The sequence below is a fragment of the Schistocerca gregaria genome, chromosome 4 (genome assembly GCF_023897955.1).
Source record: "Schistocerca gregaria isolate iqSchGreg1 chromosome 4, iqSchGreg1.2, whole genome shotgun sequence".
Taxonomy (NCBI): Eukaryota; Metazoa; Arthropoda; class Insecta; order Orthoptera; family Acrididae; genus Schistocerca; species Schistocerca gregaria.
In genome coordinates this window covers 611,254,375-611,326,463 of record NC_064923.1, presented here as the reverse complement: position 1 = coordinate 611,326,463, position 72,089 = coordinate 611,254,375, and positions in this window count along the sequence as shown.

The window sequence follows — 72,089 nt, the reverse complement described above, 5'->3', positions numbered from 1 at the left end:
TTTACTCCACAAATAATACGTATTACACGCTTTTGGACTCTGAAAACCTATTTTTTTTACTTGAAGAGTTACCCCAAAATATTATACCATATGACATTACGGAATGCAAGTAGGCAAATTAAGCAAGCTTTTTCATTTTTATGTCTCCTATGTCTGCTAACACTCGAATTGCAAATACAGATTTGTTAAGGCATTTCTGCAGTTCTGTGGTATGCTCCCCCAACTGAATTTATTATCAAGTTGTAATCCCAGGAATTTAAGACTGTCAACCTCTTCTATCTGCTCTTCTTCATACTTTATGCATATGCTGGGTGGAAACCTCTTACAGTTTCTGAATTGCATATAGTGAGTCTTTTCGAAGTTTGATGTCAGTGAGTTGGCTTTAAACCATTTATTAATATCCATGAAAATATCATTAGTAGATCTTTCTAGAACTACACTCGACATACTATTTATTGCAATACTTGTTTCATCTGCAAATAAAACGAACTCTGCTTCTGGCAGTGTAACTGATGAGAGATCATTAATGTATACAAGAAAAAGCAATGGCCCTAAGATGGATCCATGTGAGACACCAAATGTAATTTCTTCTCATTCTGATGATGACTGATGACTTAATTCACTAGTCCCTTGGACTGACACCCTTTGTTTCCTGTTAGCGAGGTATGACTTGAACCATTTTGCAGCACTGCCCGTGACACCATAAAATTCTAATTTATTTAAAAGTATGTTGTGGTTCACACAATCGAATGCCTTTGACAAATCACAGAAAATACCTGCTGCTTGTAATTTGTTATTTAACGAATTAAGTACATTTTCACTGTAGGTGTACTTTTTTGTTGACATTACTTCTGCACATAATCTCTACCCTAACTCAAAGATACGTCATGCAGTGCTACCTGCTACTTCGGCCAGTTGTTGACAGAATCCTTCAGTTCATTGTCTGTCAATTGTAACATATTTTTCCTTTCAGGTAGATAAAAGTGAAAGAGATATTTAAACTTCGATAAAAATATGCAAGACATGAACAACTGTTTGCCTCGGGAAAGACACGCTACAAATGCGATGGCACGATGTGGTTAATAATATGACACACATCGACATAGAACCAACTTTCTACTGTACAAAATGACAGTCATTCATTTAATTATGCCATCCGCGTCGTGATCTTTCGATGTCATGCCCCGATGGTACTGAGAAGGGAAAATCCCTATCGCAGCCCCCTCATATTTAGTGGTTGTTAGGATGTGTCAGTGGATTGCCCGTCAAAAAGTGAACACACAACAAAAAAAGCGAGCGTTTGGCGTCATTGACCGGGAGGCTCCTTGTGGGGCAGGTCGGGCCGCCTTGGTGCAGGTCTTATTACAGTCGACGCCACATTAGGCGACCTGCGCGTCGGATGGGGATGAAATGATGATGGAGGCAAGACAACATAACACCCAGTCCCTGAGCGGAGAAAATCCCCAACCCAGCGGGGAATCGAACCCGGGCCTCTTAGGACGGCTGTCCACCACGCTGACCATTCAGCTATCGGGGCGGACAACCGAACACAGATCATGCGTGAAAACAGGAAGAGCGTGCACGGAACTGTGGAAAAGTAAGCAAAATACAAACAGTGAACGGTCCAAGCTCACGATGTGCAACCTCGAACGAGTTGGAGGAACCATGCGTCGTGGCTGTGTCGTCACGGTATTGGACTGCAAACCGAGAAATCCGTCATCAAATCTCCAACGTTCCTCACTTTTGTTTTATTTTTCACAGAATTATGAACTGCCCGTCCGATCACTGTCGTGTCTGTTCTCCTTCCGTAGTCTTGGCATTGTCGCTTTGTATAATGGCTATAGAACATGAGCCATGTGCTAAGAATATATTACTGTCGCAAGTAAATGTGATGATTAGTTAGAGCAGGCGAAATCCCACAAAAACCTCTCACAGAAATGAAAACAACAAATAGACGGCTGTGGAGTATGTTACAATAAAGGAATTCAAGGTCAAAATTTCCAAAAAGGGAACCCCAGATTCATAACATGTGGTACTTGAGAAGAACAAACACGAGATACATACAGACGTCCAAAGGTCCCTTCCTTACACCTCGCTGTTGTAAACGTACGTTACACCACGACACAGGTACAGCTTATAATTTTGGGAGGAAAAAAGAGTGCTTCATCATGGGTGCTTGTGCTGTTGTTGTTGTTGTTGTTGTGGTCTTCAGTCCAGAGACTGTTTGGATGCAGCTGTCCATGCTACTCTATCCTGTGCAAGCTTCTTCATCTCCCAGTACTTACTGTGAAACGTCCCCTTAGAAAAATTATCCAAGATTATGCTTAAACTGACACACAATATTTTTAGCGCAACGCAATCTGACTTTCAAAAATCACTACAAAAAAATGGCCCTGACTAACATTAACCTATACCTTTCACAAATCACTTACCTCACCAAAAATCTTCGTTACTCGAACTACTGCAATACAGCGAGCGCCACTACTGCCAACTAAATAAAAGATTCAAACTACGGAAGTCACTAACTACTGATAGGCACAGTTAGCAAATGAAAGATTTTAATAGAGAACAAACAATGTATTTACCTTTATAGTCACAATATATATATCAGTTCATGACACCTATTCTTACAAATTTCAAAACTCCGCCATCTCTCTCCCCACGTCCACCACTGCTGGCGGCTCACCTCCAACTGCGAAGCGCTACGCGCAGTTCAGATCCATCTGCCCAACGCTACAATGGCGAGTATTACAACAATGCCAACCAGCCACAGACTGCACACAGCACAGCCAGTGATCTTCATACAGAGCGCTACGTGGCGTTACCAATAAAAAAAAAAACATAAACAGCCTACTTACAACTGCAACCTACATCGTTCTGAATCTGTTTAGTGTACTCCTCTCTTAGTCTCCCTCTATGATTTTTACCCTCCACACTGCCCTCCAAAACTAAATTGGTGATCCCTTGATGCCTCAGAATACGCCCTACCAACCGATCCCTTCTTCTAGTCAAGATGCGCCACAAATTTCTCCTCTCTCCAATTCTATTCAGTAACTCCTCATTAGTAATGTGATCTTCTCATCTAATCTTCAGCTTTCTTCTGTAGCACCACATTTTAAAAGCTTCTATTCTCTTCTGGTCTAAACTATTTATCGTCCACATTTCGCTTCCTTATACGTCAATACACCAGTCAAATACCTTCAGAAACGACTTCCTGACACTTAAATCTATACTCGATGTTAACAAATTTCTCTTCTTCAGAAACGCTTTCCCTGCCATTGCCAGTCTACATTTTATATTCTCTCTAATTCGACCATCGTCATTTATTTTGCTCCCCAAATAGCAAAACTCCTTTACTAATTTAAGTGTCTCATTTCCCAATCTAATTCCCTCAGCATCACCCGATTTAATTCGACTACAGTCCATTATCCTCGTTTTGCTTTTGTTTATGTTCATCTTATATCCTCCTTTCAAGACATTGACCATTCCGTTCAGCTGCTGTTCCAGGTCCTTTGCTGTCTCTGGCAGAATTACAATGTCATCGGCGAATCTCAAAGTTTTTATTTCTTCTCCATGGATTTTAATCCCTACTCCGAACTTTTCTTTTGTTTCCTTTACTGCTTACTCAATACACAGATTGAATAACATCGGGGAGAGGCTACAGCCCTGTCTCACTCCCTTCCCAACTACAGCTTCCCTTTCATGTCCCTCGACTCTTATAAGAGCCATCTGGTTTCTGTACAAATTGTAAATAGCCTTTCGCTCCCTGTATTTTACCCCTGCCACCTTTAGAATTTGAAAGAGAGTATTCCAGTCAACATTGTCAAAAGCTTTCTCAAGTCTACAAATGCTAGAAACGTAGGTGCTTGTGCTATGGATCTCTAAATGTAATCATTTCATGTACCTCACATGCGCCATTGCTGCAATAAATGTTGAGTGATTTGCAGACCTCTAAAAGGGTGTATTAATTTTTTTTCGGTTGTGCGCGTAGACTTGCGGAATAAAGATGTAGAATGTTAATAATGTCTGTTTTACTTAAAAAGCTTTAAGATTTTTCACATATAGAATTTGGAGGCGTTACTGTTCAACACGCCCTCTCATTTCAAGGCGGTCTTGAATAATTTCTTTTGTGATAGAGGCACAGATTGTTACGTGCTAGCTATTGTTTCTTTACGTTTCGAGGAAGTTCAAATGGTTCAAATGGCTCTGAGCACTATGGGACTTAACAGCTGTGGTCATCAGTCCCCTAGAACTTAGAACTAATTAAACCTAACTAACCTAAGGTCATCACACACATCCATGCTCGAGGCAGGATTCGAACGTGCGACCGTAGCAGTCGCGCGGTTCCGGACTGCGCGCCTAGAACCGCGAGACCACCGCGGCCGGCCTTCGAGGAAGTAGAAGAAGAAGTAACCATTCTCCATCGCAATAATTTTCAAGTACGCAGCTTATATAGGGTGATGCAGTGGTCATGTTACAGACTTTTACGGATGGTGGAGAAGGCAAAGCTTAATTTGAGGTAAGGAACCCTGGTTCTGCTGTTGTTAATAGTGCATTGTAGCCAATCCCGAGGAGCACTTACTTGCAGGGGTTGCGGTAGTAACTAATCCAATGCATATGGGGTGCTCCATTAACATGAGCGATCCTGGAGCACTATGTCTGTACTTCAGAAGACTGCAGACTGTGTTTACAAGCTGATGTAAAATATTCGAAATTTGTGGTAAGGTCTTATGGGACCAAACTGCTGATGTCATCGGTCCCTATGCCTATACATTATTTAATCTAACTTTAACTTACGCTATGGACAACACACACACCCATGCCCGAGGGAGGACTCGAACCTCCGACGGGGGGAGCCGCACGTACCGTGACGAGTCGCCCAAGACCGCGCGTCTACCCCGCGCTGCCAAGGTGAAGTACTAACGTCGATTACTCCTAACAAAATGTAGTTGTATCCGGTGAAGCAAGCTACAAACATGATTTTTCGTGTATAGGCGAGCATATGAAAGCAGCAGAGAAGCGATAAGGTTTGTCCGTGTAGAAGACACCCAGCTCACACCATGTTTCCAAGACTGTTACAACGATTAAGCGAAACGGGACAGGTGGTACCACAGTACAACGGCAAAGGACGACGAAGTACACGAATTCCCAACTTGGAAGATGCAGTGCTTGCTCGATTGAATGAGGCGCCTGCAATTGGCACTCGATCAGCTGCACGTGAAATAAATGTTTCGCAGAGTACTGTGTGGCAGGAAATTCAGCTATAACCTCACCATCCACAGAAAGTGCATGCTTCCACTCCTGCTGACTTTACATCTCGTGTCGTGTTCAGTCGATAGATGTGGCAGTGCCTTACAATCGATCCTCCGTGTCCTGCGTACGTACTTTTCACGCATGAAGCATGTTTCACCTGAGACGGAATGTTAAATAGTCATGCTTGGGCCAATGAGAATTTCCATGCAACAGCCGTGAAGAACCATTAGCACAGATTATAAGTCAATGTAAGGGCAAGCACAGTCAATGGTTAGCCCGTATCGTCTTCCTCCCCGCTTAACGCACCAGTGCACAAAGTGTTTATGAGAGACATACTGCCCACGTTCCTAATCGTCAACGGTTATGGTTCCAATGTGGTGCACCTGAATCAGATACTGCCTAAGAAGTAGATATAAATAGGAAATCCTATTTTCGTGGCCAGCACGTTTACTTGATCTCATCCCAACTGATTTCTTCTTGTGGCTGCATGTGTAAAGTCTTGGGTAAGAAGCACCTGTCGAGACTGAAGAGGATCTCCTGGCAAGAATTTTCGCTGCTGTAACTCTGTTCCAACGACACCAAGGATATTAGAATGGTTACGAAAACCTTCGTCCTACGATTCCATGCCAGCATTGACTCTGGACGACGCCATTTTGAGTAAATGCAACAACTTGTGAAGCTTGTGCAGCTATACGGAATTCATTAGTATCAGGCATCAAGTTACGTGTGCTGTTACTAGACCATCAACAAGGGACGGTGTTGGGGAGTATTCAGTGGGGATTCTGTTCGTCATGATCAGGGTTCAGAAGATGGGGCACTTAGTTTGATCTCTGCGCAAAGCTGAGGCGTAATTTCAGTAGATTTTACCTTTATACTCGGACGTTTCAGTACCAGGGTTCATTACCTCAAATTGATTCATTTACCCTTCTCCATCATTCCTCACACTTTGTAACACCGTCACGGAATCGTCTTGTATGTATTATTCAGTACTGGAAAAGCACAATATCTGATGGAATCATTATCGATCGAGGTTTCCAGATTGTAGCACTGTGAGACAATGGTTTCACAAGTGAAGTACTCCCGTTTGGTACCTGGGGAAGTTGTCATCTTCCTACGAATCCTCTACCCAGCAGTCTGATTAAGCATACTAATAAACAGTAGGGAAGAGGAGCCGCGGTTCAAGTGTCTATTTATCCATATTGACTTTAGATTTCTCACAGTTGCACTAAACCACATTGGGTGCTGGTTGGGATGGTTCCTTCAGAAAGGGCGGCTTCGCTTGCTTTCTGTCTTGAATGACGCGGAAGTCAACAGAATGTTGAACTGTAGCACCTCTTGGTTTGGGAGTGCCAAATCCCATTTGCGAATGAACACAAACACACCCACTGGTCTCGTGGGTGGGTGTCTGTGTATGGGTTTTGATGATGTGGTTTGATGTTTGATTACGCTATGAGAAAAGACTTACAATAGCTCTGGATAGAAAAAGAAAATTCACATCCAAAAACGTAACAGTTTAATCCTTTGTAAGCCCAAAGATTACTTCATTAGTGTGTTCGTAATATACAGACACACTGAAAACGATAATTTTGTGACACTGTGCTGTGACACTTCGTTATAGATAGTCGCACTGCGGTCCCAAGTAATACTGTTGACAAAGTCATTCATGCATTATAAGAATAGCCTGGAAATAGATTCAAGTCGCAGCTTCCAATCTTGTGCCGATATCTGAAAAAAAAATGCCAGGCACTTATAGTGTGATTTGCAGAGTATCCACGTAGATGTAGACGTATAAGAAACAAATTCATCCTTCCCAATGATTTCGTGGGAAGAATAACACGTAATAACATTAAAAGCTGATTAAAATGTATTTCAACATTTAATACAGAAATAACTTCTCTTATTCATTTCTTTTCAAACCTTAAGTTTATTTAGCCAACACTTCGAGTCGAAAGTCATGTGAAAAAGGAGCTGCGGGTGTTTATTTTCATGTCAAGGGAGCAGTGAACCCAAAATACTTGAAGCCCCATTTCATTGTTTCTGTCGCTATTACTTATTCTACTTCATCCTGCGCTAACAGATGGGCTGAGCAGACAGTATTTTCAGGAGGTACACTCATAAACACCACGAACCCTGCCTTCGTTCGATACACACACCAGATGGTAGCACACACCGGCTGCCTAGCTCAGGCGAGGCGCGTATTTCATGTACCAGACGGCGGGATTTAGTCCGGACTACCTGTTGTACGCCGATAAGAAACGGGCTTCCATCCAGATTGCTCCCCCCAAACCGCGCTCCACATGATAAGGCTTAACTGCCGCGGACCCTGGTTGCTGAGGGCACACGCCGATAGATAAACACAGGAGTAATTATAAAAACGAATAACTGACACTCGCGTGCCATTTAAAGTGAGCGAAATTAAAATTTTAATTGGATCGCGACAGAAAACGATGCCAATAAACAACACGAATTATAAATCAGTATAATCAGTATTTCGAAATTATTTAATTCCAAAGAGTGCAGATAGCTTAGTGGGCGCATATGCACAAATTGGACAACGTTGGAGACTCGCACTGCTGGACGCGCCATTACATTACGGAAAAATGCCGGCTCTCATTTAAATGACGGATACTGTCGCCTAAAGCTGCCACTGAATTTATTCGCGGTTTTCTGGTTTTGCACGCGTCCGCATGAAGCGACGGTAATTCCAGAATGTAGCTCATACTTGTTCGTTTGTGTTTCGTGACATGTGTTTTATGCTGTATGCGGTTCTCGTTCTGGTATTGTGAGGTGTATGTTTTCTTTCAACATGGGATTGCAGAGAAAATTAACTCGCACATGTAATAACGCAATGCAACCAAGGTGAAATCGAGAAACACATTAAAGTCCTCATAGATTCTTGTAATTTGAGTGGGCATAGTTTCTTGACTTTCGAAATCGTGTCCAATTACTACAATACCGACACCTGCTAATCAAAATATGTTCACATGAGGCACGAAAGATGCTAACAACTGGACTGGTAAGGGAAACGCTAGTACTCATCATTACAGACTTCGTCAAAATTTGTACTATCTGCAGGTCTTGGGGGGAAGTGCGCAGAACGGTAATCCGAGGTTTGTGTGATCAAGTCCCTATGCGGAAACTTTTCAATTTTTACGTTACTCACACCAGAAATAATCAAACTAATGGTCAATATATTTTATCTATTAATACTTACATGTAAGGCATGAAAAGAACAGGCAGAAGAAAATCTGGGATTGCAAATATATTTTCGTATTCCTTTAGTTTAATCTTGAAATTCTGGTAGCCCTCAGTAGCTAATGCAATCCTGCAGTTTCTTTTTATCGTCAGGTACAGAATTTGAGCAAAAACCATCAAATCTGCTTTTATCTCATCGAGAGAGAAAAATAAATCACATCCCGAGCAGACTTCATCAAAATAAGTTAATTATATTGTCGACAATATTTGGAGAAATGATGCTTTAAGCGTGGTTTCCTGCAATGATGCGATGAGAGATAACCTTTTATGAATGTAAAGCAAGTCTGTTATTTTATAGAAAATCTAAAATAATCAAGCAATTATAAACAATGCGGCTTTCATAGCGTCTATGAATATCTACCCAGCATGGGTATATCATCAACTATAAAATAATAAAACTATCTAATTTTAAATACGAAGTTTTCGTGTATTCCTTACAATCCCTTCCTGGAAATTTATTTGAAATCTCAAAATGAGGACCGTGTTCATAAAACTCAACAGCTACAAAATTTACAAAAAAGTTATATACGTGTTCGTACAGTTCTAAATGAAAAGAATCTATGGCAGCACAAGGATATTATGAAGACTTACTGTCTGTCTGCTTATTCTTGCGCACAACGCTGTGAAATCTCTCTACACTCGATGTTGTTGTTGTTGTCCTCAGTCCTGAGACTGGTTTGATGCAGCTCTCCATGCTACTCTATCCTGTGCAAGCTGCTTCATCTCCCAGTACCTACTGCAACCTACATCCTTCTGAATCTGCTTAGTGTACTCATCTCTCGGTCTCCCTCTACGATTTTTACCCTCCACGCTGCCCTCCAATGCTAAATTTGTGATCCCTTGATGCCTCAAAACATGTCCTACCAACCGATCCCTTCTTCTAGTCAAGTTGTGCCACAAACTTCTCTTCTCCCCAATCCCATTCAACACCTCCTCATTAGTTACGTGATCTATCCACCTTATCTTCAGTATTCTTCTGTAGCACCACATTTCGAAAGCTTCTATTCTCTTCTTGTCCAAACTAGTTATCGTCCATGTTTCACTTCCATACATGGCTACACTCCAAACAAATACTTTCAGAAACGACTTCCTGATACATAAATCTATATTCGATGTTAACAAATTTCTCTTCTTCAGAAACGCTTTCCTTGCCATTGCCAGTCTACATTTTATATCCTCTCTACTTCGACCATCATAAGTTATTTTACTTCCTAAATAGCAAAACTCCTTTACTACTTTAAGTGTCTCATTTCCTAATCTAATTCCCTCAGCATCACACGATTTAATTTGACTACATTCCATTATCCTCGTTTTGCTTTTGTTAATGTTCATCTTATATCCTCCTTTCAAGACACTGTCCAGTCCGTTCAACTGCTCTTCCAAGTCCTTTGCCGTCTCTGACAGAATTACAATGTCATCGGCGAACCTCAAAGTTTTTACTTCGTCTCCATGAATTTTAAAACCTACTCCAAATTTTTCTTTTGTTTCCTTTACTGCTTGCTCAATATACAGATTGAATAACATCGGGGAGAGGCTACAACCCTGTCTCACTCCTTTCCCAACCACTGCTTCCCTTTCATGCCCCTCGACTCTTATTACTGCCACCTGGTTTCTGTACAAATTGTAAATAGCCTTTTGCTCCCTGTATTTTACCCCTGCCGCTTTCAGAATTTGAAAGAGAGTATTCCAGTCAACATTGTCAAAAGCTTTCTCTAAGTCTACAAATGCTAGAAACGTAGGTTTCCGTTTTCCTTAATCTTTCTTCTAAGATAAGTCGTAAGGTCAGTATTGCCTCACGTGTTCCAACATTTCGACGGAATCCAAACTGATCCTCCCCGAGGTCTGCATCTACCAGTTTTTCCATTCGTCTGTAAAGAATTCGCGTTAGTATTTTGCAGCCGTGGCTTATTAAACTGATAGTTCGGTAATTTTCACATCTGTCAGCACCTGCTTTCTTTGGGATTGGAATTATTATATTCTTCTTGAAGTCTGAGGGTATTTCGCCTGTCTCATACATCTTGCTCACCAGCTGGTAGAGTTTTGTCATGACTGGCTCTCCCAAGGCCATCAGTAGTTCTAATGGAATGTTGTCTACTCCGGGGGCCTTGTTTCGACTCAGGTCTTTCAGTGCTCTGTCAAACTCTTCACGCAGTATCGTATCTCCCATTTCGTCTTCATCTACATCCTCTTCTATTTCCATAATATTGTCCTCAAGTACATCGCCCTTGTATAAACCTTCTATATACTCCTTCCACCTTTCTGCCTTCCCTTCTTTGCTTAGAACTGGGCTGCCATCTGAGCTCTTGATATTCATACACGTGGTTCTCTTCTCTCCAAAGGTCTCTTTAATTTTCCTGTAGGCAGTATCTATCTTACCCCTAGTGAGATAAGCTTCTACATCCTTACATTTGTCCCCTAGCCATCCCTGTTTAGCCATTTTGCACTTCCTGTCGATCTCATTTTTGAGACGTTTGTATTCCTTTTTGCCTGCTTCATTTACTGCATTTTTATATTTTCTCCTTTCATCAATTAAATTCAATATTTCTTCTGTTACCCAAGGATTTCTAGCAGCCCTCGTCTTTGTACCTACTTTATCCTCTGCTGCCTTCACTACTACATCCCTCAGAGCTACCCATTCTTCTTCTACTGTATTTCTTTCCCCTATTCCTGTCAATTGTTCCCTTATGCTCTCTCTGAAACTCTATACAACCTCTGGTTCTTTCAGTTTATCCAGGTCCCATCTCCTTAATTTCCCACATTTTTGCAGTTTCTTCAGTTTTAATCTACAGGTCATAACCAATAGATTGTGGTCAGAGTCCACATCTGCCCCTGGAAATGTCTTACAACTTAAAACCTGGTTCCTAAATCTCTGTCTTACCATTATATAATCTATCTGATACCTTTTAGTATCTCCAGGGTTCTTCCACGTATACAACCTTCTTACATGATTCTTAAACCAAGTGTTAGCTATGATTAAGTTGTGCTCTGTGCAAAATTCTACTAGGCGGCTTCCTCTTTCATTTCTTAGCCCCAATCCATATTCACCTACTATGTTTCCTTCTCTCCCTTTTCCTACACTCGAATTCCAGTCACCCATTACTATTAAATTTTCGTCTGTCTTCACTATCTGAATAATTTCTTTTATTTCATCGTACATTTCTTCAATTTCTTCATCATCTGCAGAGCTAGTTGGCATATAAACTTGTACTACTGTAGTAGGTGTGGGCTTCGTATCTATCTTGGCCACAATAATGCGTTCACTATGCTGTTTGTAGTAGCTTACCCGCATTCCTATTTTCCTATTCATTATTAAACCTACTCCTGCATTACCCCTATTTGATTTTGTGTTTGTAACCCTGTAGTCACCTGACCAGAAGTCTTGTTCCTCCTGCCACCGAACTTCACTAATTCCCACTATATCTAACTTTAACCTATCCATTTCCCTTTTTAAATTTTCTAACCTACCTGCCCGATTAAGGGATCTGACATTCCACGCTCCGATCCGTAGAACGCCAGTTTTCTTTCTCCTGATAACGACATCCTCCTGAGTAGTCCCCGCCCGGAGATCCGAATGGGGGACTATTTTACCTCCGGAATATTTTACCCAAGAGGATGCCATCATCATTTAATCATACAGTAAAGCTGCATGTCCTCGGGAAAAATTACGGCTGTAGTTTCCCCTTGCTTTCAGCCGTTCGCAGTACCAGCACAGCAAGGCCGTTTTGGTTAATGTTGCAAGGCCAGATCAGTCAATCATCCAGACTGTTGCCCCTGCAACTACTGAAAAGGCTGCTGCCCCTCTTCAGGAACCACTCGTTTGTCTGGCCTCTCAACAGATACCCCTCCGTTGTGGTTGCACCTACGGTACGGCCATCTGTATCGCTGAGGCACGCAAGCCTCCCCACCAACGGCAAGGTCCATGGTTTATGGGGGGAGGCTACACTCGATATCTACAGAAAACGAGGTTTGCCAAATATGCACATCTACTGCTTGTGGTAGACATTTATAACTAGTTTTTGACAAAGTATCTCACTACTTTCCGGTTAGGGGACACAGTTACATGTTCCATGATAGGCCATTTGATACTATTAAAAAGTAATTGAGAGATTTTAAAACCATAACCTTACCACTACACTATCAGGAGGTCTCGAGCTACTATAGCACCTGTGTGGGTCTGGGCAACGACTCATATGTTTAGGGTTTCAAGACCACTGCTAATAGATTAATACAAAAGAAGCTACCATTCAAAATCTCCGAAACCGGAGATCTTATTCTGTAAAGTCGAAACAACATACGAGTACTTTCCCTCCGTTCATTGCTGAAGTGAAGAAAATTAATGAAGTTTCAAGGACATCGATCAGTCAGACGTAATAAAATCTAGAAACCTTGTGAGTTTAATAAAGCTGACGATGTAGAGAAACTAAAGGGAATTTTTATTACATCAGCACAAGAAGCCCGTAAGTTCCATGGGAAGGCTCCAGAGCGTTGCGATGAAAATGACAACGAAAAAGATGAAGTACAGTACCGTAAAGAATTTTATTAAATTGTTATATGTGTAAGAGATCAAAATAAATTAGAACATTACTGCTATAAAACAATTAATCTGTAGACGTTCAGTTTTGGAAAAAATCATGTTTTTACATATTTTTTATTTGCAAACGAAAGGTGATAGGAATGTTTTCCGCTGTTCTGACATGCATCTAAAGTTTACTTGTAAAATATAGACTGATTTTGTAAGACATCACCAACTTATACCGTTCAACTAATTCAATAAAGTGTGTTTCCTAGTTTTTTTTTCTTTGTAGATGTTGAGTTTTGTGGAAACGGTCGTCTGTTGTCTTTTGCCTTTCCTTTTCATGTCTGATACGAAAATATTAATAAATGCAATGCACTGAGTATTATTTAGGGTTATTTGCAGTTTTGTAATGTAAAAATTGAAAATAGAAAATTTTCCGCTTTGGAACTCGACCTCACGGCCCTTGAAGAAAATGCTATTTTTCTGAAGTCTTGGTTGGTTGGAGATCACACTTCTTTCATTTTTATTTCCGCCCAAGCTTTGCGTATTCTATAATGTTGGATGAAACTGGTGCTGGCGAATAGGCGTGATCCTCTAGTGAGTACTTCTTAACAGGTAGAACGCAATATTTTGAATGCCAGGTAGGGGGGAGGGGGGGGGGGGGGGCGGAGGGAGCAGGAAAGGGGCACCCTAAGACCAAAAGATAATCGCATGTGATTATGTATGTGTTACTCGACATTCATTCGCCATCTATATTCCGTGTTGACGACTGCCAATGCTGAAAAGCCTACCACACTTAAGCAGGATGTTACAAAAGGTATCAAAGTTCGTACGGCCCTGTTACCCGCTTGCGGATACTAAACAACCTTAAAACTGATTGTTACTAAATAAAAACGTTGGACAATTCGTCTACCATCTACCACACTGCCGTAGCAGCAACAAATGCTTGACAGTCCGCTAGGCGTCGCCACTAGAGCACACGTTGTTTCTTACTGAGGAGGCAAATAAACCAAATTATTATTTCTATGAAGACAAAGCGGCGCACCTACTGCAAAGCAGCGACGCTCCTGGGAGCCGCGACGCACAGTTTGAAAACCCATGGGTTAGGATATAATATTATGAAGTACCTCGGTTTTACTACAGAGCAACACTGCTCAATGTAGGAAGGCAGGAGAAGGTAGAAAAGAGTTAAGCCGAAAGTAGAGCCGTGAGGGCGTGTTGTTAGTCATGCTTGGGTACCTCAGTCGGTAGAAGTGTTGCCTAAGGTTTAAGGTTTGAGTTCAGATCTTGCCCAGATGTTAATCTTCGCTATTAATATACCGTGTGTAGGAAGCCTTTATAGTAGAGATGATTCTCTTACATTTTAGAGGTACTTTCTTCTTCCACATTAGGCCATCAGCTAGGCGATAGAACTTACTACCGGCTTCAGTTCTGTGAGTGATATCTTTGTCTGTAGAACGAGTATCCGAGACAACACTGCTGAGATATCTGAAATGACACGTCATCTGTAGCTGCTTATCCTCCCTTTCAACATATCTCATTGGTTGCCCATATCTTTTCATGAACAGAGCCTCGCTTTTTTCCTGCTCAAGATGAGACCGTATACTTAAGCAGCTTCTGCGCAGGTGTTTATTTTATCTTGAATGTCTTCTTTGTCACCCGACAGACATACATGATCGATAAACAACGTGTTTTTATTTTTTCACTTCCTATGGTTTGGTGTACTCTTTTTTCGATCTACTTCATTACAGTAACGAAAAAAGTAGTAGACAGAGATTCACCTTGCCTTAACCCAGATTTCACGTCAAAGGTATCAGTCATTCGTATGGGTGTTTTGACTTTACTGTGAGGTTCTTCATACAAATACTGTATGCGACATGTCATTCTCTACTGCGGTTTTCTTCACTATTTCCCACACATCTTCCCCTTTCATAGCATCAAATGCATTCTTTATATCCAAAAAAGCTAGCCGCAGCTCTCAGCTGTGTTCGTAGCATTTATCCGTTAAGTAGAGGAGAGCAAAAATTAAATAAGTTTTTCATCTTCCTTTCCTGAATCCATACTGTTCTTCCATGAGTCTTCTTCAACGAGGGATCTGGTCTCACGCTGTGCAATTATTTCAAAAAGTTTACCCTCTTGAGATTTTGAAGTGATTGAGATTATGATGACCATTTTCCAATCAGCAGCAACCTTCCTTTCTTTCTATATTTTACATGAGAGTCCATGGATCATTGCTCTCCAATATCTCCCGTGCCTTTGACCATTTCTCAAGTTACATCATTAACACGACAAATTTTCCAATTTCGGTGTATTTCCAGGCATATTCTGCGTATTATGTCTGTCACATTATCTGAGTCGAACGGATGTGATACAGCAACATCTTCTTTTGTATGCGGTATATAATTTACGTTTAATTACCCATCAAAATATACTTTCTAGTTTGTTTAGTATTATAGTGACCCTTCATAAGATTTCCACTATCGTCTGTTAGATATAAGGGGCTACCAAAAAGTATTCCGTTCGAAGTCCGTACAGTCCAGTATCGGTATGCTAATAACGCAAAATCGCCGTGAGCATTAAAGCAAACATCCGACCGACGCACCAGGTTTGATAAAAAAAAAACTATGTCCTGCTGCCTGAAGAGTTCCGTAACTGCCTGCTGCAAATCCTCCTCTGATAGAAGTCTTAGACAATTCAAAGCCTTTTAAAAGGAAACAGGCGTGGTAATCGCATGGGGAGACGTAAGGATTATAGGGCGCGTGCTCGAATGTCTCTCACTTGTGTTGGTATGACTTCTGATCTCTTCCAGTTCGAATGCATCCTCTGTCGAATCGCGACCAACATGGAACTTGGCGCACCATTCCACAAACGTGGTTTTCGACAGACTTGCTGTCCCATACACATTCTTCATTTCCCAATGGATGTGTACCGGTGTTTGTACTTCGACAGCTAAGAAAAGAATAACAGCTCGTTGTCCATATTTGCACGCATTTGGTGATAACGTCGCCACAGATCACGTTTTCGCATTTACCACATCCACGTTAGAAAGATGTTAATGCTACATTAATCCCTACCCTGAATGTCAGTGCTTTTATACCCGCATCGGAGTCGGACTACGTTGCACAAACGCAGCAGCAACAACGTCAAGAGAAAACTTTTTGATTGCCCATTATGCTTGGAATGTTTTCTTATCTCTTTTTATATTTCTCATCATCCCATGTTGTTGCTCCTTTGACGGCTAACATGAAAAATACTGGCAGGTGTCCAGTCGAAAACTTACGACGACCGGCTGCAACTCCGAAACATCTTAGAACATTTAATTCGACGGGTAATTTTAAATCTCACATTTCATGTTGTTATTCTTGTGGTCTTTATTCCACAGTCTGGCTTGATGCAGCTCTCCATGCTACTCTATCCTGTGCAAGCCTCTTTTTCTCACAGTAGCTACAACAACCTACATTCTTTTGAATCTGCTTACTACATTCATCTATTGTCCTCCCTCTACGATTTTACCACTCACATTTCCCTCCAGTACTAAGCTGGTAGTTCTTGACGTCTCAGAATGAATGCTACCAACCTATCCCTTCTTTTAGTCAAGTTCTGCTACAAAATTTCTTGTCTCTGCAATTCTATGCAGTCCTCCTCATTAGCTACGTGATCTAACCATCTAATTTTCAGCATTCTTCTGTAGCACCACATTTCAAAGGCTTCCAATCAATTCTTGTCTGAATTGTTTATGGTCCATGTTTCAGTTCTACACACGGCTAAACACCTTATAAATACCTTCAGAAAGTACTTCCTAACACTTAAGTCTATATTCGATGTCACCAAATTTCTCTTCTTCAGAAACGCTTTTCTTGCCATTTCTAGTCTACATTTTATATTCTCTCTACGTTGGTCGTCATCAGCTATTTTTCTGACTCAATAATAAAACTCATCTACTGCATTAAATGTCTCGTTTCCTAATACAATTCCCTCAACAGCACCTCATTTAATTCGACTACATTCCATTATCCTTTTCTTGCTTTTGTTCACGTTCATCTTATGTCCTCCTTTCAAGTCACTGTTCATTACATTGAACTGTTGATCACTTTAGCATCCAACAATATACTTTGCAGTTGTTCCTCAGTCAAACTATAGTTAATAAGAGATCCACTTTTTCCGTCCCATCCATGCCTTGAGATCTTAGTTTTTTATTTATTTATTTATTTATTTTTGTTTTTGATACCACGAGTTCACTACTACCGGGTTGTGCCTCATATAGAAGTAACGGTGTCTGTTACCTTCTGGGTTTCGTGGACCCCATTAATGTCACCTCATAACGACCTCATGCCCGACTCGTCTAATCCCCACTTGAACATTCTTAACACTTTGTGGCATTTAAGCCACATCGATGGCCATGATTTATTCTATCGTGGCTCTGTAAACTAGATTTATTATATTGTCTCTAACTGCTTACACTGCTGTGGTTGTGCGACCTGATGGTAATGTGAAGTTGTCCAATCCGCACATAACAGGTGGCCATGCCATATGGACAGGGAGTGTGGGGAAGCTACGAGAGTACAGAACGCCGACAGATAACAAGGAATCCCGTGTTAGATTTGGCGCTAAGCTGAATAACTTCTGGTGCGATAAAAATAGTTCTGTGCATTGAATTTCATGTGTGGCAAACCTTATGTTGAACAGTGAACTTCAGGGGAGAAATTTGATTTAGATCTGTGAATGATGTCAAGCACCATGGAGTACTTTCTTATGAACAATGACCATCAATATTCCTGTGAACACAAATAGAATTGCTATTTTGAAAAGTGGGGTAATGGTCAAATGTCGCATCTTTGATGGACTGAGGTACTGTGTTGCAGGAACATCATGTAAAATGACACATTAGTGCTATTGCCAGTGCTAGTATTTCTGGAACATTAATACTCATTGCAAAAGTGGATGACGACTTAGACATTATTGATGTGATGACATATAAAGGGCGTCTCAGGAAGAATGTCCATTATGCAGGGGGGTGAATGGGCGAGGGCAGATGGCCAACGTTCAGTGACCCTCTGCTTCGAACAATGTGAAATTGCTACCATCCACAACCCATCCTGCGGCGACGGCGGATTCACCGCGTCGGATACACTGCAAAGTGCCTTGGCAGCAAAGCCCATGGGCGAAAAAAGTGACACATGAGGTGTCCCATACGAAACGCTAGACTCTCCGCCACATCTATAACCCTAGGCAGCAGCCTGATGAACGCTGTCCATGGCCAAAAGCATCTTCAGCTGTTCCCGATCTGTGGTAAGCTTTTCCTGCGTCCGCACACAGCATGCATATATCCTATCCATCATCGTACGATTAAAATGAGAAGTAACTTATAAAAGGACACAGAGAATCTCAGATATGCAACTTGCTACCCTCCTGACGTGTCACCTTATGGAGGCTGTTGCCTTATTGAACAGTGTAGCTGTCCGTTCAAAACAAATGAGATCTGCACCACAGAATGCAAGTCTACACTTTATAGTTGTTAAAATCTCTTAAACACAAAAACATACACGGAGTTTAAGTACTAAACTATGGAAAAACAGAAAAGTTTAAGCATATTACTGGTAGACTAGAAGTCCGTACTCTTGATCATTCATTTAAACTACACACTGGAGCAATTTAATACTCCTTGAAATCGCATGCGTCAACTTATAGGGGTTGGGAGAACACCGAATTTAACAAAAGCGAACGTACTGCTGGCACGTGGTCTCATTCCAGCTGGAGACAAAGCACAATGACTGTTTCACGTATTACACGCGAATTTGATAGTAAATAAATCGCGATTCTCACCTAAATCTTTCATGATTACTAAACTGAATGTGTGAATGTGAACACATTGGTTCCTAAGTATCCATCTGTTATCTAGCCTTACACAGTCAATCTGAACTTACAAAAGATCATGTTCTGAAGAACAGACATACTCACAACTCGATGGCGCAGCAAAGATGACTTAAAAAGCAGCCCCCGGACGGCCATTAGAGACAGGTCCTCTTATTTTTCTTTTTTTAAGTGGAGGGAAATGATGTCGTTACACAGACCTTTCAAATAGAACGAACGAAAAAAGTGAGAAAACATTAGAGTTAGCAGCATGGATTGTAACTGGGCATGTTTGAAATGGATCCATGAAGGTTGGTATTACTATGCTCTAAGAAAAATAAACTTTTCTGGCCTTCGCTGGTACATCTGAAAACGCTCATCTACACATTTACGCCTTGCAGAAATTACTGTATTCAGCGTCCGCCCCCGGTAGTTGAGTGGTCAGCGAGACGGACTGTCAATCCTAAGGGCCCGGGTTCGATTCCCGGCTGGGTCGGAGATTTTCTCCGTTCATGGACTGGGTGTTGTGTTGTCCTGATCATCATCATTTCATCCCCATCGACGCGCAAGTCGCCGAAGTGGTGTCAACTCAAAAGACTTGCACCAGGCGAACGGTCTACCCGACGCGAGGCCCTGGTCACACGACATCATCATAATCACTGTATTCACGTTTTCCAAAAGATAATAAGAGGCAGCTAATCGAAAAAGAAATAAAACAAGCATTTCATAGTAATCCTTTCCCAAGTACCGACAAATTCTCGAAAAGAGAGCCAAAACAAAGATTCTTAAGACTTTAGTAAAACATGAAAAAGAAGAAATATAAATGGGAGCAAAAAGACGTACCCCTTACAAGTTAGAGTGTTGAGGCAATGACGGTCGGTTTACAGGGTGGGGCAGTGATGGTCAGTTTACAGGGTGAAGCAATAATTGCCAGCTTGTAGGGAAGAGCAATAACGGCCATCTTACAGGGTAACAGCCATTACCGCTGGGATATGATTGTTAAAGCTCAGGTTGTCTACCTTTATCCTGTATACTGTTGGATGAGGCAATGATGGTCAGTTTACAGGGTTTGGCAATGACTGTCAGTGTACAGGCTGTCTACCTTTACCTGTTTACTATTGGATGGGATAATGATGGTCAGTTTACAGGGTGAGGCAATAATCGCCAGTTTACTGGGTGTCTACTTTTGACCCAGATACTGTAGGGTGGGACAATGACAGCCAGTTTACAATGTGGGGCAATGGTGGTCAATTCACACTACCTAGAATGCTGCTGGGGGTCGTGGCAATGATGATGAATTTACAAAGGATCTTTACCCTGACTGGTATCGGGGCAATGATGCTCTTTTGACATATGGTGACTACTATTACCCTGAACATAATCGGGGTAATAATGGTGAACTGATATAGTGACTATAATTACCCCGAATACATGGTTTTATTCAACAATCAAGCAAAATAATCTGCTGAATGCCACTGGATCTCAACTGGTAATCTAACACCAGAAGCTCAAAGTGTGTTTGTGCTGTCGCCTGACAGTGGTTGTCGGCTACTGAGTCTTAAGAGTGTATTCTAACTCCAGAAGCAGACAGTGTTTGTGTCATAACCTGAAGTGGGTGTCAGCTATTGATTCTCAAATACTATCCCAAGCATGAATCAAATTTGCAAAAAATTTCCCCATACATCAGCATTGTTTTGCGAAATTGTAACAAGTATCCCCATACATCAGCAATGTTACATTAAATTATGACAATTCACCGTATAAACCACCATTGTTACATAAAATTGTAACAAATTGCTCCATTCATCACCGACTAAGCGAGATAAGATTTTTTCTGACATTTGCAGCTTGTTCCAACAAGAAAAAGTGATTAATCAGTCACTTGAAACTTATCGATTCCAGCAAGTCGAGATTTGTCCAACAAGCAAAACAGTTAGATTTGCGATGTCATGCGCATAGGTCAGTACCTCATCCAGGATGTCGCATGCCACACTCCTTTTACTAGGGCATCATCATGATGTCACATGAGGTTGATTGATCTTGACCACATGATGACACAAACCAAGATGGCAGAATCCATTATTTCATAGCGACATTCGTTTTAATGGCTGACAAATTACTGTGCTGGGATCAGCTGTTTCGTCATCATGACTGGTGTATTGCTGTTGTAAATTTTCTGTAAGTTACCTTACGCTTTTTTATGAATATTTCACGCTCTTTGGATACTTTTAAACATGGTGTAAAATTCAGAGCATTTAGATGCTTTTGAATATACCACTAATATGCACAACTTAGGTAAGGTTTACCTGTTATCATAAATAGTGTAAGTCTTTCAGATGCTTTTGAACATGGTCATCTAGTTTTTGCCTCTTCTTTAGGGCCAGCAGCGTAATATATGTCTGATAACGACATGATTATTAGAGTAGATACACCAAATAGATGCTTACAATAAGCAATTTTCATTTACTACAGTCTGTTTTGGCTTCGTCGCCATTTTCAAGTACCTGCAATTACAATTTTAGTGAGTACAGGTATGGATGCCAATGTCATTGATATTAAAGTAGCTGCCTTGTACTCACGTCTAGATTGATGTGACGCCCATACTGCATCGTTACTGGACTGTTTTGTAATTGTCACTGCTTTATTAAGATCGTCAATGGTGTCAAGATGTTGAAATAAAATGTTAGTTACGACATGACAGCAGTTTGACGGTTCCACTCTTACGACGCTATATGTTTACAAAGATTGTGCAGATGAACAGCGATATTATTTTATTAGCTAAAATTTGTTACGATTGTCTTTGGTTTTTGCATATGTTACTTCCGATTTATCCATTTTCGTGTTCTAAAAGTTCAATAAAGTTTTTAAGCTAGTACTTGTGTCTACATTCTGTATGTTCGTTTAAGATAGTTTGTGGGTATTTTCTCGTTTACGTGTAAATTTCTAATTCCTCAAGCATGTTCGTCGCAAAAATTTTTGGTATTGGGTGCAGAATCTGCAGAGCATTTTCAATCGTATCAGCAGTGTGTATTGATGTTTCAAATGTAGGAAGAAGCTCGACTGATTACATTCGCTCTCTCTAGTGTGCTCTTTATATCTTCACGTTAAAAGGAGAGCACAACACATAGCGAGATATGCCTAACTCGGGAAACATCACTAACACAGAAAAGAAGATACTTACCAGCAGTCTACCTCAGTAGAGTCTCCAACAGAATTAATGCACTTTTTAAAGCCACAAATATTCAACTAGCCTTTCGAACTAATAACAACATTTCAATAAAATTACGTTCCGCCAACACTAGAACATCGAAATATACAAAAATCACATGTGGAAGCTGTAATAGCTTTTACAATGGCCATACAGGAAGAAATTTTAACGTGAGCTATAAAGAGCACACTAGAGAGAGAGAGAGAATGTAATTAGTTGAGCTTCTTTCTACATTGGAAAAATCAAAATCACAGTGCTCATACGATCTAAAATGCACTACAGTTTCTGCAGAGAATACCAAAAGGTTATGCAATGGCAATCCTTGAGGAATTAGAAATTTACATGTACATAAGAAAATCCCCGCAAACAATATTAAACGAACATACAGATTGTAGTCACAAGTACTACCTTAAAAACTTTATTGAACTTTTAGAACACGAAAATGCATAAATCGGAAGTAACATGTGCAATAACCAAAGATAATCGTAAAACATTTTAGTTACTAAAATACTCGTAATATCGCTGTTCATTTGCACAATCTTTGTAAACATGTAGCGCCGTAAGGGTGGAACTGTCAAACTGCTGTCACGTCGTAACTAACATTTAATTTCAACATCTTGACACCATTTACGATCTTAATAAAGCTATGACAGTTACAAAACAGTCCACTATCGACGCAATATGGACGTCGTATCAATCTAGACGTGTGTACAGGACAGCTACTTTAATATGGATGACATTGGCGTCCATTGTTCTCACCAAAACTGTAATTGCAGGTACTGGAAAATGGCGATTAAACCGAAACAGACTGTCGTAAATAAAGATCACTTATTATAAGCAGCTATTTGGTGTATCTACTCTAACACTGAGCATCTAGGATTGTAACTTCAGTGGGATCTCAGAGCCTGAATGTTCTAGTGGTAGCTTCTTGGATTTTTAAAATCTTTATTTTTTTTCATTTTAATATTTTTATTTTTTCTTAATTTCCGCTGGTACAACGGGATTAAATGCATCACGTCGCATTTTTTAATTTCCCACCACAGGCTTCCAACATTTTTGAGTTTCCTGCCAGTACAGTTTTGGATTTTTGAATTTCCTGCCAATATCATCTGGGATTTTTTGACCATTGCAGTCCGATTAGTAGTGGGTGTTTGATCTGTGTGGCTGTGTGTTTGTATCCATGCTACTTTTATTTCTCACGATTTCCTGAGAGAAGACCATTGGACTGCTCTAGTCATCGATTATAAAAGATGAACACATAGCCGTTTAGAAATCAAATTACGAGCACTTAAGCCCCTCCATGTTTTCTGAAGCAGTCATTCAACAGAGCATCGAAATCGGCCCTAAAGGTGGGCTGAGCAACTTTAGTCTGGAGACACTGCTCTCTGCGACAGGTCCCGAGTTCGAGTCTCGGTCCGGCACACAGTTTTATTCTGCCAGGTAGTTTCATGCCGCGTGGGGTAGCCGCGTGGTCCAAGGCGCCTTGCCATGGTTCGTGCGACTCCCCCCATCGGAGGTTCGAGTCCTACCTCGGGCATGGGTGTGCAAGCGTAAGTTAGTTTAAGTTAGACTAAGTAGTGTGTAAGCCTAGGAACCGATGAACTCAGCGGTCCCATAGAAACTTACCACAAATTTCCAAATTTTCCTCTTTGCGGCAGCATCAAGTGGCACAGGATTGAAGATGAAATGAAGCGCTTGTCTTCATAAACATTAGGTGTTGTTGTTGTGGTTTTCAGTCCGTTGACTGGTTTGATGCAGCTCTGCGTGCTACTGTAACTTGTGCGAGCCTCTTCCTCTCCGAAGAATTACTTCAACCTACATCTCTCTGAATCTGCTTACTGTATTCGTCTCTTGGTCTCCCTCCATGATTCGCCCCCCCCCCCCCCCCCTCCTCACTCCAATATTAAATTGGCGACCCGTTGATGTCTCAGAATGTGTCCTATCAACCAAGTCCTTCTTGTGATCAAGCTGTGCTAGAAATTCCTTGTCTCCTCAGTTCAATTCAGTACTTCCTCATTAGCTACGTGGTCAACCTATCTCATCTTCAGAATTCTTCTGTAGCATCACATTTCGAAAACTTCTATTCTCTTTTCATCTAGACTAATAATCGTCCATGTTTCACTTCCATATGTAACTACACCAGACAGATACCTTCAGAAAAGGCTTTCTAGCACTTAAATCCTAATTCGATATTAACAGATTACTCTTCTTTAGAAATGCTTTTCTTGGGATTGTCAGTCTGCATTTTACATCCTCTCTACTTCGGCCATCTTTAGTTATTTTGCTGCCCAAATAGCAGACCTCATCCACTACTTTAAGTTTCCCGTTTCTTAATCTAGTTTCCTCAGCATCACCTGATATTATTTGACTACATTCCATTATCCTTGTTTTACTTTTATTAATGTTCATCTTATTTCCTCCTTTCAATACACTGTCCATTCCATTCAACTGCTGTTCCAAGTCCTTTGCTATCTCTGACAGAATTACAATGTGTTCGGCAAACCTCAAAGTTTTTATTTCTTCTCCCTGAACTTTAATTCCTACACCAATTTATTTTTGTTTCCTTTATTGATTTGTTCAATGTAAATATCGAATAGCTAGGCTAAAACCTGTCTCACTCAACCCTTTCATGCCCCTTGATTCTTATTACTGTCGTCTTTCAGTCAACAGTGTCGAAAGCTTTCTCTACGTCTACAAATCCTATAAATGTAGGTTTGCCTTTCTTTAACGTATCTTCTAAGGTAAGTCGTAGTGTCATATTGCCTTGCGTACTCCTACATTTCTCCGGAATCCAAACTGATCTCCCCCGAGGTCTGCTTCTATCAGTTATTCCATTCCTCATTCGTAGTGCAACTGAATAGCACATGTGTGGTATGAATCAAATGTTAATGCGTATGAAGCGTATTCCTGCTGTGGTGTATCGATTTTAATCACTCATTAAGAGGCAGTATTGATCACCTTTCGATACCTGGAGCGGAGGTACGTCTGGGGAGAGAGTGTGTCCTCAGACTATGAAGGTGCGATATGGAATGCCGCTGTGCAGTTGCGTACCGCATCACTAAACCATACATCCGCAAACAGCTGTGAAGTGCATTGTAGGGGGTTCTTTGCATGGCACCACATGTTACGTTTTCTTCCCGTTGAAATCGCCTATCAAGCACGGGAAAAATTAACTACTAAAATCGATTTACCAAACTCGTGGTTAATTTTTTCTCTTCCAGTACACCGAAATAACGGTTTCCAACATAGTTCAGAAGATCACAACATTACTGGTTGATAAGATACCTAAATGTAATTAATGCTCTGGATTTTCAGTCTCGTGCAAACAACAGCCCTCTGGTATACTGACATATATTTGGCATGACAGTGATGTAGCTAAACACATTGTGTCAAACAGTCATAAACCAGATGGAGCAACAAGAATTTACCTTATGCTATAAAAATATTTTGTGTCATTGTTTCTAGATTGAAGTTGTTTTTAGTTAATACAAAATTTTTATTATTCTGTCAGAAAGTGTGGTGCAATGCAGTAATTAAGTATGTACGAGCATGTTCACAACGCTGTGTAATCAGACAGTGGGTCATGTCACTGTATGAAAATTGTGTTGCAAAGCAGTCGGAAATAGCATGCAGAATGTCATACCACACTCTAACACCTACAGTGCGACACTACCACACACTTCTGTCATGCATTGCGACAGGAGCGCTTTAGGAAGCTACACTTTTGAATACGATTTCGGACAAGACGAATAGTATAATTTATATAGATTTGTAACATGTTTATTACGAAAGAAATCGAATACAGTGCTATAAATAGCAAGAAGAACACAATATCGTACAATATTTCTCTTATGTTTCCTGAGAAACCTGAGAGCGTTCGTCTTAACCGCTTGTGTGTAGTGGGAAATCCTTCGAGTCCCGATCCAGCATAAAACTTTCACTTGCCACCACTGGATTTATTTCAGTGCCCGATTACGGCTGAAGTCTAACTTTCCTTTACGTCATGTATATTCGTTAAAATTTGAACTGAAGACGTAGAAATACCTCGAATAATACACATCGAATCAATAAAGTTATAATTACAAATTGTTTAATTATGTGATTGAAAATCGATTTTACTATCGATAAACCATCAATATTACGGCCAACGCTGACCTTCCTTCTAATTTCATGTATATGGTCGCTGTGCACACGGCACTCCATGGAGTCGCCAATCAATACAAATTGTTTGTCTGGGGGCGGGGCATACAAATACACCACACTCGGCGCGCCACCCCACCCCAGGGTGACGGGAAGCAACTTTGAAGTCTTCAACGGGAACCACAGATTTTTATTATACATTACGATTCTAAGGCAAAATCTACATACGTTTCGTCTTAAACATTTTGTTCGTTTCACCACAGATGGTGCTGCAATCGGATAAATGGGTACACAGTTGCAATTCACGACATGCTACTCAATGGCCCTTGAATATCCAGTGGCACGTGGATCCCCCACCTCCATGCTGCGAGGGTAGGACAGGCCAGTATTTTATAACTTCTAATTGGAAACCCCATTCGCAACGTTGTATTCTCCGATATATCGACCAGGGGACTACCTGCCGTGCCACTGTGGCCGTGGCTCGAGGCGGATGCTACTCTACTTTTCCAATTACAGTAAGTGTTCAATTGTAGTGTCGCCAATTTCAATACAGTTAATGACCCGCTTTTCAAATGACCGTGCACAGGACAGAAGCATATCTTCGGGAATGTCAGCACAGGCGTTTCTGATTCCGTCGACAATGTCTTCATGGCCCATTGGCAGTTCCTGGTACACCTTATCTTTTAAATATCCCCACAGAAAGAAATTCGGGGCCAAATCTGGCGACCTACCGGGCCAATTAATAGCGCCACCTCTGCCGATCCACCAACCATGTAAACACGGTCTAATACCTCCCGTGCTTCGATTGCGTAAAGCGCTGGGCAACCGTCATTCTGAAACCACATACGTTGTCGAACGTCCAGGGTAACATTCTGCAGTTGTACCGCTGGTTCCTGTTCCAAAAACTTTCGATACTTGCGTCCATTTAACATGCCGTCGATAATATACGGATCACCATACGTTAACCGACCAAAGACGTTGATGGTCAACTTGTCGTTACCAATTGGAACAGGCTACACTCCGGTAAAGCATGTTATGCTTGTTAACGTTGCCATAGTTTGTGAATGTAAACCCATCAGAAAATGGTACCTCAAAAATGTGTGTGTAAATTCCTAAGTGACCAAACTGCTGAGGTCATCGGTCCCTAGACTTACACGCTGTTAAAACTAACTTAAACCAACTTATTCGAAGAACAACACACACACACCCATATCCGAGGGAAGACTAACCTCCCGCGGCAGGAGCCGCGCAATCCGTGACATGGCACCACGCGGCCACACCGCGCGGCAAAATCGTAACTCTGCAAAGAAAGTAGGGATCGTTTGCATTTATTGACTTGCCCATTGAGAAAACACTACTCTGTTATGGAAATCGGCGCCATGAAGTTCTTGATGCAGTGTTATGTGGTGTGGATGATACTTATGACGATGCAGTATTGTGACAATACTATCTACGGACACACCGGAATCGGGACCATCCGACCGCCGTGTCATCCTCAGTGGAGGATGCGGATAGGAGGGGCATGGGGTCAGCACACCGCTCTCCCGGTCGTTATGACGGTATTCTTGACCGAAACCGCTACTATTTGGTCGAGTAGCTCTTCAATTGGCATCACGAGGCTGAGTGCACCACGAAAAATGGTAACAGCTCATGGCGGCCTGGATGGCCACCCATCCAAGTGCCGACCACCCCCGACAGCGCTTAGCTTCGGTGATCTCACGGGAACCGGTGTATCCACTGCGGCAAGGCCGTTGCCTATACAAGACAAAAGCAGCCTCAATATTTCTCCTACATTCTCCGTAAATCAGGATCATTGCAATTTTTTCTTCTGTAGTTGCCACATTCTTTGTCCACTTTTAAGTCTGTTCTCCAGATGGTCGGTAGGTGTGCAGACAATAAACACTGCGCAAGTATTGTGATGTTTAGAGCCGTTGTGTGTTCTATGTCTGCAGGACACGCCAGCTCCGGTCGCAGTGTAATGCCTGTTATGATACGTTATAGTTCACTACACGACCACGGTGGCATGTTGAGTAGTGTCCTGTCCAATATATGAGAGTAATTCGACGTTGTCAGTGCGGTTTCCAATTAAAAGTTATGAAGTGCTGGCCTGTCATACCCTCGCAGCATGGAGGTGGGGGGTCTCATGTGCCATTGGATATGCAGGGGCTACTGAGTAGTTTAACTTATCTCCCCATGAAACTCAAGTTAAAATATTATGACTGCATAACATGTAGTTACTTGAATGGAAACTTTTAGACGGCACAAGTCGCTTCTCCAATATTTTTAAACAGTACCTCCCAGACTTCCATATAGAAATTTTGTTAGTAATTTGAAATCTGAAGTCTATAAAACAAAATGATTAGAAGTAACAGTTCGTAATCACACTCCGTCTGACACTCGTCGTCAAAGTTAGAACTTGGAATAAAATCTCTGTGGCTCTGCAGAATTCGGACAATCGTCGACTCTGAAAATTCATATAATCAGAGGCACAATAGTACGTCTTGGGGAAGCCGTCTTGGATGCTGTGATGTACTCACTCTGCAGCATGGGAATAAGTGTCCAAGCTGTGTATCAGTTTCTTTAAACGCGAGAATTTAGTCTCTTAAAATATAGCATAAACGACTGCAGTGCAGGCTCTAATGATTTCCCAGAACACAAAGTTCGCTACGAGCTACGACACACCAAATAATGTTCCGAGCCACAAACAAGGGCGAAGCTGAAATACCAAAGAATTGAACGTACGTTTTCCATTCATGACAGTATAATTTTCGATAAACGATATTCTTAGTTACATCCCAGTATACATCATCCTCTTGAATGTTATCACAATTAATCAAATTTCATTCTATATTCAAGATGCCAGCTTACAACAATGCCGATAACTAGAGTTCCATTGTGATGCTACTCTCTGAAATTCTCAATCTGAAGTAGTCAGTCCACTGCAGGCATAATATTCCACGTTTTATCCACAATGTCTTTATAACACGAGTCAGAGATAATCTGTCCCTCGCAATCATAATGAGTCTTTGAACCATATAGATCACTTGCTCGGTTATGCGTAAACATTTGTGCTACATAACAAGAAGTCCCCCCCCCCCCCCCCCGCCCATGAACCATGGACATTGCCGTTGGTGGGGAGGCTTGCGTGCCTCAGCGATACAGATGGCCGTACCGTAGGTGCAACCACAACGGAGGGGTATCTGTTGAGAGGCCAGACAAACGTGTGGTTCCTGAAGAGGGGCAGCAGCCTTTTCAGTAGTTGCAGGGGCAACAGTCTGGATGATTGACTGATCTGGCCTTGTAACAATAACCAAAACGGCCTTGCTGTGCTGGTACTGCGAACGGCTGAAAGCAAGGGTAAACTACAGCCGTAATTATTCCTGAGGGCATGCAGCTTTACTGTATGATTAAATGATGATGGCGTCCTCTTGGGTAAAATATTCCGGAGGTAAAATAGTCCCCCCTTCGGACCTCCGGGCGGGGACTACTCAAGAGGATGTCGTTATCAGCAGAAAGAAAACTGGCGTTCTACGGATCGGAGCGTGGAATGTCACATCCCTTAATCGGGCAGGTAGGTTAGAAAATTTAAAAAGGGAAATGGATAGGTTAAAGTTAGATATAGTGAGAATTAGTGAAGTTCGGTGGCAGGAGGAACAAGACTTCTAGTCAGGTGACTACAGGGTTATAAACACAAAATCAAATAGGGGTAATGAAGGAGTAGGTTTAATAATGAATAGGAAAATAGGAATGCGGGTAAGCTACTACAAACAGCATAGTGAACGCATTATTGTGGCCAAGATAGATACGAAGCCCACACCTACTACACTAGTACAAGTTTATATGCCAACTAGCTCTGCAAATAAAAGAAATTATTCAGATAGTGAAGGGAGACGAAAATTTAATAGTCACGGGTGACTGGAATTCGGTAGTAGGAAAAGGGAGAGAAGGAAATATAGTAGGTGAATATGGACTGGGGCAAAGAAATGAAAGAGGAAGCCGCCTGGTAGAATTTTGCACAGAGCACAACTTAATCATAGGTAACACTTAATTCAAGAATCATAAGAGAAGGGTGTATATATGGAAGAAGCCTGGAGATACTAAAAGGTATCAGATTGATTATATAATGGTAAGACAGAGATTTAGGAACCAGGTTTTAAATTGTAAGGCATTTCCAGGGCAGATGTGGACTCGGACCACAATCTATTGGTTATGACCTGAAGATTAAAACTAAAGAAACTGCAAAAAGGTGGGAATTTAAGGAGATGGGACCTGGATAAACTAAAAGAACCAGAGGTTGTACAGAGTTTGAGGGAGAGCATAAGGGAGCAATTGACAGGAATGGGGAAAAGAAATACAGTAGAAGAAGAATAGGTAGCTTTGAGGGATGAAGTAGTGAAGGCAGCAGAGGATCAAGTAGGTAAAAAGACGAGTGCTACTAGAAATCCTTGGGTAACGGAAGAAATATTGAATTTAACTGATGAAAGAAGAAAATATAAAAATGCATTAAATGAAGGAGGCAAAAAGGAATACAGACGTCTCAAAAATGAGATCGACAGGAAGTGCAAGATTGCTAAGCAGGGATGGCTAGAGGACAAATGTAAGGACGTAGAGGCTTATCTCACTAGGGATAAGATAGATACTGCCTACAGGAAAATTAAAGAGACCTTTGGAGAAAAGAGAACCACTTGTATGAACATCAAGGGCTCAGATGGAAACCCAGTTCTAAGCAAAGAAGGGAAAGCAGAAAGATGGAAGGAGTATATAGAGGGTCTATACAAGGGCGATGTACTTGAGGACAATATTATGGAAATGGAAGAGGACGTAGATGAAGACGAAATGGGAGATATGATACTATGTGAAGAGTTTGACAGAGCACTGAAAGACCTGAGACGAAACAAGGCACCCGGAGTAGACAACATTCCATTGGAACTACTAACGGCCTTGGGAGAGCCAATCCTCACAAAACTCTACCATCTGGTGAGCAAGATGTATGTGACAGGCGAAATACCCTCAGACTTCAAGACGAATATAATAATTCCAATCCCAAAGAAAGCAGGTGTTGACAGATGTGAAAATTACCGAACTATCAGTTTAATAAGACACAGCTGCAAAATACTAACGCGAATTCTTTACAGACGAATGGAAAAACTAGTAGAAGCCGACCTCGGGGAAGATCAGTTTGGATTTCGTAGAAATGTTGGAACACGTAAGGCAATACTGACCCTACGACTTATCTTAGAAGCTAGATTAAGGAAGGACAAACCTACGTTTCTAGCATTTGTAGACTTAGAGAAAGCTTTTGACAATGTTGACTGGAATACTCTCTTTCAAATTCTGAAGGAGGCAGGGGTAAAATATAGGGAGCGACAGGCTATTTGCAATTTGTACAGAAACCAGATGGCAGTTATAAGAGTCGAGGGACATGAAAGGGAAGCAGTGGTTGGGAAGGGAGTGAGACAGGGTTGTAGTCTCTCCCCGATATTATTCAATCTGTATATTGAGCAAGCAGTAAAGGAAACAAAAAAAAAGTTTGGAGTAGGTATTAAAATCCATGGAGAAGAAATAAAAACTTTGAGGTTCGCCGATGACATTGTAATTCTGTCAGAGACAGCAAAGGACTTGGAAGAGCAGTCGAACGGAATGGATAGTGTCTTGAAAGTAGGATATAGGATGAACATCAACAAGAGCAAAACGAGGATAATGGAATGTAGTCGAATGAAGTCGGGTGATGCTGAGGGAATTAGATTAGGAAATGAGACACTTAAAGTAGTAAAGGAGTTTTGCTATTTGGGGAGCTAAATAACTGATGATGGTCGAAGTAGAGAGGATATAAAATGTAGACTGGCAATGGCAAGCAAAGCGATTGTGAAGAAGAGAAATTTGTTAACATCGAGTATAGATTTAAGTGTCAGGAAGTCGTTTGTGAAAGTATTTGTAAGGAGTGTAGCCATGTATGGAAGTGAAACATGGACGATAAATGGTTTGGACAAGAAGAAAATAGAAGCTTTCGAAATGTGGTGCTATAGAAGAATGCTGAAGATTAGATGGGTAGATCACATAACTAATGAGGAGGTATTGAATAGGATTGGGGAGAAGAGAAGTTTGTGGCACAACTTGACCAGAAGAAGGCATCGGTTGGTAGGACATGTTCTAAGGCATCAAGGGATCACCAATTTAGTAATGGAGGGCAGCGTAGAGGGTAAAAATCGTAGAGGGAGACCAAGAGATGACTGCACTAAGCAGATTCAGAAGGATGTAGGTTGCAGTGGGTTCTTGGAGATGAAGAAGCTTGCACAGGATAGAGTAGCATGGAGAGCTGCATCAAACCAGTCTCAGGACTGGAGACCACAACAACAACAACAAAAAGTCAGAGAAAGCGTGATACTACAGTAGCATGTCGTAAATTACGACTGTGTACCCATTTCTATTTTTCCGATTACAGCGCCATCTGTGGCGAAACGAAGAAAATGCTTCTGATAATACACATATAGATTTGCTATAGAATTGTAATGTGCAATAAAAAACGGGGCTTTCTCTAGAAGATTTCAAAGTTCCCCTCCGTCACCAAAGCAGATGGTGGGGTGGTAGGTCGTGTGTGGTATTACTGGATGTCCCTCTTCGAGAAAAAAAGTTGGAATTATAACTTTTTTTGATCCAATGTGTAGTTTTCGAGATATTCCAATGTCTTCATTTTAACAGAAGACCCTGTCTGTGCGTCCGTGGAACTAAATACTATGTCTGTCTTCCGGACAGAGCGAAAAGAGCATAAGGAGATCAGTGAAAGAAGCGTTCAGTGACTTTGAATGTGAAATTTTGTCAGCCTATCTAACTAAAACCTCTGAGGTTTTGACCTTAGATATAAACAGTAAACGGTTCGACATGCCAGGAAGAACGGACACCATACATGTTGTTGTTGTTGTTGTTGTCTTCAGTCCTGAGACTGGTTTGATGCAGCTCTCCATGCTACTCTATCCTGTGCAAACTTCTTCATCTCCCAGTACCTACTGCAACCTACATCCTTCTGAATCTGCTTAGTGTAGTCATCTCTTGGTCTCCCTCTACGATTTTTACTCTCCATGCTGCCCTCCAATACTAAATTGATGATCCCTTGATGCCCCAGAACATGTCCTAACAACCGATCCCTTCTTCTGGTCAAGTTGTGCCACAAACTTCTCATCTCCCCAATCCTGTTCAATACTTCCTCATTAGTTATGTGATCTACCCATCTAATCTTCAGCATTCTTCTGTAGTACCACATTTCGAAAGCTTCTATTCTCTACTTGTCCAAACTATTTATCGTCCATGTTTCACTTCCATACATGGGTACACTCCTTACAAATACTTTCACAAATGACTTCCTGACACTTAAATCTATACTCGATGTTAACAAATTTTTCTTCTTCAGAAACGCTCTCCTTGCCTTTGCCAGTCAACATTTTATATCCTCTCTACTTCGACCATCATCAGTTATTTAGCTCCCCAAATAGCAAAACTCCTTTACTACTTTAAGTGTCTCATTTCCTAATCTAATTCCCTCAGCATCACCCGACTTCATTCGACTACATTCCATTATCCTCGTTTTGCTTTTGTTGATGTTCATCTTATATCCTCCTTTCAAGACACTGTCCATTCCGTTCAACTGCTCTTCCAAGTCCTTTGCTGTCTCTGACAGAATTACGATGTCATCGGCGAACCTCAACATTTTGATTTCTTCTCCATGTATTTTAATACCTACTCCGAATTTTTCTTTTGTTTCCTTCACTGCTTGCTCAATATACAGATTGAATAACATCGGGGAGAGACTACAACCCTGTCTCACTCCCTTCCCAACCACTGCTTCCTTTTCATGTCCCTCGACTCTTATAACTGCCATCTTGTTTCTGTACAAATTGTAAATAGCCTTTCGCTCCCTGTATTTTACCCCTGTTACCTTCAGAATTTGAAAGAGAGTATTCCAATCAACATTGTCAAAAGCTTTCTCTAAGTCTACAAATGCTAGAAACGTAGGTTTGCCCTTCCTTAATCTAGCTTCTAAGATAAGTCGTAGGGTCAGTATTGCCTCACGTCTTCCAACATTTCTACGAAATCCAAACTGATCTTCCCCGAGGTCGGCTTCTACTAGTTTTTCCATTCGTCTGTAAGGAATTCGCCTTAGTATGTTGCAGCTGTGACTTATTAAACTGATAGTTCGGTAATTTTCACATCTGTCAGCACCTGCTTTCTTTGGGATTGGAATTATTATATTCTTCTTGAAGTCTGAGGGTATTTCGCCTGTCTCATACATCTTGCTCACAAGATGGTAGAGTTTTGTCAGGACTGGCTCTCCCAAGGCCGTCAGTAGTTCCAGTGGAATGTTGTCTACTTCGGGGGCCTTGTTTCGACTCAGGCCTTTCAGTGCTCTGTTAAACTCTTCACGCAGTATCGTATTTCCCATTTCCTCTTCATCTACGTCCTCTTCCATTTCCATAATATTGTCCTCAAGTACATCGACCTTGTATAGGCCCTCTATATACTCCTTCCACCTTTCTGCTTTCCCTTCTTTGCTTAGAACTGGGTTTCCATCTGAGCCCTTGATGTTCATACAAGTGGTTCTCTTATCTTCAAAGGTCTCTTTAATTTTCCTGTAGGCAGTATCTTCCTTACCCCTAGTGAGACAAGCCTCTACATCCTTACATTTGTCCTCTAGCCATCCCTGCTTATCCATTTTGCACTTCCCGTCGATCTCATTTTTGAGACGTCTGTATTCCATTTTGCCTGCTTCATTTACTGCATTTTTATATTTTCTCCTTTCATAAATTAAATTCAATATTTCTTCTGTTACCCAAGGATTTCTACTAGCCCTCGTCTTTTTACCTACTTGATCCTCTGCTGCCTTCACTACTTCATCCCTCAAAGCTACCCATTCTTCTTCCACCGTATTTCTTTCCCCCATTCCTGTCAATTGCTCCCTCATGCTCTCCCTGAAACTCTCTACAACATCTGGTTCTTTTAGTTTATCCAGGTCCCATCTCCTTAAATTCCCACCTTTTTGCAGTTTCTTTAGTTTTAATCTTCAGGTCATAACCAATAGATTGTGGTCCGAGTCCACATCTGCCCTGGAAATGCCTTACAATTTAAAACCTGGTTCCTAAATCTCTGTCTTACCATTATATAATCTATCTGAAACCTGTCAGTATCTCCAGGCTTCTTTCATGTATACACTCTTCTTTTATGATTCTTGAACCAAGTGTTACCTATGATTAAGTTGTGCTCTGTGCAAAATTCTACCAGGCGGCTTCCTCTTTCATTTCTTTGCCCCAGTCCATATTCACCTACTATATTTCCTTCTCTCCCTTTTCCTACTACCGAATTCCAGTCACCCGTGACTATTAAATTTTCGTCTCCCTTCACTATCTGAATAATTTCTTTTATTTGATCATACATTTCTTCAATTTCTTCGTCATCTGCAGAGCTAGTTGGCATATAAACTTGTACTACTGTAGTAGGTGTGGGCTTCGTATCTATCTTGGCCACAATAATGCGTTCACTATGCTGTTTGTAGCAGCTTACCCGCATTCCTATTTTTCTATTCATTATTAAACCTACTCGTGCATTGATTTTGTGTTTATAACCCTGTAGTCACCTGACCAAAAGTCTTGTTCCTCCTGCCACCGAACTTCACTAATTCCCACTATATCTGACTTTAACCTATCCATTTCCCTTTTTAAATTTTCTAACCTACCTGCCCGATTAAGGGATCTGACATTCCACGCTCCGATTCGTAGAACGCCACTTTTCTTTCTCCTGATAACGACATCCTCTTGAGTATTCCCGCCCGGAGATCCGAATGGGGAACTATTTTACCTACGGAATATTTTACCCAAGAGGACGCCATCATCATTTAATCATACAGTAAAGCTGCATGCCCTCGGGAAAAATTACGGCCGTATTTTCCCCTTACTTTCAGCCGTTCGCAGTACCAGCACAGCAAGGCCGTTTTGGTTATTGTTACAAGGCCAGATCAGTCAATCATCCAGACTGTTGCCCCTGCAACTACTGAAAAGGCTGCTGCCCCTCTTCAGGAACCACACCATACATATTCGAGGGGATTTCAGTAAGTACCGTTTCACTTTTTTTCTGAAAGCAGGTTTGTTCTGTTCAGGTTTCCAATACACTACGTAATTCCCCACTCTTTTGGGTGCAACACCCTACTTTTCAACATAATCTCCATTCAATACGACGGCGTTACGCCACCTTGCTATGATGGCCTGTATACCCATATGTTAACACTCTACTGGTCAATCTCGGTGCCAACGTCTTGCTGCGTCAATAACCTCCCCATCATCCACGACTTGCTTCCCATGGAGTGAATCCTACATTGGGCCTAACGGATTGAGGTCGGAAGTTATGAGATCTTGGTTGTAGAGTGGAAGACGGAGAACAGTCCAACAAGCTCCTCTCGGATGTACAGACTTGTGCGAGGCCTCGCGTTGTCATAGAGAAGAACAAGTTCGTTTCTATTTTTGTGGCGATGAACGCGCTGAACCGGTTTCTTCAATTTCCTGAGAGTAGCACAGTACACCTCAGAGTTGATCATTGCACTCTGAGAGAGGACTTCATTTGGTACAACACCTTCAGTGTCCCAGAAGATCGTCACCATGTCTTTATCAGCTGAGGGTGCAGTTTGAACTTTTTCTTCGGGGAAGTTCAAATGGCTCAGAGCACTATGGGACTTAACTTCTGAGGTCATCAGTCCCATCGAAATTAGAACTACTTAAACCTAGCTAACCTAAGGACATCACACACATCCATGCCCGAGGCAGAATACGAATCTCCGACCGCGGTGGTGGCGCGGTTCCAGACTGTTGTGCCTAGAACCGCTCGGCCACTCCGGCCGGCTCTTCGGAGAAGTGGTTGCTGCCACTCCGTGCATTGTCATTTTGTTTCCAGCTCGAAGTGATTGACCAATGTTTCATCGCATGTGACGATGTTCGACAACAATTGTCACAAGCCTCGTAACGCGCAGGCAACTGCGCACAGATGGTCCTTCGTTGCCCTTTATGGTCTTCTGTTAGGCGGCGAGGAACCCGAAGGGGACATACCTTTGAGTACCCCAACTAGTCAACGAGTGTTTCAACACTACCTACAGACATGTCCAGTTTTGGAGCGAGGTGTTTGATGATGTTCCATGGATCACCTCGCGTGAGAGTGGCCACACGCTCCAACATTATTTGAGTCACAGCTGTGTGCGGCCGGCCGGCACGCGTAAGATCGCACAGGTTTGCCCGACCTTGTTTCGATGACGACAGCGCTTCGCCAAACGGCTCACCGTGCTTTTGTTCACTGACAGGTTTCCGTGGACATTATGCAAGCACCTAGGAATACTTGCACTGCTCTTGTGTCCTCCTCTCCCCCCCCCCCCCCCCCTGACGGCCGGGTGGCCGAGTGGTTATAGCCGCTACAGTCTGGAACCGAACGACCGCTACGGTCGTAGGTTTGAATCCTGCCTCGGGCATGGATATGTGTGATGTCCTTAGGTTAGATAGGTATAATTAGTTCTAAGTTCTAGGCGACTGATGACCTCAGCAGTTCAGTCGCATAGTGCTCAGAGACATCCCCACCCCCTCCCCCCTTCCCCAAAGAAAAACTCAATGACAGCTCTCTACCTGGAGCGATCCTCGATACTCTTTTCCATACTCCTTTTTGAAGGCTACGTATAGTGCCGCCACATATCAGAATTTCATGAAACTGTAGGGGCTGAAGCGATGTCTCACAACAAATGACGTGTTTTTTCTAGCGACACTGGCTGAAAAAACTGTTCTATTGCTTATTGAACGCCCCTTATAAAATTTTAGCGCCTGAAGGCGAGTAAAGATACCTTCAGTACGGATGCACACTTCGTCGGAACTCTTGCGAGAGTCAGGTGAAGCTGCGGGCGATAAGGGTAATGGAGAGTGGACGCTACAAGTGTAGTGTGCGGATAATTGAGAATCAGGGTTAGTCGGGAACTGAGGTCGGGTAGCCGAAGCGGGTAAAGCGACCGCTCGCATAAAGTGGGAAATCCGGGCTGAGCTTACGGTCCGGATCAAATTTCCACTTGTCGCCATTGAATTTATTTCAGTGCCCAATTGCGGCTAAGGTCTGAGTTTCCCTTATATATATATATATATATATATATATATATATATATATATATATATATATTCCTGGAAATTGAAATAAGAACACCGTGAATTCATTGTCCCAGGAAGGGGAAACTTTATTGACACATTCCTGGGGACAGATACATCACATGATCACACTGACAGAACCACAGGCACATAGACACAGGCAACACAGGCATGCACAATGTCGGCACTAGTACAGTGTATATCCACCTTTCGCAGCAATGCAGGCTGCTATTCTCCCATGAAGACGATCGTAGAGATGCTCGATGTAGTCCTGTGAAACGGTTTGCCATGCCATTTCCACCTGGCGCCTCACTTGGACCAGCGTTCGTGCTGGACGTGCAGACCACGTGAGACGACGCTTCATCCAGTCCCAAACATGCTCAATGGGGGACAGATCCGGAGATCTTGCTGGCCAGGGTAGTTGACTTACACCTTCTAGAGCACGTTGGGTGGCACGGGATACATGCGGACGTGCATTGTCCTGTTGGAACAGCAAGTTCCCTTGCCGGTCTAGGAATGGTAGAACGATGGGTTCGATGACGGTTTGGATGTACCGTGCAATATTCAGTGTCCCCTCGACGATCACCAGAGGTGTACGGCCAGTGTAGGAGATCGCTCCCCACACCATGATGCCGGGTGTTGGCTCTGTGTGCCTCGGTCGTATGCAGTCCTGATTGTGGCGCTCACCTGCACGGCGCCAAACACGCATACGACCATCATTGGCACCAAGGCAGAAGCGACTCTCATCGCTGAAGACGACACGTCTCCATTCGTCCCTCCATTCACGCTTGTCGCGACACCACTGGAGGCGGGCTGCACGATGTTGGGGCGTGAGCGGAAGACGGCCTAACGGTGTGCGGGACCGTAGCCCAGCTTCATGGAGACGGTTGCGAATGGTCCTCGCCGATACCCCAGGAGCAACAGTGTCCCTAATTTGCTGGGAAGTGGCGGTGCGGTCCCCTACGGCACTGCGTAGGATCCTACGGTCTTGGCGTGCATCCGTGCGTCGCTGCGGTCCGGTCCCAGGTCGACGGGCACGTGCACCTTCCGCCGACCACTGGCGACAACATCGATGTACTGTGGAGACCTCACGCCCCACGTGTTGAGCAATTCGGCGGTACGTCCACCCGGCCTCCCGCATGCCCACTATACGCCCTCGCTCAAAGTCCGTCAGCTGCACATACGGTTCACGTCCACGCTGTCGCGGCATGCTACCAGTGTTAAAGACTGCGATGGAGCTCCGTATGCCACGGCAAACTGGCTGACACTGACGGCGGCGGTGCACAAATGCTGCCCAGCTAGCGCCATTCGACGGCCAACACCGCGGTTCCTGGTGTGTCCGCTGTGCCGTGCGTGTGATCATTGCTTGTACAGCCCTCTCGCAGTGTCCGGAGCAAGTATGGTGGGTCTGACAAACCGGTGTCAATGTGTTCTTTTTTCCATTTCCAGGAGTGTATATATAGGACCACTGAATAAAAAATGGTGCCTTTTCTTTCACACTGCCCGATATGACAGATACCACACATTTCATAATAGTGTCAGAAATTTCTTTCAAGTAGATAGTTAGAGAACCAAGTAGTAAAGTTAACGTGTTAAACCTCCTAGCAACAGACACACCTGAACTTTTCGAAGCAGTTTTCGCAGAGGCGGGTATCAATGATCACAAGGCCTGTGATAGCATCAATGACTACGGATGTTTTAAGGACTGTTACGAAAGGTAGAAAAATATTTTTGCTTAGGAAGAGTGACAAGATACAAATTACTGAGGATCTCAGTAGTCGATATCAAATATTCAGTGCTGAGAACGAATATATGAAAAACAAATACATAAATTTCAGGAGCATCGTTCAGTATGCCTTAGACAAGTATGTTCAAAGTAAGGTCTTAAGAGATGGGAAAGACCACCGTGGTTTAATAGCTGTGGTAGAAAACTGCTACCTAAACAAGGAGAACTTCGTCAGAGATTTATGAAAGCCAAAATTAGCTGACAACCAAAAGCTGGAAGAAGCGAAAAGGAGGATAAGGTGGTGAACGAGAGAAGTATTCAATGACTTTGAATGTGAAATTGTGTAAATCGAGCTGACTAAAGTCTCTAAGAGATTTTGCCCTTAAGTAAAACAAGGAAGCGGTTCAACATCATCTATTCAGTCATTCAGTGACCATAGGTCTACTGGCATTGAAACAGAAGATGACTTAGAGAAGACCGAAATACTGAATTGGGTATTCCGAAATTGTTACACGGAGGATCGCAGCACGGTCCCTCCTTTCAGTCATCGTACGGACGACGAAGTGGCATAATTAAGATAAGTGATCGCGTAATAGAAAAGCAGCTACAATCATTTAGTAATGGAAAGGCATCTGGACGGGGTTGTAAGTTTATACAAACATTATAGACATTATGCAAAAAAGCTTTCTACACTTCTAGCCGCAGTTTATCGCAGGTCTCAGCAGCAACGAAAGGTACCAAGCGACTGGAAAAAAAACGCAGGTCATCCCCGTTGTGAAGAAGGGTTGTATGACAGATGCACATACTTATAGGCATATATCGCTGACGTCAATCTATCGTAGGATTATGAAACACGTTTTATGCTCACGTATTATGACATTTTTGAAGAACGAAAATCTAGACTATAAACATCAATAAGAATTGCTCAAAAATGTACCTTTCGAAACTCAGCTCGCTGTTTTCCTCCACGAGATCCACAGCGCTGTGGATATCAGAGCTCAGGTTGCTGCCACGTTCCCTTAGTAAGTGATCTGACACCCTCCCGCAGTGAAAGAAGAAATACCAGCTTGTCGAGCATCGTACCGGATTTGTGACTGGATTCGATATTTAGTCGCAGATAAAACTCAACAAGTTGCTTTTAACAGAGCAAAATCGACAGATGTAAAGGTAATTTCAGGAGTACCGCAAGGACGAAATAATCTCTGGCTACCATCTGGGTAGCTTCGGTGAAACTCTGTGACGTTCGGATGAGTTTAAATTTCGGCCACCAGGTGCAAATCTGGTGCTGTGATTGCAAGAAAGACGTATAGAAGTGTTTTCAAATGTAATGGATTAGGAACGTAACGCAGGCAGAAAAGGTCAAACAATTGAGAAAGGCTTAAAGCTGATGTTATTAACCGCCTCTTACACAGTTCGTCAATATGTCAATATGAGATGCTGTAGAGCGCCAGATGTGCCCATGATAACCAAAACAGGAACTGATTTTTTTCCAGCGTGAATGGATTTCGCATTAACATGTTAGCATATCTATCAAGTCTCGCTACCATACGATAGTTAGACACACAATGGACGTCCTTGAGTGGGTGCACTGTAATTATAACCATACGGAGCGATCTTAAATGGGAAGACCACATAAAACAAATGGCAGGAAAAGCAGGTGGCAGTCTGAGAGTCATAGGAAGAATGTTACGGAAATGAGACTCATCCACAAAGGAAGTGGCATAGAAGGCTCTTCTTCGACAGATTCGCGAGTTTCGCTCGTCAGTCTGAGACTCTTAACAGATAGCATTAATAGAAGAGATAGGGAGATCTGACGAAGAGCGGTGCCACTCGATACCGAATCTTCTGGGCGACACGAGAGCTTTACAGAAATACTCAACAAACTCCAGCGGCAGAGGCTACGAGGGACGTATTGTGCTACACAGAGAGATTTACTACTACAATTTCGAAAGAATACATTTCGGGAAGAATTGGACAACATATTACTTGCCTCCTACATACGTCTCACGAAATAACCAAAACGAGAAAATTCTAGAAATTAGAGCTAATGCAGGGGTTCTTTCCAAGCGCCATTCGCGAATGTGGGAATCAGTGGTACCAGAAGTTCCCTCGGGCACTACATGCAGATGGAGCACATTACCGGGGAGTTTATTTACGATTCTCTTGTAACCTACAGATGTTTCAAAAAATGGTTCAAATGGCTCTGAGCACTATATGACTTAACATCTGAAGTCATCAGTCCCCTAGACTTAGAACCACTTAAACCTAACTAACCTAAGGACATCACACACATCTATGCCCGAGGCAGGATTCGAACCTGCGACCGTAGCAGCCGCGTGGTTTCGGACTGAAGCGCCTAGAACCGCACCTGCCGGCTACAGATGTTTAATGACGAGTATTGTTTCCTTCGAGAACGAAAAATAGCTAGTAAACAGCAGAATGCCTGACTTGCTGCGGGAAGACGACGTATACCTACTTAATAACGCGAATTTTTCATCGCTGTACTCGAATCCAAACCATTTGATGAATACGGAAAATAGGAAACTGGTATGGAATGCAGTGTCTACATTATTTAATGCGCCAAATAAAACATTACAACTGTAGCTGAAGAGAAAATCACACAGACGTGATGTGACGCGTCAAAAGCAGTAATAATTTCCCAAGACAAAAGAAACCAAACCCAAAGTTATTGTTACATACACTGTCCAGTCACTTTAATGTGACCACTCTTCTAAGGCCTGAATAACGACCTTCTGCAGTGCGAACCGTTGCGAGAATTGCAGAGGAAGAGTGCCAGTGAGGTTCTGGAAGGTAGCGACAGCGATGTGGAGGCATGACGACTCCAGCGCCGTGGCCAGCTCTCTATGTTTCTCTGTTGAGCATCCAAGTCGCGAACAGCCCGATCGAGGTGGTCTCCCAGATTATCGATTGGTTTTCCATTCAGGGAGTTTGGTGGCCTGGGGAGTACGATAAGCTGATCATGGTGCTCGACGACCTACGCACTATACTGTGACAAGTTGCATTGTCCTGCTGGTAGATGCCATTGTACCGAGAAATCACAAACTGCGTGTTGAGGTGAACACGGTCCCCTAGGACAGATGCATACTTGTGTTGATACATTGCGCCTTTCAGAATGACGAAATCACTCAGGGGATGCCACGAAAACGTTCCTTAGACTGTTACACTTCCTCTTCCAATCTGGATCCTTCTGACGATTGTTGCACGGCGTTTGCGTTCAGACTTTCCACGCTGTGATTCATGTGGAAATGCCACCAGTCGCTACTTAGTGGCATTGGCGTAGAAATTCAAGCCATCGTCGCTGATGAACAGCTGTCAGCACGAATGAATGAAACAGGCGCCTGCTGCGGAGCCCCGTAGGCAACAGAGTTCGCTGAACGGTCATTGAGGAGACACTGTTGGTAGCCTCTTGGTTCATCTGGGTGGTCGACTGCTCAACAGCTGCACGTCTGCACAGCTGCACGCATTCGCGCGTACACATCTCCACACCCGGTGTTCACCCCTGTCATCTATGGGCCGATTTTGTATAACGCCATTCTCCATGCACGGTATATTTTAACCAGATTCTGCACCGAGACTCCGAATCATTGACTTCCTTTTAGTTGCGGAGTGTTGTTTACTTTGTTTGAATATGTAATGTCAAAAAATGGTTCAAATGGCTCTGAGCACTATGGGACTTAACTTCTGAGGTCATCAGTCCGCTAGAGCTTAGAACTACTGAAACCTAACTAACCTAAGGACATCACACACATCCATGCCCGAGGCAGGATTCGAACCTGCGACCGTAGCGGTCGCGCGGTGCCAGAGTGAATCTTCGAAAAAGTGTTGTGAAACACTCGCCAGAGCAGGCGCACTCCTCTGCGCTGTGGGCACCTATATGTAGGAAGTGCACTGAGGGAACTGGAAGGGAGGGTTATGTGTCTCTTGTTTCAATCAGCGATAGGTAAATTCACTAGTTGAGAGTGTGAATTAAGCGTTGGGGGTGGTCAATACTGCCAAACAACTCACAATATGTGATAAGGAATGATTCTATATCTAAGTCCATTGTCTGTCTTTCTCACCAGAATGAGCTAAAAAGATAGTTCGAAAAGACTGAGTTTCAGTTCCCAACAGTTTTGCGTGATAAATTGCTGGATCCCAGAAGAGAAAACAAAAAACTAAGGACTTTTACCCATAATTATGTAATATGTGACTGAAAACTGTTAAACAGAAGTCCCAGATTGCATCAATGTAAGGCTGTACATGCCAAAAGTCAAATAGTGTTTCCATGTATTTTCATTTTGTGACACTTAAGCTATCATGTTTCATAACTTTGGCAGCGTTTAAATTCACTTTAACCATCAGTAAAATCATGTAGCTATGTGGGACCTTACCCCATATCTTTTTTCAGTACGGTCTTATCCCATAACCAACTGTGTTATTCTAATAACTCTGTTAATGAAGTCGCACTTAATGATGTACCATAACAACGTTTACGTTTGAAAACTTTGAAATAGTTTTTTACATTGTCTTTTTCTCCGTTTCTCTCATTTCATTAATGCACCTTCATCGATATATTCTACTGAAATTTAAAAATATTGCAATCGAGAAAATGTTGTCGTCATTGTATTTAGTAGTCAGTGTGTAACATTATTACTCTACAACCCACCAACAAACAGTAAGTGAAATCAAATTAAATAGATATACTGTCAAAAACCAATTGCAAGTTTAATACATTTTTAACAGAATCTTCTGGAAACTAATACAAAGGTATCAATGAAACTAATTTGATTAGAAAATACCATACGATCCACATTAGATCTCCTTCCGTTCCATGCTACAAGATGGTGCACGACCGACGAAATATGGCTTAACCGTTCACACATCATATGTTTACTTTTAATAATATTTAGAATTTTTCTCACCATAACATTCTGCAAGTAAAGAATTACAAATATCTTCCAAATAGCTTTAAGATGTTACACAGTCCTTACATATATAGAACTCAAAATATTTACAAGAGTTTCACGAAACGCAGCCTCGTATCTCAGAACAACAAAAACAAAATAAAATGCCGAAAACTGCGTATGGTAGTTTCTGATGTCCATTCCTTAATGTGACTCTAAATCTGCTAACAAGACTGAAACACCAACAATAATGTGTTCCTAGGTACACCATCCCTCATGTACAACTCTCCCCGCTACTCATTTTATTAAAGTCTGTGTGTAATTGCGTTAGTCTTTTCACGGTTGTGTCCGGGTTGATGTTCTGCCAGATAACACAAGCTGACAGCAATAAAGAGTGCAGGCCGTCGTGTGCGGTGCTACAGCAGTAGGGTACTCATTTCCAGCACTGCGTATCTGACGGACCGATGTTGGTAGATTAGCTCCGCAAATTTATTAAGACTGCTGGCAGTCTGTCGGCCCTTCAGTACACATGTCTGGATATTTTGCACGTATCACCAACACTATCTGTCTGTTAGTGTGTGAATCTTATCTCTCTACCGGCAATTGGCGTCAGAATATCTTCAAGCTACGAATACAAGGAATTAAGGTTGAATAACAGCCTCCACTGGAAATTCGTGTTTGTTTAAACAATACCCCAATCTCTCGTACTTCCTACATGTAACACACGGGCCTACTCCTACTTCTGAAAGTGTGAATCAGAAACCACAGCTTACAAACCAGAACCCACATCCCCCGTCTGACCCGTTCATACATTATCATCGCAACAGCTCCCTGTCTCAGCCTTTTACCTCCTAATAATTCTTAAACTTCCTCACTGCTATTTGCGATAATGTTCATCCGTTCTAAAGCGCCGCCTTCTCACTCAGTCAAATCTGATTTGCTACCCGCACCACATTTGATCCGAAAATTCCAGCCACCTACCCCTTGTAACCAAACCTATTTCGTTTCCAACAGCGTCGACGCCTCTGTTTAATTCTCCCCCTTACCCCTCCCCCCGCTCCCACACCGGGCTTCACCTAATTCAAAACATCCTGAATTTTTAATGCGAGAGCAGTACTACATCATAGTCCACAACATCCGCTCCCCGGCAGCCATGAGGTATGCCTGCAGACACTCTCCCAACATAATGTCTATAACGAATGTGCAAGTGGCATACGAGCCAGGAGTCTCCTGTCAGGGAGTTCGGCTACTGGGAGGAAGTTTTTATTATTTTACGCCTCTTCGGTGACCTGCTTATCGTTGATGAGGACAACACAACAAAACAACACTCGGCCCCCGAATGGGGAAAATATGGGGAAAATCTCCGACCCGGCTCCGAATCGAACCCGGGCCCCTTGCATTGCAGTCAGCTACATCGACCACACAGCTACGGAGGCGGACATGTCTATAATTTGGTCCTCAATTAAACCTATCATATTCCGAACCTCTCGCTAAATCTTAAAAGGGACAGATTATCCTCTCCTTAAGGCACAAAGCAGAGCTGCAGTTGGCTACCACAACATCATTTTCATAGGGCCACTGCATTCTAATAGTACACCTACCGAGCCTCTCACCTGTGAACTTTTCTTCGGCTATTTTACCATTACCTGCGATTCTGTTCATACCTGTCACATTCGTCCAATCCCTTACGACTTACTCGTTCATATAGCCCAACCATTTTCATCTATGTTAGCGCCTCCACGCTCCACCAATAGCTTTCTCCTAACAGAACTGATGTCTGACCAAAGCTCAACCAACCTAACTCCTGCACAGACAAACGGCTGAAGGTAATCCTCAACCCTTTACGCCCGATTAATAAAAAAGTTTAATTTTAAAATTTCATCGAAATTGATCTTTGTCATTGTAGCAAGCAAATAATACAAGAAAAAATTGGCAAGACGTAAACAATCAATTGTTTTAAGACGGCGGCTAGGCTTTGGGAGCACTTGCACGTATGATTTTCAGCCTCACATCATTTCATGAGATATATTTGAAAGCAATTTCACATTTATCCTGGGCACAACCCCACATCTCGATGCTTTCAAGAACTCATAATGCCTGAAACAAAATATAGTCCTAAGTTATAAGAAATACTTTACGAACAACCAAACAGTCTTGGTTGCAGTGTTAAAATTTTTGTATTACTTCACTTTTACTTAGGACCGAGCGGGGTGGCGTGGTGGTTGGCACACTGGACTCGCATTCGGAAGGATGACGGTTCAAACTTGCGTCCGGCTATTCTGACTTACGTTTTACGTGATTTCCCTAAATCGCTTTAGGTAAATGCCGGAATGGTTCCTTTGAAAGGGCACGACAGACTTCCATCCCCATCCTTCCCCAACCTTATGGGACCCATGACCTCACTATCTGGTCCAGTCTCCCAAATTAACCAACCTTTATGTAGGCAGCTTCGTTATGGTTGATATTTGATAGCGATGGATACATTAAATACCGAGCAAAATATCCCAGTAGGTAAAAATGACCCTCGTCAAGGCTTTAAAAACACTGCGCGGTGTCCTTATTATGGCATATAGCGCAGTCCAATGCAAACCAAACGAGATTAGTCCTACAGTAAGTCTTTATATCAATAACATTCCGGAGGAGTACACATATTCTGGCTACACACATCACATGTGCAGTGTGTTTAAAGCCTTGACAAAGGCTCTATAGCTCTATAGCGTTGTATCTCATGCACCCATCGCTACCAAATATCAGCCAATCCGAAGATGCCTAAATAAAGGTAAAACGTGTGATTGGCAATCATCATCATCATCATTTAAGACTGATTATGCCTTTCAGCGTTCAGTCTAGAGCATAGTCCCCCTTATAAAATTCCTCCATGATCCCCTATTCAGTGCTAACATTGGTGCCTCGTCTGAAGTTAAGCCTATTACTTCAAAATCATTCTTAACCGAATCCAGAAACCTTCTCCTTGGTCTACCCCGACTCCTCCTACCCTCGACTGGTGAACCCATGAATCTCTTGGGTAACCTTGCTTCTCCCACGTGTGTAACATGACCCCACCATCTAAGCCTGTTCACCCTGACTGCTACATCTATAGAGCTCATTCCCAGTTTTTCTTTCATTTCCTCATTGTGGACAACCTCCTGCCTTTGTTCCCATCTACTAGTACCTGCAGTCATCCTAGCAACTTTCATATCCGTAACCTCAATTGATAAGGTAACTTGAATCCACCCATCTTTCGCTCCCATACAACAAAGTTCGTCGAAAGATTGAACGGTGCACAGATAACTTAGTCTTGGTACTGACTTCTTTCTGGCAGAAGGGAGTGGTACTGACTTATTTCTGGCAGAAGAGAGTAGATCGCAGCTGAGCTCTGACTGCATTAGCTTTGCTACACCTCGCTTCCAGTTCTTTCACTATGTTTCCATCCTGTGAAAATATGCATCCTAAGTACTTGAAACCGTCCACCTGTTCCAACTTTGTTCCTCCTATTTGGCACTCAATCCGTTTATATCTCTTTCCCATTTATATTACTTTCATTTTGGAGATGCTAATCTTCATACCATAGTCCTTACATTTCTGATCTAGCTCTGAAATATTACTTTGCAAACATTCAATCGAATCTGCCATCACAACTAAGTCATCCGCACATGCAAGACTACTTATTTTGTGTTCTCATATCTTAATCTCACCCAGCCAGTCTATTGTTTTCGACATATGATCCGTAAATAATATGAACAACAGTGGAGACAGGTTGCAGCCTTGTCTTAACCCTGAAACTACTCTGAACCATGAACTCAATTTACCGTCAACTCTAACTGCTACCTGACTATCTATGTAAAGAAGTTTAATTGCTTGCAAGAGTTTGCACCCTATTCCATAATCTCGTAGAACAGACAGTAAATTCCTCCTAGGAACCCGGTCATATGCCTTTTCTAGATCTATAAAGCATAGATACAATTCCCTGTTCCACTCATAACACTTCTTCATTATTTGCCGTAAGCTAAAGATCTGGTCCTGAAAACCTCTAAGAGGCCTAAACCTACACTGATTTTCATCCAATTTGTCCTCAACTAATACTAGAACTTTCCTTTCAACAATACCTGAGAAGATTTTACCCACAACGCTGATTAAAGAGATACCTCTGTAGTTGTTACAATCTTTTCTGTTTCCATGCTTAAAAATTGGTGTGATTACTGCTTTCGTCCTGTCTGATGGAACCTGTCCCGACTCCCACGCCATTTCAGTTATCCTGTGTAGCCATTTAAGACCTGACATTCCACTGTATTTGATGAGTTCCGACTTAATTTCATCCACCCCAGCCGCTTTATTGCACTGCAATCTATTGACCATTTTCTCCACTTCCACAAATGTGATCCTATTTTCATCATCATTCCAATCCCATTTTACATCGAAATCTGAAACATTACTGATCGAATTTTCACCTACATTGAGCAACTCTTCAAAATATTCCCTCCATCTGCCCAAGGCATCAACAGGATTCACCAGTAGTTTTCCTAACCTGTACAAAATACTTGTCATTTCCTTCTTACCTCCCTTTTGAAGACAGCTAATTACACTCCAGAATAATTTTCCAGCAGCTTGACTCAAAGTCTCCAACCTGTTTCCAAAGACTTCCAAAGATTTCGTCTTGGATGCTGCAATGATCTGTTTGGCTTTGTTTCTTTCTTCTACATAACTTTCTCTGTCTACCTGAGTTCTAGTATGTAGCCATTTTTGATACGCCTTGTTCTTCCTTTTACAGGCTGCCTTGACTGTGTCATTCCACCAAGCTGTTTGTTTCATCCTACCTTTACACACTACTGTTCCAAGACATTCTTTAGTCACTTCTAGTGCTGTGTCCTTGTACCTTGTCCATTTCTTTTCTAATGACTGTAATTGACTACATTCAACTAACTGGTACCTTTCTGAGATCACTGTTATGTACTTGTGCCTGATTACCTTATCCTGAAGTTTCTCCACTGTTATCCTCCTACATATGGACCTGACCTCCTGCACTTTCGGCCTCACAATACCAATTTCACTGCAGATTAAACAGTGATGAGTGTCATCAAAGAATCCCCTGAATACACGTGTGTCCCTCACAGCCTTCCTGAATTCCTGATATGTTATTATGTAGTCAATGACAGATCTGGTTCCCCTGCCTTCCTAAGTATACCGGTAAATGTTCTTATGTTTAAAAAAGGAGTTTGTGATTACTAGGCCCATACTGGCAGAGAAATCCAAGAGCTGTTTCCCGTTCCTGTTGGCCTCAATATCCTCTCCAAATTTACCCATAACCTTTTTATATCCTTCTGTTCGATTTCCAATCCTGGCATTAAAATCACCCATAATCAGAACACTGTCCTTGTCCTTTACTAAATACATCACTGAGTGCGTCATAAAAGCTATCCATCTTATCTTGATCTGTTCCTTCACAATGCGGATATACTGAGACAATCCTAATTTTCTTGCTAGACACTGTCAGATCTATCCACATCAGTCGTTCGTTTACATACCTTATTGCAACTACGCTGGGTTCCATTTCTTTCCTGGTGTAAAGCCCTACATCCCATTGTGCTATTCTTGCTTTGTCTCCTAACAGGTAAACTTTGTATTCTCCCACTTTATCTTCTTTTTCACCCTTTACCCGACAGTCACTAACAGCTAAAACGTTCAACTCCGTCTTACTTGCAGCTTCTGCCAGCTCTGCCTTCTTCCCAGAGTAGCCCCCATTGATATTAATAGCTCCCCATATCGTTACCATTCGTTTGCCGAGTCGTATCTTAGGAGTCCCTGGTTTGTCAATTAGAGGTGGCACTGCGTCACCTTCAAAGATCCGAGGCATTTTGCTCTGATTGTTGCCAGCATCATATTAAAGTACCAGGGAAGCAGGTTGCTAGCCTTACTTGCCCCGGGTCCCATTGAGTTTTACCCCTAATGGTTGAGGGACTAACCGGTGGATTTGGTAGTCTTTGTGAGACCTGAGTTTCTCCTGGCGTATACAACTTTCTGAGCATAAACGGCACACACGATTACAGCAGCCAAATAGATCAGCTATTGCCGAACATTGCTTGGATACTGGTCACGCCATGTTATATAATAACACCGAGATATTGGCATGCACGTCCAGCTATTGGGACAATGTTATTAGGGAGGCAGTTGAGATTAAATTAGCGAGCAACCTCGTTAACAGGGATGGAGGTTCTGTTTAAACTCTGTTTGGAATCCGGCTCTCTAAGTTGGCACTAGTGTTCAGTGTGTGTGTTATCTTTCCTGCTTCAGTCCGAGAACCGAGGTTTTAAATTTTCCTGTACGCCGCCTGTCCGTTGCAGTTTGCCTTGAAAATGGCGGGGTGTTCTCCCGCCGTCGACCGCGGTGGCCGAGCGGTTCTAGGCGCTGCAGTCCGGAAACGCGCGACTGCTTCGGTCGCATGTTCGAATCCTGCCTCGGACATGGATGTGTGTGATGCCCTTAGGTTAGTTAGGTTTAAGTAGTTCTAAGTTCTAGGGGACTGATAACCTAAGACGTTAAGTCCCATAGTGCTCAGAGCCATTCGAACCACTTACTTGGCCACTCATACGTTGCCCGTGGTTCATGAACTAGGACATGACAACAGGAACCTACACCATGAACCATGATTGGCAACTAATATGAAATTTTAACATTGCAATCAAGATATTTTGTTTATTCTTATTACACTTACTGGTTGCTGTACCAATCCCGGAATGAAATGGAAGCAGAAATAGAATTAAAATTTAATAAATTCGTGTTAAAGGTACATACTGCCACAGCACTTTAATTTCGAAACCACTCATAAAAGCAGTAGTACAAACTCAATTTTAGCATCGCAGTAACTTCAGATGTACCTATGTTCACTGCCAGTGATCTTCTCAATATGATCACTACGCAAAAAACCACAAGCCACAATTGCCTACTATGACGTACAACCATCTCCGCTAAGACTGTTGCTTTTAAAGCTGTAAGCAAACTACTACAGTGCGCTACATTCGTAAATGTACAGTATGTCATCAAAAGTATCCGGACACCTGGCTGAAAACGACTTACAAGTTAGTGACGCCCTCCATCGACAATGCTGGAATGCAATACGGTGTTGGCCCACCCTTAGCCTTGATGACAGCTTCCACTCTCGCAGGCATACGTCCAATCAGATGCTGGAAGTTGCTTGGGGAATGGCAGCCCATTTTTCACGGAGTGCTGCACTGAGGAGAGGTATCGATGTCGGTCGGTGAGGCCTGGCACGACGTCGGCATCCCAAAACATCCCAAAGATGTTCTGTAGGATTCAGGTCAGGACTCTGTGCAGGCCAGTCCATTACAGGGATGTTATTGTCGTGTAACCACTCCGCCACAGGCCGTTCATTATGAACAGGTGCTCGACTGTGTTGAAAGATGCAGTCGCTATTGATCTTCAACAGTGGCAAGCAAGAAGGTGGTTAAAACATCAATGTAGGCCTGTGCTGTGTTAGTTCCACGTAAAACAACAAGGGGTGCAAACCCCGTCCATGAAAAACACGACCACACCATATCACCACCGCCTCCGAATTTTACTGTTGGCACTACACATGCTGGCAGATGACATTCATCGGGCATTCGCCATACCCACACCCTGCTATCGGATCGCCACATTGTATACATACGTATAACACAAGTGACACCCAGTCACCTGACCACGTTCGAAGTACTCGAGTTCCGCGGAGCGCCCCATTCTGCTCTCTCACGATGTCTAATGCCTACTGAGATCGCTGATATGGAGTACCTGGCAGTAGGTGCCAGCACAATGCACCTAATATGAAGAACATACGTTTTTGGGCTTGTCCGGTTACTTTTGATCACATTGTGTACCTCAACTGCCACTAGATGACTGTGTCTTTCAGTATCGTCAGTGGATCTATGCAAAAGGCATTGGTACTTTAGGAAAATCTAAATAAAGTAGTGGTTTCAGGTAGGGACCACTGGTATTCAAAGGGTTAATACTCACAGTGCTATCCAATCCACGACCTTCCAGTATCGCAGCTCTATTGATATCGAAGAATTCCAGGCACAAAGAGAGCTTGGCGCCAGATGCAGACAGAATTTCTTTTAAGTATTGCACCGGAATTAGTCTCTAACCGAGCTCTTATTTGTAGAGAATACTACTGCATTAATGGAAAACTGAGCAGGTCATTCCTGTCAGTTTTAACAAAAAGTGGATCAGATCGCAATAATGATTTACTTTTAATTCTGGTTACCTGTCTTGGTCTATATGACCATCCTCAGACTAAGGCTCTAGATGACGCGCACAGCACAGCTGTGAAGTCTGCCGCGGGAGCATTATCCATCGTAACTACTCCACAGACTGTAAAGCGAAAACCACAGCTAACAGACCAGAACGCAAAGCTTTTACGGATACTGTGGCCTCATAATATCTGAAGCCTTGGTCTAGGAACGGTCTTATAGACTAAAAGCGGTAACCAGAATTAGAATGAAAATTTATTTCGATCTGGATTGATTTTCATTGAAGTATTAAGTATGATTGCTGCTGTTCCACAATGATGTGCAGTTAACAAAAACGGTAAAAATATGCACAGAATTACAGACCAATAACTATAACATCTATTACCGAATCGTATGATACATTCTAAGCTCGAAAATCGTGATATTTCTAAAGAAAAAAGATGCTGCGAAAGAGAAATCAGTATCGGTTCATGAAAAACAATGGAGAATTAACAAAACGATTTTGTGCCAAACGATGTTTTTCTTTAACTGTTTTTGTTCAAAAATGGTTCAAATGGCTCTGAGCACTATGGGACTTAACATCTGACGTCATCATTCCCCTAGATCTTACAACTACTTAAACCTAACTAACCTAAGGACATCACACACATCCATGCCCGAGGCAGGGTTCGAACCTGAGACCGTAGCAGGCGCGCGGTTCCGGACTGAAGCGCCTAGAACCGCACGGCCACAACGGCCGGCTACCTGTTTTTGTAACAACCTAAAAATCAGCCCTCAAATATTTACAAATATGTGACTGACTTTAACGAATTTTTGACTAACAGAAACTAATACATAAGTGTCACGTAGCGAATTTGAAACAGAAACAAAATAACATCAAATATGCTGCAAGAAAACGAAAGACGCTAATGGCCTCAGTATGAATAAACGCCATCTCAATCTGCTTCCTGACGACACTGTTATGTGAATCGTTCTTTGATAATTTTAAGTGCATGCAGAACCACTTGGACTATATCTGCACCTGATGTGGTGAACGAAAGATCTTTTTAAAGGGTTGTCAATGTAACATCAAGACCATAACAAAAGAAAGAAAGCTATGGTATGTATGTGATTGCATTACTAGTGATAAACGTCTGGAAACTGTTACATAATTTCCCGGCCATTGTGGCCGAGCGGTTCTAGGCGCTTCAGTCCGCGCCACTGCTACGGTCGCAGGTTCGATTCCTGCCTCGGGTAGTGATGTGAGTGATGTCCTTAGGTTAGTTAGGTTTAAGTAGTTGTAAGTCTAGAGGACTGATGACCTCAGATGTTAAGTCCCATAGTGCTCAGAGCCATTTGAATTTTTGTTACATCGTTTAAATTCCTAGGGGCAACACTACGAATCATTATGAAGTGGATCGAGCTCATAAAATCAGTAGTAATATGGAAGACAAATACAGTACTAAGATCTATAGATAGGATTTTAGGAAAGTGCAGTCTACTATTGATCAAAACAGCATGTAAGGTGCTACTGCAAATTGTTGTTGAGTACTGCTTGAATATTTGTGGGGCCTTGTCAAGTTAGGCCTGACTCATGCATTGACAGAATATACAATGTATAATAGAATCACGATTTCATATCCTTTACTGAGATGGAACTGAAAGGGGAGTCTCTGAAAGAAAGACTACGCTGCTTCCACGAAGTCGAATTGCTAATAAAAACAGCACTTAGGACAGATCGTGCAAAAACTGTAAATACTCCTTCGTGTATCCTACGTAGGGCACATGAAAATACGATACGAGTAAATAGAATACATGTACAGACATACAGTAAGTCATGTTTCTCTTGCTCCAAACACGAATTGAGTACGGAAGAGAATTGCTAATACTTATGTGTGTTACTCTTTGGAATCACATTGGATTGTGAAGTGTACATGCACACGTATATAATATAACTGCTCTGGTTATTCTCCACAAATATTGTCTCTCACACACATCACTGAGAAACGCAAAGACATATTAGATACCATCAAAACGCAAAGAAACTCCTTGATTGCCACCAAATGTGCACCAAACTCAACACCGCACAATCTACAAACTTGCCTGTGTCCTCAATACAGATTTTATAACAGATATTTAGACAGTACTTTCAGTACCTGCCGTTATATCACCTTCTCGAATATTGTCACAACTTCGGTAGACTGTACATAACATTTCGAACTACGCATGAAAACCGTTTATCTTACGGAATAATGTGCTTGACAGGGTTATCATCAGGGGATACTTATTACCCAACACTGATAAATTTTCCCCAACGACTACGGTGAGTCATAACGCTCATAACAAGCAGTGAGGTCGGACTTAACCTGCTGCCTTAGACCTGCCAATAGAATAGTTTTATCTGCTGCCAGAGCTGTGTACAGGCCGGCGGCCTTTGTTTTCCATATCGGTCTTACGAAGTACTAGTATTTATTTGCCTTGAGATCCTTGCTCGTTCATTATGAGAAATATACTGGTGGTCAGTTTTTTCTGCTTACTCACGTGTTTCGACAAATGATTCTTCGTGAACTAGTTTCGTGTTATTTAATGTGAAGTAAGATGTCTGTTATTAAATGTTATGAGATCTTGCAAAACAATTGAAGAAGAGAAACACTGACTGTAGATTTCAAATGTAAGTAGGCTGTTTAGGTTTTCTTATTAGTAACGCCACGTAGCGCACTGTATGAAAATCACTGGCTGAGCTGCGTGCAGTCTGTGGCTGGTTTGAATTGTTGTCTGCCATTGTAGTGTTGGGCAGCGGCAGCTGGATGTGAACAGCGCGTAGCGTTGCGCAGTTGGAGGTGAGCCGCCAGCAGTGGTGGATGTGGGGAGAGATGGCGGAGTTTTGAAATTTGTAAGAATGGATGTCATGAACTGCTATATATATTATGATTATTAAGGTAAATACATTGTTTGTTCTCTATTAAAATCTTTCATTTGCTAACTATCCCTATCAGTAGTTAGTGCCTTCCGTAGTTTGAATCTTTTATTTAGCTGGCAGTAGTGCCGCTCGCTGTATTGCAGTAGTTCGAGTAACAAAGATTTTTGTGAGATAAGCGATTTGTGAAACGTATAGGTTAATGTTAGTCAGGGCCATTTTTTTTAGGGATTTTTGAAAGTCAGATTGCGTTGCGCTAAAAATATTGTGTGTCACTGTAAGCACAATCTTGTATAATTTTTCCAAGGGGCTGTTTCATATGTCGACCCTCAGCCGAGGATATCTCACTGGAATCTCCTGATTTTTTCTTGTAGTTTGTGCAATTAGTGTAGATTTTGTTTATTGCTAGCACGTAATTGTAGAGAGAATCTCCTTTGTAGTTGTAGTCTTTCATTGTTGTACGGTAAAATAGTTGTGGCATGCATGTAGATTTGCACCAAGTATTTTGCAGCTGCGATTCCAATTAACTAGATATTATTTTCAGTGCTACGTTAATGTGTTCTCTTATCTTGCTCTTCAAATTTTGGTTTTCTGTGTTATTGTGTGAAAAATTGTGACAATAATGGCGTTTGAAAAAAGTAATACTAGGCTCCAAAGTAAACTGAGAAATGGCAGTGAGAAGAAAGCAGTGTATTAGCGCCACCATGTAATGAATTAACTAATGTTCAAAGTAGTAATTTGATAATAGTGCATAGGGAAATGGAGCGGGCTGCAAATAATGGTTTAGGCAGTGAAACAATTAGTGAACAGGAAAGCGTTATCGATCGATCGGTCGGCAACAGCTCACGTCAGGAATCCGAAATGACAGGATACAATCTCGCAAATACTGTACACTCTGGTTTTGCGTCCTCACCGTCTTCTCAAATAAGTCAAGACACATTTTCTGCATGTCAACATGTGAATGTTGCCGGTGCAAATGCAGTGCCGAAAAGCATATAGGAACAGATTCCAGACACTAATACATTATTATTGCAATTAATGCAACAAATGAAACAAAACCAGAGACAAACACAGCAACAGTTAGACACAATGGAACAAAATCTTCAAAAGTTAGACTCAGTGGAACATACGCTTGAACAAACACGTGAAGATTTAACTACTGAGTTGCATAAAATCGAATCGAAATGTCAAAAAGTCTGTAATGACGTAAAAACACAAATTTGTGAGCATTTCCAACCTATTTTTTCGCGGCATGAAAGTACATTACAGAATCATGAAGCAGCCATAAAAGAACTGCAAACTATTGTTCATGAAAATCATGAGACCTTGCAAGCTAAAATTGACTCAGTTGCATCTACGAACTCGGTTACGCAACTTGCAAAAACTCAGCAAAACTTAAAGGACACAGTAGATACGATTTCAACACAAGTGGACACTCTGAAATTTGGTTCAGAAAAACAAACTGAGGAAATAAGTACACTATCGGAGAAAGTAGCCGAACTTTCAGATCAGTTCACTAACTTATCTGCAAAGGTAGATGATGATCTGAATGACACAAGACCTGTAGCCGTCACTGACACAGAAGAATATGAACAAATCAAGAAATTCAAACAAAATCAGGATCAAACTAATACACAACACCAAAGAGAAATCCGGGATGTACAAGATCAGCTGACACAGGTAATACAAGAATTACGTATTTCAGAGGACACTCGCGCTCCAACACGGGAAGAGGAACTTGGAAATACGGAAAAGCCACAAAATAATAACACAGGGCATTTCGGAAATTATGAAAGAAATTGGCAAGGTGCACCGAATTTTGAGATGGAACCGCCGACACGACGTAACAATGACCGATATGCTACCCGCCGACACGATGATTTTGACTATAAGCTGTTCATTACTACACGTAAATTCAAAACATTTAAGAATTCTGGGAACGACATTCATCCACAAGCGTGGCTCCATCAATTCTCTCATTGTTTTCCTCCCAACTGGTCATTAGAGCACAGTTTAGAATTTATGTGTGGCTACTTGGAGAATGAACCAGCTGTAAGAATGCGATCGGTCATTCACGATTGTCAGAGTGAAGGAGAATTTTATGATCCCTTCCTCTCAGCATATTGGTCTCAAGCCACACAAGACCATGTAAAACATAGCTTCATAATGATGAAACATTTCGAACAATCTGAATTTTCCAGTCTTGTCAAATATTTCGAAGACATGTTACATAAGAATCAGTATCTTTCAAACACATACAGCCCTTCAGAACTCATCCGCATTTGCTTAATCAAATTACCTGAACATTTACGACAGATTATTTTAGGAGGACGTTGCAAAGACGACATTGAAGCTTTTCAGGGACTGTTACAAGAATTGGAAATTGACACTGACAATCGTGGAACGCGAAAACTGGAGCACAACAATTTTAGGTCACACCTGTCACAATTCCGCGATGACAGAAATAATACAGGACAAGGCTAATCGTACAACGAAAATCGTGTCCAAAACAGACACCACCCATATGACAACCACTGGCAGAGTAATAGTTACAGAGAAAGATCGAATTTCCGTAGTAATAAATATTACACATACAATCACAGAAACAGACAATATGGCAATCAGAACTATTACTATCAAGGGAGACAGAATAATTCAAGACGCAACGGTCCAGCGCGCAGTTACGATTCTGGGAGAAAATCTCCACTACGTGACCGACAAGAAAGAAACTATGGAATCTACCGACATGACGACGGACAATATGATCGTAACGACAGACCTGAATTTCATCAGAACTGGCGGGATTCAAACAGAGCTGGGCCCTCTCGGCAAGGTGAATTTGTAGAAGTTAGGTCTCCTAATCCCAATAACGACCCACGCCAACAAAGAGGCAGACAATGACTCGTACTGCAGGCAGCCACGTGCGCCGGCTGGCTTAGCGAAAAATAACATAGACGCTAACCTTGAGAAAAGTTCCAGTATTCTTTACCGACGTATACCGCATGATAATTGCGTTCAAGTTGAAACTGAGTACTATGAAGGGTAAAAGATTGCACCACATTTCACATGTAAAACCGTTTATTGAAATATAATCTGCTTTATAACTTAGTCTCTGCCATAAAATTTTTCACTTCACATTACTAGTATGCTTTGTCAGACTTAAGAAACTGTTATTATGCAACAATGTTTGAAGTTAAATATCCAGTCTAGAACCTAGGGAACATTTTTAAACAGAAATTACGATGCATTGTTATAGTGAACAGACGACACCATGTTGTATTTGTATATTCTTGCTTGTTAGTTGCACAATTACGTAACGACTATCAGGCTTACATACTTAGAACATATACTGGCACTGCTAACGAGATTTTAAAGCAACATTTTGTTTACTTGAGAACACATTCTGGATTTAAAGTACTTTATATGAGATTAAAGATGACTTAGTATTTGGTTTCTTTGACAGCCACACGATTTTATCACGACGCTACTAATGTGCGACAATTTACATTGTTGCTTTTGCGGTGTATCTGTTTTATATCTGAACAGTTTTTCTGAATTCTTCTGGAAAGGAAAACATGTTTTAGTAGTAACTTTCTGGTATAGCTACAATGAGACAGACTTTTCTGTAGCGCAACAATACGTTACAGTACAGTACTTACTTCATCACGGCAATAAACGTAGTAACTACGATATCTATACGCAAAGCATTTCACTTTTGTTTATCATGAGGTAAGTACATTGACTTCTGCAGAACTTAGCTTTCGGAGGACGATAACTACGGCACTTCCACAGAGATTATCTTACAACAAGACGCACATTTTAGCGCTAGAGTACACGTATTTGAGTGATTCATTTTGTAGTTGAAACATTTATTTTTAAAGATATTTGAAGTACAATGATACAAAGGTTTTCTGTGATACATTTCATTCCATTGCTGTAATCTGTAACACCTGAGGATATAATTACATTAATCCTCAGGGGGGTACACGCTTACTTTGTGTACCATGTGTGTTGCAAGCACAAGGAGCCCTAGCTAATATGGTATTTGCTTATACAACTTTACACATTGGTACCAAATTTCTCTAACACAGAATTACACAGCTATGTGATCATTTAACTGAGAGAGACAAATATTTATTTTACTACATCACTGACAGATGTTTCGTGTTATTTAATGTGAAGTAAGATGTCTGTTATTAAATGTTATAAGATCTTGCAAAACAATTGAAGAAGAGAAACACTGACTGTGGATTTCAAATGTAAGTAGGCTGTTTAGGTTTTCTTATTGGTAACGCCACGTAGCACTCTGTATGAAAATCACTGGCTGAGCTGCGTGCAGTCTGTGGCTGGTTTGAATTGTTGTCTGCCATTGTAGTGTTGGGCAGCGGCAGCTGGATGTGAACAGCGCGTAGCGTTGCACAGTTGGAGGTGAGCCGCCAGCAGTGGTGGATGTGGGGAGAGAGATGGCGGAGTTTTGAAATTTGTAAGAATTGGTGTCATGAACTGCTATACATATTATGATTATTAAGGTAAATACATTGTTTGTTCTCTATTAAAATCTTTCATTTGCTAACTATCCCTATCAGTAGTTAGTGCCTTCCGTAGTTTGAATCTTTTATTTAGCTGACGGTAGTGGCGCTCGCTGTATTGCAGTAGCTTGAGTAACGAAGATTTTTGTGAGGTAAGTGATTTGTGAAACGTATATGTTAATGTTAGTCAGGGCAATTCTTTCGTAGGGATTTTTGGAAGTCAGATTGTGTTGCGCCAAAAATATTGTGTTTCAGTTTAAGCACAGTCTTGTATAATTTTTCTAAGGGGACGTTTCATATGTCGACCCTTAGCCAAGGATACCTCACTGGAATCTTCTGATTTTTTCCTTGTAGTTTGTGTAATTAGTGTAGCTTTTGTTTATTGCTAGCGCGTAATCATAGAGAGAATTTCCTTTGTAGTTGCAGTCTTTCATTGTTGTACAGTAAAATAGTTGTGGCATGCATATAGTTTTGCACGAAGTATTTCGCAGCTGCGCTTGCAATTAACTAGATATTATTTTCAGTGCTATTTATTTTTGTTCTTCAAATTGTGTTTTTCTGTGTTGTCGTGTGAAAAATTGTGACAATAATGGCGTGTGAAAAACGTAACACTAGGCTCCAAAGTAAACTGTGAAATGACAGTGAAGACGAAAGCAGTGTGTTAGCGTCACCATGTAATGAATTCACTAACGTTCAAAGTAGTAATTTGGTAATAGCGCATAGGGAAATGGAGCGGGCTGCAAATAATGGTGTAGGCAGTGAAACAATTAGTGAACAGGGAAGCATTATCGATCGATCGGTCGGCAACAGCTCGCCTCAGGATTCCGAAATGACAGGACACAATCTTGCAGATACTGTAGATTCAGATTTTGCGTCCTCACCGTTTTCTCAAATAAATCAAGACACATTTTCTGCTTTTCAAAATGCGAATATTGCCGGTTCAAATGCACTGCCGAAAAGCACTGAGGAACATGTTTCAGACACCAGTGCACTGTTATTACAGTTAATGCAACAAATGGGACAAAGGCTACAAAAGTTAGACACAATGCTTGAACAAAATCAGAAACAAATGGGTCAAAATCTTCAAAAGTTAGACACAATGGAACAAAATCTTTAAAAGTTAGACACAATGGAACAAAATCTTCAAAAGTTGGACACAATGGAACAACACCAGAGACAAACACAGCAACAGTTAGACACAATGGAACAACACCAGAGACAAACACAGCAACAGTTAGACACAATGGAACAAAATCTTCGGAAGTTAGACAGCACACTTGAACAAACACGTGACGATTTAACTACTGAGTTACATAACATTGAATCGAAATGCCAAAAAATCTGTAATGACGTAAAAACACAAATTTGTGAGCATTTTCAACCTATTTTTTCGCGGCATGAAAATGCATTACAGAATCATGAAGCAGCCATAAAAGAACTGCAAACTATTGTTCGTGAAAATCACGACACCTTTCAAGCTAAAATGTTGCATCCACCGATTCGGTTACGCAACTTGCAAGAACTCAGGAAAACTTAAAGGTCACAGTAGATTCGATTTCAACACAAATGGACACTCTGAAACTTGGTTCAGAAAAACACACTGAGGAAATGTGTTCACTATCGGAGAAAGTAGCCGAACTTTCAGATCAGTTCACTAACTTATCTGCAAAGGTAGATGATGATCTGAATGACACAAGACCTGTAGTCATCACTGACACAGAAGAGTGTGAACAAATCAAGAAATTCAAACAAAATCAGAATCAAATTTATACGCAATAAAAAACAGAAATCCGGAAAGTACAAGATCAGTTGACGCAGGTAATACAAAAATTACATATTTCAGAGGACACTCGCGCTCCAACACAGGAAGAGGAACTTGGAAATACGGAAAAGCCACAAAATAATAACACAGGGCATTTCGGAAATTATGAAAGAAATTGGCAAGGTGCACCGAATTTTGAGATGGAACCGCCGACACGACGTAACAATGACCGATATGCTACTCGCCGACACGATGATTTTGACTATAAGCTGTTCATTAGTGCACGTAAATTCAAAACATTTAAGAATTCTGGCAACGACATTCATCCACAAGCGTGGCTTCATCAGTTCTCTCATTGTTTTCCTCCCAACTGGTCATTAGAGCACAGTTTAGAATTTATGTGTGGCTACTTGGAGAGTGAACCAGCTGTAAGAATGCGATCGGTCATTCACTATTGTCACAGTGAAGGAGAATTTTATCATGCTTTCCTCTCAGCATATTGGTCTCAAGCTACACAAGACCGAGTAAAACATAGTATAATGATGATGAAACACTTTGAACAATCTGAATTTTCCAGTCTTGTCAAATATTTTGAACACATGTTGCATAAGAATCAATATCTTTCAAACCTATACAGCCCTTCAGAACTCATCCGCATTTGCTTAATGAAATTGCCGTAACATTTAAGGAATATTATTTTGGCAGGACGTTGCAAAGACGACATTGAAGCTGTTCAGGGACTGTTACAAGAACTGGAAATTGACACAGACAGCCGCGGGAATGCGAAAACAGGAAAACAATCACTACAGGTCACATCCGTCGCAATTCCGCGATGAAAGAAACAATAACTGGACACGACAAGGCTATTCTCACAACACAAATCGTGACCAAAACAGACACCTCCCATATGACAACCACTGGCAGAGTAATAGTTACAGAGAAAGATCGCATTTCCGTAGTAATGATTATAACAGAGACAATCGTAGAAAGAGACAATATGGGAGCCAAAACAATTACTATCAAGGGAGACAGAATAACTTTAGACGCAACGGTCCAGCGCGTAGTTACGATTCATGGAGAAATTCACCACCACGTGACCGACAAGAAAGAAACTATGGAATCTACCGACATGATGACAGACGATATGATCGTAACGACAGACCTGAATTGCATCAGAACTGGCGGGATTCAAACAGGGCGGGGCCCTATCGACAAGGTGAATTTGTAGAAGTTAGGTCTCCTAATCCCAATAACGGCGCGCGCCAACAAAGAGACAGACAATGACTCGCACCGCAGGCAGCCGCGTGCACCGGCTGGCTCAGAGAAAAATAACATAGACGCTAACCTCGAAAAAAATTCCAGTATTCTTTGCCGACGTATACCGCATGATAATTGCGTTCAAGTTAACTCTGAGCACAAGGAAGAGTAAAGGATTGTACTACATTTCACATGTAAAACCGTTTATTGAAAGATAATATGCTTTTTAACTTTGTCTTTGCCATAAATCATTTCACTTCACATTTCTAGTATGCTTTGTCACACTGAGAAACTGTTAACATGCAACAATGTTCTGAAGTTAACTATCCAGTCTAGAAACTAGGGAACATTTTTAAACAGAAATTACGAATGCATTGTTATAGTAAACAGACGACACAGTGTTGTTATTTGTACATTCTTGATTGTTAGTTGCACGATTACGTAACGACTATAAGGCTTACATACTTAGAACATATACTCTTAATGAGATTTTAATTCAACATTTTGGTTTACTTGAAAATACTTTCTTTATTTGCAGCACATTCGGTAAGATTAAAGATGACTTAGCATTTGGTTTCTCTGATAGCTAGACGATTATATCACGACGCTACTAATATGTGACACGATTTACATTGTTGCTTTGCGGTGTATCTGTTTTATATCTGCACAGTTTTTCTGTATTATTCTGGAAAGTAAAACATGTTTTAGTAGTAACTTTTGTGGTATAGCTACAATGAGACAGCCTTTATCGTAGCACAACAATACGTTACATTATAGTACTTTCTTGATCACGGTAAGGTACGTAATAACTACGATATCTATATGGAAAGCATTTAACCTTCGTTTATGATGAGGTAAGTACATTGACTTCAGCAGAACTTTGCTTACAGAGGACGATAACTACGACAGTTCCACAGAATTATCTTACAGCAAAACGCACATTTAGCACTACAGGGCATGCATTTGAGTGATTAATTTGGTACTTAAACCATTTATTTATCAATATTGTTGAATTAAAAAGAAAGTTTTTTGTGATACATTTCATTCCATTGCTGTAATCTGTAACACCTGAGGGTATAATTACATTAATCCTCAGGGGGGTATACGCTTACTTTGTGTACCATGTGTGCGGCAAGCACAAGGAGCCCTAGCTAATATGGTATTTGCTTATACAACTTTACACATCGGTACCATATTTCTCTAACACATAAATTACTCAGCGATCTGATTATTTGATAGAGAAACAAACATCTTTTTACTACAACAGTGACACATGTTTACGCAATTACGCAGGTGGATAACTTCACACTTATGAAATTGTATTTTGTCTGTACCTCGTGAAATGTTCTTATTTTTCGGAACCATTGTGATACTATGAGAGCTTTGAATGATGTATTTGCTATGGGATCATGATTTTTAAAGTATGTTTGAGGCAGATGACACTTTTGACATGAGCAGAGAATTTTTTTTAGGTTTTGAAATTATTGGAGGAGGCTACGACGATTTTGAGAGTTGACTGAGGTGTTATGATGTTATTATTACGATAACTATATGTATTATGCTGTTGCGGTGTGTTTATTGTCAATAAGATGATGCTACCGTATATGAGAAATTTGATTATGCTACGTATTTCGTATGATGAAATATTGAAGAAGTGTCGACGAATATGTATATGTGTAATAAGGTAAGAAATTATGAGTAGAGGTTAGGGACTCTGGTTTGTGAAAAAGGTTGTTGAAAACCAAGAATCGTACTTTAAGAGTTATGAAATGTATGTAAATGCTTGAATGTATTACAATGCCGACGAAAACTTTTTCGACACTGTTATATTAATAGAATTTTGTTTCTACAGATGTGTAAGGCAAATTCTCGACCTATGAAATTTTTTATGTGAGACTGCCACTGTAGCGGAAACTGGTGTCGTAAATATTTCGGTAAGACAGTTAAGTGACCACCTTCACGTAATGCGTCGTGGGCGCCCAGCTGGTCGACAGCCACCAGGAAACAAGCCATTAGTGTGTGCCTTTCAGAGGCAGAAGAAAGAAAAGGGGAGGCCATTATCCTAGCTATTGACATTCCTTTGTAGAAAGCATCGCAAAAACGACACGCCCATTACTTGGAAAGATACTTTCTTGCATCTGCGCACCTGATAATGGCAAGCGTCTTTCTACGAGAGTTGAGAGAATTTGTACTAACTTATAAAATGTCACATGACTATTGAATGATATTGTTATGCTTTGCCTTTCATAGTTGCTTATTTCATTTGATGTCTGGTTTCCAGCTGTGTTGCAGGATTGGTTTTATAAAATAAAATTAAATGCATTTGCTAATGTGAACACTTTCTGTCAACAGATCTATTAAATACTCATTTTATGATCCACGTTCTTCGAAAAAGGAGCACTCGGAAAGGAAAGAACAATAAGAAGGGATTAATAACAAACAGTTACTGCTCACTTAATTTTCTTTTCAACTACTTGGTAATATCTTTCGTAGAATTAGTTTTGTGGTGCACCACTTTAATGACATAGATATTAATATGTGAATAGACATTTCCCTTATCTGCATTGTTGTCTTTAGTGTACTATTTTTTCTGCTTGAGCTTTGTCATGTTTAGATATAAGTTATTGCATTTGCTGCTGCTGTTTGCCAGGCACAGGCTACTAAATTTCACTTTGTGTTACGCTGTTAAGCTAGTTTTACTACTGATTTATTTTTCTTGTTGCTGTTCATTCCTTCATATTAGTTGTAATGATGCATTTGCTTTTCTAAGTCCTATATTGCTGATTTTTTTGCCAATTTGCACTTTTTTGTCATTGCTATTTGTGTTAATTGTTTTGTGCTGCTGCATTGCGTCGTCCCTTAGTTTAGCATCTGAGCTCAGTAGGTTTAAGTTAGATTAAGAGGGGGTAGACTATATAAGAAACTATGATGAATTATAAGGAACACATTGAGAAGCTATAAGAAAATGGTTTGGCCAAAAAAGTAGTGTACAGTGGAGAAAAACTATTTTTGAAAGAGGATGTGAACAGAATACAGAAAGCATGCTTGGATAGGATTTTTTTTGGCTGGAGCAAATGTTGAAATAAGAGGGATGATCTATGGAATGAAGTTTTGGGTTGGACTGCAGTACCAAATGTTACCCTGAAAACAAACCCTATGCTTTCCTTTTGTGTTATCCCACTATGTGTTTGTGTACACTTGTGTATTTATTTTCTTCTTGTCTCTGTGTACTGTTTCATAGAATTTTATCTCTTCTAATGCTAAGCTACATTCACTATGGTAAGGAATACTGTTATCCTCAAATATAATTTGCATTAATAACATGTTATTTACTTCGTAAAGATGTTTACACATTATTTATTCTGTTTTGTTCTAATGCTCATGTGTGAAGTTGATGTTTGAAAAGTTATTCTGATCTTTTATGTATGTACTTATGTCATAATTTTTGTAACACTGATGTATTTGTTATTTCGATTCTTTTGTAAAGCCTGTATTACAGCATATGTTATCTGTGCTATTATGTTCTTTAATGATGTATTTTGTACCTTTGTTATTGTATTCTTATGTTATAAAATTGTAATTCTCACCAGTTCATCAAATTAAGTAACTTGTAAGTTACATTTCACTGCACATGTTTCTGTTGGTCATAGTATATGGACAATATGTGAGAAGTAGGGACTGATAGTGTTTGCATGTGTTTTAATAATTCAGCAAGGGACTGGTTAACAGCATTGCTGGTTCTAAGCACAATTAAAAAAAAAACTTTGTGAGTGCACTAATGGTGGTTCATGGACTTCCTATATTCTCTGCAAGACTCTTCGATGGTGATTGTGCACCTACACAGTCGCAACAGATGGCTGCTGGCCGTCTCTATATGGACTACAGTGGGTCTGCATCTTTGATGACTCACCAATACCATTATTTCTACAAGGACTGCAGTGGGTCTGCACCTCTGGTGGCCCACCAATACCATAATCTCTACTAGGACTACAGTGGGTCTGCTCTGTGATGACCAACCTACCAATATTCTTCAAAACTTCCACTGACTCTGCTGTGGGTTTGCTCTGTTGTGGCCCATTACCTGTCAGCATGTCAAGAGTCAGCACTGTCTTTGCATTGGAAGGACAACACTACTTCTTCAAGACTGCATGGAAATCCACTACTTCCGTGTGCATTTTCTTTTACTGCTCAGACATTGAGCAAAAACACTGCTATTTTACTGTGATGAACGATCAGGACTGTCTTTATGGACTGTGAGAAAATTTTAGCTTTTGACCAACATTGTATCGATAAGTGTGTGCATTTCATTTCTTTGTTATTATAATTATGAAAACTTTTTTTCAAATCTGTATTGGCCAGTGCCCAAAACAATTTGTAAAATTTTTTGTGGGGAGCATGGAGGCTATGTAAGTAGGCTGTTTAGGTTTTCTTATTGGTAACGCCATGTAGCGCTCTGTATGAAAATCACTGGCTGAGCTGTGTGCAGTCTGTGGCTGGTTTGCATTGTTGTCTGCCATTGTAGTGTTGGGCAGCAGCAGCTGGATGTGAACAGCGCGTAGCGTTGCGCAGTTGGAGGTGAGCCGCCAGCAGTGGTGGATGTGTGGAGAGAGATGGCGGAGTTTTGAAATTTGTAAGAATGGATGTCATGAACTGCTATATATATTATGATTATTAAGGTAAATACATTTTTTTTGTAGGGATTTTCGAAAGTCAGATTGTGTTGCGCTAAAAATACTGTGTGTCAGTTTAAGCATAGTCTTGCACAATTGTTCTAAGCGGATGTTTCACAAGTGTGATGATAAGAGTTACGTTGTGGCCCTCTCTCTCGCCGCGTCCCCTTTTAGTTTTCATGGTTTAGATAGGGCATATTTACATAATATCAACCAAAATACTCATCAGAGATTCCTGTTCTGTGTAAAAAATTCTGTTATTTATAGTGAAAAGTACATTAAACATGGACAAATATTAGCGGCTATGGACTCTTTTCACAATAAAAATGGTTGAGTCGAATAGAAAACAGGGGTCGTATGTCGTTATAACGCTGTTAGAAAAAGGGAGTGGGTTGGTGGTGTAATGGACGTAGGATATCACAGTTCGTGATTTGCCATTCTCTTAGTTATGCCATAATGTCCTCCTTCCATAGAATTTACTTAAATGTCACTAGTTCCACGCACAAACTGAATCACTAAATAAAACAATAAACCACATTTCAGAAGTTCACAACTCTGAGGCAGCTTGTCTATAAGCCGGAATCTTAACGGCTTTAATCCACTCTTTCTCTCCGCAGATCGAACAGTGAACCAAAGCCCTTCTCCTCTTCGTTAACGTTTCGCTGCGTTCTGATCAGACGACCTCTGTGAGTCGCGAGGTATGCTGTCTCTCTTTAGCCATTCATTGCGTTGTCGGCTTACCTGAAGATTTACCACCGCGCTGCACCAGGTCAATATTTCCTCTAACCAGCGTTATTTGAGCTTGCCGTATTACTCATTCGACAACATCACTAATGCAGCTATTTACCCGAGGCTTCCCAACCCCGGCGGCTGCCAGGAAACGTACCAGCGTATATACGATGACGAAATCGAGTAAAGTAATCGTAGCTGCATTGGGATTTACAAAATAGTCAGAGCGATTATTTAATTTCAAAATTAAATACTGCTATACATTGCAGTTCATAAATAAGAGAAAAAAGAATCTTTATTTAAACACAGAAGGTAAACAGAAGGAGGACAAAAAGCAAAAGAGTGGGGGAAAGTTGCCTACGTCGTTCCACTTTTGAGATTTTATTTATTATAGGCTAAACAGTAAGTTAGAAAATTATTTAAGCAAAGCCTTCCTCAACTGATTTGTGGAAACAAAATTCTGAGGAAAATAATACACGTAATTTGCTAAACATCTGCAAGTGATGCAAGTTCAAATGGTTCAAATGGCTCTGAGCACTATGGGATTCAACTGCTGTGGTCATTAGTCCCCTAGAACTTAGAACTACTTAAACCTAACTAACCTAAGGACATCACAGACATTCATGCCCGAGGCAGGATTCGAACCTGCGACCGTAGCAGTCCCACGGCTCCGGACTGCGCGCCTAGAACCGCGAGACCACCGCGGCCGGCATGATGCAAGTTACGAATCTAGTGTCCTAATTTGTATCAGTGGATGCGTAAATTGTGCCATCCCCATAAACTTTCCCCTGAGCTTAAATATATGTACTACTATGAGTTTAAGGAAATGTTCTGTATATTAGCTCTTACATTACTGTCTGCAGGCGCGCAATACAACTTGTTCCTTTATACCCCACCCGTGTAAACTTTGCATGAATCTACATTTTGTACTTCATGCTTGTAATTATTTTTTCTATACGATGTTCCTCGCACAGTTCTCTATACCGTTCTCTGTTTTACTCCCCGCTGAGTTTCCAAAACACTTCCTTTCCACAGGTAGAGCTATTGTTCCAGATTTCTTCTCCTTTGGTTTGTTAGAGTTTACTTTTATGCATTATACGTCAGTCCACAGACTCCTTGAGTAGGACTTGACCTTTCACTTGGAGCTTTCAACATTTGTTTCAAATTCGGTGATATTTCTTGGTTGTACACATTCATCCCACCTTGTGCCTGCCATGGCTTCTTCTGCGTCGAAATTATGGTGTACTCTGTTTCCTTCAGCGATGTTACCTTACGTTTTCTTATGTCCGACGTGCTTAAATCGATCATCGTCTCTTGGATGTAAGAATATGCTCTTTCAATTCGTTTTCAGCATCGTTGAAATACACTTTAATGCACCTAAAAGTTTTTGTATCGCCCTTTAAGTTTCTGTTTTTATTTTCAGCATAATAATTAATTATTGACTTACGTGCATTTTATATAAATGCACATTAATTTAATCTATGCTCCTCATTTAGATATACTCTTATAGCTAAACGCAATTCATCTGTGCTCCACTTTCCATGACGCCTTTCTTTTGCTGTAATGTAATATAAAATAATTATTTAATTAATAACTTAGGATAAAGAGCCCATAAGGAAATTTACATCACTTCAAAACACTAATAAAAGTGAAATGCATTTTTTAAGCTCAAAATACTAGAAAGATTCTCAAATTATACTGGTAAAATATGGGTAGCTCATAGCGGTACATTATGGGCATTTTCTCTTTGTCAATTTGCTACAAACAAGCCACAACGAACCGGATTCATAGCTTACAAAAAGGCTCCAAGAAGCACATAGTTCACGATGACCTCGCTAAATGTAGGACAGTACATGAGGTATGAATTTTATAGCAGTGGTACAACTTAAGAGCCGGTACAATTTAGGAAACCCTCCCCTATATAGAAGAAGATCGATATTAGAAAACGAATTATAAAATGTAAGCCCCAGTATTGCCCCTTTAAAGTCAACCCAACGCGTAGACCATCTCTTGTGAGAAATGTTTTGTTGGTGTTTGTTGCGGCGGTAGCAAGTGAAGCTTCGTGGCAGATTAAAACAGGGACCTATGTTACACTCCGCTGCAGAATGAAAATTCGTTCAGCCGGCCGGATGTTCTGAGGTTGGTTAGGTTTAAGTAGTTCTAAGTTCTAGAGGACTGATGACCTCAGATGTTAAGTCCCATAGTGCTCAGAGCCATTTTTTGAAAATTCGTTATGGAAACAATCCCCACTGTCGTGGCTAAACCAGAATTCCCCTATATCCTTTATTTCAAGAGTTGTAATTATGTAATAGGCGTATTTAAACTGTTTTAGCATGTAATTATCTGAACTGTTTCTTATTTAAATTGTTTTGTTAATTAAATTGCATTGTGTATTATTGAGAAAGAGCGGGAAACCGCGCATAGATACATTTTGAGAAAGAGCGGGAAACAGCGCGCAGTAATACATCTGTAATGGTAGCAGGGATTGTCTGCACCAAAAACCATTGTTGGCGGCGAGACCGCACTTTTGTAGCATTGAGCGTTGGAAGCGAGCAGTTGCGAGTAAGATGTGAGACGAGGCAGTCGTAGCTAGCGAGACATGAGAGGAGGTCGCTGTAAGCGAGGTATGAATTAACACTTTGAAAGAAGCGGTGTGCTCGCCAGCCACTCGCTATATGTAGCGCAATGCTAGTTTTTAAGAATTTTTGTAAAGAACTATGCCCCTTGTAATTGTTTGTCAAGATCGTTCTCAGAATATAGTTATGTAATTTTGATGGAAAATTAGGTATGTAGCGCAACGCTACTTTTTAAGAATTTTTGTAAAGAACTATACCCCTTGTAATTGTTTGTCAAGATCGTTCTCAGAATATAGTTAACTTCTACCAGATTAAATGCATTAAGAATTTTCTATCCCAAAATCATTCACGTAAATGCTTTACGGAATTTATTGTTATCTTAAAAGAAAAGTCTAAACTGAGCTTCAGCTTTTATCAAATCTAAATTAA